Source organism: Anomaloglossus baeobatrachus, chromosome 10 (genome assembly GCF_048569485.1).
Source record: "Anomaloglossus baeobatrachus isolate aAnoBae1 chromosome 10, aAnoBae1.hap1, whole genome shotgun sequence".
Lineage (NCBI taxonomy): Eukaryota > Metazoa > Chordata > Amphibia > Anura > Aromobatidae > Anomaloglossus > Anomaloglossus baeobatrachus.
In genome coordinates, this window is record NC_134362.1 from 19,279,409 (window position 1) to 19,351,497 (window position 72,089).

General features: G+C 46.5%; 1 protein-coding gene across 1 annotated transcript; it reads left to right on the top strand.

Annotated features, from left to right (window-relative positions):
• The first annotated feature begins 15,359 nt into the window (after nucleotides 1-15,359).
• Nucleotides 15,360-53,573, top strand: PRR5L (proline rich 5 like). The gene is made up of 9 exons (XM_075326959.1): nucleotides 15,360-15,663; nucleotides 28,003-28,253; nucleotides 30,213-30,293; nucleotides 38,553-38,601; nucleotides 40,336-40,393; nucleotides 41,873-41,964; nucleotides 43,521-43,661; nucleotides 47,793-47,925; nucleotides 52,795-53,573. The coding sequence occupies exons 2-9, from the start codon at nucleotides 28,084-28,086 to the stop codon at nucleotides 53,166-53,168; spliced, it is 1,098 nt and encodes a 365-aa protein (XP_075183074.1). The 5' UTR covers nucleotides 15,360-15,663; nucleotides 28,003-28,083; the 3' UTR covers nucleotides 53,169-53,573.
• Nucleotides 53,574-72,089: the final 18,516 nt, after the last annotated feature.

Consider the following 72,089-nt stretch of genomic DNA (forward strand, 5'->3'; position numbering starts at 1 on the left):
GGTATCTCAGCAGTGCGCATGCGCGATCTGTGCAGCAATAACTAAGGGGACACAGGGAACCCCATGGTTGTGATCACTGGAAGTCTCAGAGGTGATGATTCTGATTGTGGGGGGTACCAGTGATTACGGCAGGGTTTTGTGCTCAGGTATCTCAGCAGTGCGCATGCGCGATCTGTGCAGCAATAACAAAGGGGACACAGGAAACCCCATTCTTGTGATCGCTGGGAGTCTCAGAGGTGATAATTCTGATTGTGGGGGGTACCAGTGATCGTGTGATCAGGGTGCTGGGAATAGCTTTCTTAATTAATCCGTTAGAGAGTGGTCAGCATATCAGTGCGCATGTACGACCTACACTGCATACACACAGGAGACTCATGGAACCCCATTTTCCTGATACTTGAGGGTCCTAGAGATGATTTATAAATGCAAACAGTCCCAGTGTGTATGAAAATTGGGTGTTGCACCTGACTGTCTTAGTCAGCCCCATAGACAGTGATCAGCATGGCAGTGCGCATGCGCGGACTTCATTGCATTCACACAGGAGACTCATGGAACCCCATTTTTCTGAACCTTGCGGGTCCCAGAGATGTTTTTCTGAACGCAAACAGTCACATTGTATATGAAAATATGGTGCTGCAGCTGACTGTCTCAGTCAGTCCTATAGAGAGTGATCAGCATAGCAGTGCGCATGCACGACGTACACTACATTCACACAGGAGACTCATGTAACCTAATTTTCCTGATCCTTGAGGGTCCTAGAGATGATTGCTAAATGCAAATAGTCCCAGTGTGTATGAAAATTGGGTGTTGCACATGACTGTCTCAGTCAGTCTCATAGGTAGTAAACAGCGCAGTAGTGCGCATGCACATCATACACTGCATTCACACAGGAGACTCATGGAACCCCATTTTAGTGATCCTTGAGGGTCCCAGAGATGTTTTTCTGAATTCAAACAGTCCCAATGTGTATGCAAATAGGGTGTTGCACCTGTCTGTCTGAGTCGGTTCCATAGAGAGTGAATGGTGCAGCAGCGCGCATGCATAACCTGTACTGAATTTACACAAGAGGACTCGGGGAACCCCATTCTCTTGATTTTGGGGATCCCTATTGTCATGTTGTCAATAGCAAAAAGTCCCAGTGATCACAAGACCAGAGTGCTGCGCTTGTAGTCCCATTCAGTCTCATAGTATCACGACTGTGACATAAAGGGGGTGACTGGAAGGGATTCCCTACGCTGGCCCTCAGACTAAGCATACCCTAGGTTTTCCCTCAATCCAGAGGTACGTTTAAGAGTAGTGACTCTGAGCCACCAACGTCTCCCTATCTCCTGTCCCTGGTCCTGATGCTAAGACCCTTCAGAACCCACCACCCAAGGAGACGGACCAGGACAGAAATCCAAAATAAAGCCCACCGACAAATACAGATAGACAGGGGTAACAACAGGAGTGCTGTCTGCCCACAATACTCTTTATACTTGAGGGTTTCCTGTGTAAGCAATCCAATGACAAAAAATATGAGCATGCCCAATAAAGGCTATGGTCTATCGGCTCCCGATCACTCCATAACCCTAGAGTGCCCTGCAAGGGTCATTGCATATCCTGGCACTATAGATGGCCTCTTAATGCACAAAACAATGAAGACCAGCTGTATTGCAGCACTACTTTGTAGGCACCATGTGGCGTCATACATTTACTGTCATCAGAACTTCCTTTATGTCATTATCTTAGGACCTTAATTCTCAAGGTTAGAATGAAGGATAGTTTTTTTTTGGGGGGGGGTGATCAATATTACAATGGCTGGGGCTTATATCTTAATGAATTTGCAGACCCAGTGCCCCCACCTAACCTGGGTTGTGTAATATCACAACAATGGGCAGCGCATCATTTATGTATAGACCTGTGGTTGTGTTATTTCACTCCGCTGATGCCAATTATGGCACGTCATTAGCTGACAATGTGTTTTGCCAACAGTCGTATATTTATATAGTAGAAAGTCGCCGTTTAGGAAACATGGCAACAATGTCATTAATAATTAATTACGCCGTCCAATTGTCTCAGCGATGAAGATGACAACTCCCGAAAGGCAATTGCTCATATGCCCCAATGGGAAAATCCACTGAAAATCAGGTCAGAAGATCACAGAATTGCAGAAACACATTGGTCTGCATGAGAGCTGCGTACTCAAATCAATGAAACAATTTTTTATCAAGATTATTTTGCAAAGTTGTTCCATGCTCTGTTTAACATGTATAGGAGATATAATAAAAGGGTTACGAAGGCGGATGTACTCTGTATTGTATCCCTGAATCTGCAGCCTCGTGTCCAGTACAGAAGCTACATGAGATGCAGATGTCCTCCGGCTCTACAGGATAAAGCTGTTTTGGGGGATAGACCAGTCTAATATGTTCCAAAACTGCCCCATTTCTCATGCCCTGTAACTTGCCATCAACTCCTTCACCTTAGGCAGCTCATTTTCATAATTATTCTTCCAGCACTATAGGAGCAGGGACATCCTTCACCATGCCTCCCAGCAATGCATTGCTCCTGCCTTTGTCTGATTTCTTACCTACCCATTAGAATAAGATCTGGAGGAGACAAAATAGCGCAAATGGTGTATTATCCTAGTGGAGCGGAATATAGGGGGTTTCGAAAAATGCATCTTTCCTGCCCTGAACAGACACCTCGCTCTACATAATTTGCTAGACAGGAGAACTAGAGTATACAGTCATATGAAAAAGTTTGGGCACCCCTATTAATGTTAACCTTTTTTCTTTATAACAATTTGGGGTTTTGCTATTTCAGTTTCATGTATCTAATAACTGATGGACTGAGTAATATTTCTGGATTGAAATGAGGTTTATTGTACTAACAGAAAATGTGCAATCCGCATTTAAACAAAATTTGACTGGTGCAAAAGTATGGGCACCCTTGTCAATTTCTTGATTTGAACGCTCCTAACTACTTTTTACTGACTTACTAAAGCACTAAATTGGTTTTGTAACCTCATTGAGCTTTGAGCTTCATAGGCAGGTGTATCCAATCATGAGAAAAGGTATTTAAGGTGGCCACTTGCAAGTTGTTCTCCTGTTTGAATCTCCTATGAAGAGTGGCATCATGGGCTCCTCAAAACATCTCTCAAATGATCTGAAAACAAAGATTATTCAGCATAGCTGTTCAGGGGAAGGATACAACAAGTTGTCTCAGAGATTTAACCTGTCAGTTTCCACTGTGAGGAACATAGTAAGGAAATGGAAGAACACAGGTACAGTTCTTGTTAAGCCCAGAAGTGGCAGGCCAAGAAAAATATCAGAAAGGCAGAGAAGAAGAATGGTGAGAACAGTCAAGGACAATCCACAGACCAGCTCCAAAGACCTGCAGCTTCATCTTGCTGCAGATGGTGTCAATGTGCATCGGTCAACAATACAGCGCACGTTGCACAAGGAGAAGCTGTATGGGAGAGTGATGCGAAAGAAGCCGTTTCTGCAAGCACGCCACAAACAGAGTCGCCTGAGGAGTGCAAAAGCACATTTGGACAAGCCAGTTACATTTTGGATGAAGGTCCTGTGGACTGATGAAACAAAGATTGAGTTGTTTGGTCATACAAAAAGGCGTTATGCATGGAGGCAAAAAACACGGCATTCCAAGAAAAGCACTTGCTACCCACAGTAAAATTTGGTGGAGGTTCCATCATGCTTTGGGGCTGTGTGGCCAATGCCGGCACCAGGAATCTTGTTAAAGTTGAGGGTCGCATGGATTCAACTCAGTATCCGCAGATTCTTGACAATAATGTGCAAGAATCAGTGACGAAGTTGAAGTTACGCAGGGGATGGATATTTCAGCAAGACAATGATCCAAAACACCGCTCCAAATCTACTCAGGCATTCATGCAGAGGAACAATTACAATGTTCTGGAATGGCCATCCCAGTCTCCAGACCTGAATATCATTGAAAATCTGTGGATGATGTGAAGCGGCGGTCCATGCTCGGCGACCATCAAACTTAACTGCACTGGAATTGTTTTGTAAACAGGAATGGTCAAATATACCTTCATCCAGGATCCAGGAACTCATTAAAAGCTACAGAAAGCGACTAGAGGCTGGGATTTCTGCAAAAGGAGGATCTACAAAATATTAATGTCACTTTTATGTTGAGGTGCCCATACTTTTGCACCTGTCAAATTTTGTTTAAATGCGGATTGCACATTTTCTGTTAGTACAATAAACCTCATTTCAATCCAGAAATATTACTCAGTCCATCAGTTATTAGATATATGAAACTGAAATAGCAAAAACCCAAATTGTTATAAAGAAAAAAGGTTAACATTAATAGGGGTGCCCAAACTTTTTCATATGACTGTACATTTGGCAATGAACTGTCCCGATTCTCAAGCTCATTAAATTGCCATCCACTCTTTTTCAGTGGGTTGTTCCTCTTTATCAGTATTCTTCCAGCACTATAAGTGCTTGAACCTACACTCTGTCATTTCTCATAATACAGTGTACCTGTCATTATCCAATGGCTTCTCTGCCCTGAAATGACAGACAGTATTTCTGTTATTCTTGTACGTAGCTGTGATTCTAGTCACTATTCATGGAAAAGCCATGAGGATGGATAGTCAAATGTTCCAGGGTCAGATACCAAGAGAGCACATCGAGAACTAAGGGCAAAGAGAAAGGTGTAGTCAAGTTACAGTCTGCAGACTACCAGGAGGATAGCAGATTAAAGCAAAGGGACAAGACCAATGGATGTACAGTACAGATCAAAAGTTTGGACACACCTTCTCATCTCTAGAACAACTGTTAAGAGGAGACTTTGTGCAGCAGCCTTCATGGTAAAATAGCTGCTAGGAAACCACTGCTAAGGACAGGCAACAAGCAGAAGAGACTTGTTTGGGCTAAAGAACACAAGGAATGGACATTAGACCAGTGGAAATCTGTGCTTTGGTCTGATGAGTCCAAATTTGAGATCTTTGGATCCAACCACCGTGTCTTTGTAGAAAAGGTGAACGGATGGACTCTACATGGCTGGTTTCCACCGTGAAGCATGGAGGAGGAGGTGTTATGGTGTGGGGGGGCTTTGCTGGTGACACTATTGGGGATTTATTCAAAATTGAAGGCATACTGAACCAGCATGGCTACCACAGCATCTTGCAGCGGCGTGCTATTCCATCCGGTTTGTGTTTAGTTGGACCATCATTTATTTTTCAACAGGACAATGACCCCAAACACACCTCCAGGCTGTGTAGGGGCTATCTGACTAAGAAGGAGGGTGATGGGGTGCTACGCCAGATGACCTGGCCTCCACAGTCACCAGACCTGGACCCAATCCAGATGGTTTGGGGTGAGCTGGACCGCAGAGTGAAGGCAAAAGGGCCAACAAGTGTTAAGCATCTCTGGGAACTCCTTCAAGACTGTTGGAAGACCATTTCCGGTGACTACCTCTTGAAGCTCATCAAGAGAATGCCAAGAGTGTGCAAAGCAGTAATCAAAGCAAAAGGTGGCTACTTTGAAGAACCTAGAATATAAGACATATTTTCAGTTGTTTCACACTGTTTTGTTAAGTATTTCATTCCACATGTGGTAATTCATAGTTTTGATGCCTTCAATGTGAATCTACAATTTTCATAGTCATGAAAATAAAGAAAAGTCATTGAATGAGAAGGTGTGTCCAAACTTTTGGTCTGTACTGTAGATCAAAACACACACCGCAGAGAACTAGGCCAACAAACACCACTGAGCAGAAGACTAATACTGGCAGTGATCTGGGACTTACAGCTCAGCTAAGTAATGGACAATCACTCAGGACAGGCAACACCTGAAGAAACCCAGCACCTCTCAGTGTCAGATTGGACCGCTGATCTGTCAATCAAGATACTAAGAGCCCAGCATGCCCACTAGATTGGATGATTGAGCTGTCACTCACCAAACTGACTGCTCAGCACGGCCCTGATTCCATATGCAGGGGTCTATCCAAGGGGGGGCATTTCCCCAGGCACAGCTATCAGGGGAGCGCCTTCGGGACCCCCCCATTACTAATCTGTAAGTGAAAAGAAAAAACACAAACACCAAAAAAATCCTTTATTTGAATAAAATACAAAAAAAACCCTTTTTTTCCAATTTATTAACACCCAGTTCCAACGTAATCCACACAAAACCGTCACTCACTGCCGCCGTGACACATTGAGCGGAGGAATCGTGACAATAGTTTGCCCGACAGAAGAGATAAAGCATAAATATGGCCAAGAATGGTCCAGATTCTCTTGCTGTGTAACTTGTCCTTTTTGATGGGCGGTTCCTCTACTAACGTTCTGCCAGCACTATATGCACTGGAACCTTCTATACCTCACTTCCCAGCATGCATTGCTCTTGACCATTGATTTTCCTTCTCTGCTTTATTGTATGCCAATGTGTTTTTAATAAGTGAGTCTAGTATTGGATCCCCAAGTCAATTCCAACGGATTGTGTCATCTCCTGGCACAGAGGCATTGCTTGTTGACAACAAAGATCATCCATGATCACCACCAAGCTATGAAAAAAAACATAAAAATATCCTTTTAAACTCTGTGGTTCTTTAGGAGGAGCAGCCACAAAGGCAAATTCCATCCCCGCGGGGGTCTTTGGATCAATAGGGGGATTCTGAGCTTGTGACCCCCCTATGACCAGAGGACACGAGTTATTTTCAGATTGGCGCCAGGTGTGAGCCGAAATGGCAGCGTAGGGTCACTTGTGTCATTCCAGGGTCCAGAATAGAGGAGATGGATCGTTTGCCCCCAGGACCCGAAGACAAAAATGTAAGAGATACCTTGTGACGAGTCTGAATGTGAAATCTGGGAGGAATCCGGGGGGCGATGAGCGTAAAGTTCCTATAGCTGCAATTACAAGCCACTCTGCAGAAAATGTTACAAAGTTACCAGTCTGCAGTCACATCTAGGTGCACCACATGGATAGAAGTATCAGGACACCTGCACGAAGACCCACAGGAGCCTCTCTGCCCTCCTTTCCGAAATCCGTAAACATTAATATGGACTCGACCCCTCTCTAGAGATAATGGCTCTTCTTGGAAGATTTTCTACTAGACCATGGAGGCGTCTGCGGGAATTTTTGCCCCTTCATCCAGAATAGATTAGTGAGGTCAGATCCAGATGTTTTGTAGAGGCCGGGATCACAATCACCAGTCTAGTGCATCCCAAAGGTGTACAGCGGGCACATTGTGGTCAAGTCAGGGGGTAACGTTCTCCATTCACCAAACTCAGACTTGTCCACTAGACGCAGGTAGAAAAGTACAATCCACCCCTGTACTGAATTTGTCTCCTTCAGAGTATGGTGGAAGCTTTACACCGCTCCATCCGACTCTCAGCATTGTGCTTGGTGATGTACGGCTCGGTATTGTGTTTGGTGATGTATGGCTCGGCATTGTGCTTGGTGATGTACGGCTCGGTATTGTGTTTGGTGATGTACGGCTCGGCATTGTGCTTGGTGATGTATGGCTCGGCATTGTGCTTGGTGATGTACAGCTCGGCATTGTGCTTGGTAATGTACGGCTCGGCATTGTGCTTGGTAATGTACGGTTTGGCATTGTGCTTGGTGATGTACGGCTCGGCATTGTGCTTGGTGATGTACAGCTCGGCATTGTGCTTGGTGATGTACGGCTCGGCATTGTGCTTGGTGATGTACGGCTTGGCATTGTGCTTGGTGATGTACGGCTCAGCATTGTGCTTGGTGATGTATGGCTTGGCATTGTGCTTGGTGATGTACGGCTCAGCATTGTGCTTGGTGATGTATGACTCGGCATTGTGCTTGGTGATGTGCGGCTCAGCATTGTGCTTGGTGATGTACGGCTCGGCATTGTGCTTGGTGATGTATGACTCGGCATTGTGCTTGGTGATGTGCGGCTCGGCATTGTGCTTGGTGATGTACGGCTCGGCATTGTGCTTGGTGATGTACAGCTCGGCATTGTGCTTGGTGATGTACGGCTCGGCATTGTGCTTGGTGATGTAGGGCTCGGCATTGTGCTTGGTGATGTATGGCTCGGCATTGTGCTTGGTGATGTACGGCTCGGCATTGTGCTTGGTGATGTACGGCTCGGCATTGTGCTTGGTGATGTATGGCTCGGCATTGTGCTTGGTGATGTATGGCTCGGCATTGTGCTTGGTGATGTATGGCTCGGCATTGTGCTTGGTGATCTATGGCTCGGCATTGTGCTTGGTGATGTACGGCTCAGCATTGTGCTTGGTGATGTACGGCTCAGCATTGTGCTTGGTGATGTACGGCTCGGCATTGTGCTTGGTGATGTATGGCTCGGCATTGTGCTTGGTGATGTACGGCTCGGCATTGTGCTTGGTGATGTGACTCGCCCACCCCAGGGCTATGGGACACCCAGTGCTGGGCCGGACTAGTCCGGTGGTGGTCAGTGGTGGCTGGGCCCGGCTCCGTGGCCCTGGTGGGTGTCAGTAGAATATGTGGCTTACTTGTTAATGGTTGTGTTCGTGACGCCACCTGTGGTATGCGGCTAATAGGCCGCCGCTGCTGTGTGAGGCCTCCGGGATGATGTTATGGCAGCAATGGTATTACTGCTCCCCACAGGTGGAGCAATGCCCGGGGCACAGTTGGTGCTTGTGAGTGTCTATGCAGATGAAATAACAGAGGCAACTCCAAGGGTGCAGTTCAAGTTCTTTACTCACAGTTCTTGTCACAGCTGTAGGGACCCTCAGACTGCTGGGACCACTGTCAGGGACCTCCGCCGTTTCTGGGTGATTCTGAGAGTGAAAGCCGGTACCCTTCTCTTAGTGTCTCTTTCTTCTGCTGTCTCCCTTACCCTTGCCTTTGTTAGGATGGACCTGGCTTGGCCTCCACTACAGCCTCCAGGCTGGGGGGTCACCTGTCGGCTGATTACCCCTTTTCTGGAAGTCTGCTATGGGTTCTGGCCCTGGGAGCTTACAACGTCCCTGGGCCTCGGTTTTTACTGTTTGGAGATGATTTTGCACTCCTCCAGTCTCTAGGGACCGTCCCCTGTCGCAGCTTGATCCCTCCACCGATGTTACTGTGGAACAGGCCACCGCAGCCTACAACTACCCGTGGCGCCTCTAGGCCCTCTCCGCGGTACCTATCAAGGACTGCTCGTGGTACCTCCAGGACTACCCGTGGCCCTGCGACCCTTTCTTTCTCTGCGTGGTGTCACCTGGACCTCTGGATCCCAGGGTCTTCACCAGGAAGCGTCTCCTTCAGTTCCTCTGCTCCTGACTGACTTGGAGCCTTTCTTTCCTTCTTTCTTTCTTTCTTTTCTCCTCCTTGCCTGCCTCCAGCAGGCCTCCTCCTCCCTCCTTGCTCTGGTTCTTCTTCTCCAACTACATGCTGGCTCCTCACTCTTTCACTCCCTGAGGTAAACTGAAACTAACTTGACCTTCCTTTCTCTATCTGCTCTCTGGTGGCTCCTCCCACCTCCCCAGTTGCTAAGCTACCACCCTATGGGAGCAGGGATGGGTCTTACAGCCCCTCTCAGCATGCAGCATGGGGGGGTAACTGCCACTTTCCCTGGTCCCAGTATGTACCTAACAATGGGTGTAGTGTGGATTTACCAGGGAACCGGAGTTCACTCTCTTCCTCCTCCAGAATGGGGCATCACACCGCTGATGGGGTGCAATGACCTGTGGCGACGGAAGCCTCAGGGGCGCCACACTCCCCCACAGCAAATCCCAGCACGTCCTCGGGCTGAAAAACAACAAAAACATGTGGAGAAACTGCAAAACATTTTTGTATGCAAAGTATTAAACAATAAAACATTTCTTTCCTTTATGGGAGACACAATTACTTTAACGTTGCAAACTTCTTATAAAGAAACTATGTGTGCACTTTCAGTTCATTGCACAGTTTGGGCACTTCCCCCATAATTCTGGTAGGGGGCACAACGGGTGCAACTATATACATTTTCGGCTACAACAAGTCCAGTAGCCCGGCAGTTCGTTTCTTTCCATCAGACAATAATGGGACAATCAACCAGCCATTAAGTCCAATGGCCTGGTTACATAGGACACATAAACAACATACCAGCCACTAAGTCCAGTGGCCTGGTAGGACATAACACATACACTTCCACCGGGGCCCACATTCCAGTTCAGTGGCCCGGTACACATAAACATGGGGGGTGACATCTTCAAAAAGAACATTAGGGCAGCACAAAAGGGACATCTTCACAAAGAATGAGGGGCAGACAGGGGATATTTACAGTTCAGCATCTTCTTACTTCTTTACATGTAGGGATTCTTCTCCGGCTCCCCACCTGGCAGCAGGTAGACAGCGGTCAGCACAGTCTGCTTCTGCTGGTCTTGGCGGGCCGCGCCTGGCATGGCGGCGGCCTTTATTGGAGTCGCTGCTGTGACCGATTCTTGACGGGCCGCACCTGGCGTGGCTGCGGCCTGGGCTTGGCGGGCCGCATCTGCGGCGTGGATTAACGTCGCCGCTGCGGCGGGATCTTGCTTGTCCGAACGGGGTATCGCTGCTGGGGCCTGAGCTGGACGGGCCGGGCTTGGCGTCGCTGCTGCGGTGTGGATGGGCGTCGCTCCGGCGGTGAGATCTTGGCGAGCCGCACCTGGCGTAGCTGCGGCCCGGATCGGCGTCGCCGTGTCGGGCGTCCCTCCAGGGACCGCGGGCATGGCAGCGGGGGTTGGGGCTCTCGCGCAGGCAGGGGCATTAAATGACTCACCCCTCAGTTGCATCTCCGGTGTTCTGGTGGTCGCTGTCTTGCTGCAGGGTGCTGGTATCGGAGCTGCGGTCGTGGCACGCGCGCCTGCAGGAGGACCGGGCAGGAACCCCACCTGGCAATCCGGGCTCCGCCGGCTGGGGGTGTCACTCTCTTTACCCGGCTCTGCAGCGGCTGCTGGATCTTCTCCGCTCTCCAGGACGCAGGACACAACCCGGTTCTGAGGTGCGTGTCCCGGCTCGGCCACTCCTCCTCTGGCCGCTCGTTGCTCGGCGTCCATCCTTTTAGCTTCTTCACGCGCCATCTTTTTTTTCCTCCGCCTTCTATGGCGGGCACCGCTTCGCGCGCTTTTCTTGGACAAGGGGGCGGGGCTTCTCTTCGCGCCCTTTCTTCTTACACGCCCCCCTTCTTCCCGCTCTCAGCAACGCTAATGGTGGCAGTTTCTCAGTAAAGTACACAGTCTGTCACACGGTTCTCCCGGCGCACAGTACCCGGTCAGACCGGGCACGAAATCCTGTTCGTGACGCCAAAATTGACTCGCCCACCCCAGGGCTATGGGACACCCGGTGCCGGGCCGGACTAGTCCAGTGGTGGTCAGTGGTGGCTGGGCCCGGCTCCGTGGCCCTGGTGGGTGTCAGTAGAATATGTGGCTTACTTGTTAATGGTTGTGTTCGTGACGCCACCTGTGGTATGCGGCTAATAGGCCGCCGCTGCTGTGTGAGGCCTCCGGGATGATGTTATGGCAGCAATGGTATTACTGCTCCCCACAGGTGGAGCAATGCCCGGGGCACAGTTGGTGCTTGTGAGTGTCTATGCAGCAGAAATAACAGAGGCAACTCCAAGGGTGCAGTTCAAGTTCTTGTCACAGCTGTAGGGACCCTCAGACTGCTGGGACCACTGTCAGGGACCTCCGCCTTTTCTGGGTGATTCTGAGAGTGAAAGCCGGTGCCCTTCTCTTAGTGTCTCTTTCTTCTGCTGTCTTCCTTAGCCTTGCCTTTGTTAGGATGGCCCTGGCTTGGCCTCCACTACAGCCTCCAGGCTGGGGGGTCACCTGTCGGCTGATTACCCCTTTTCTGGAAGTTCTGCTAGGGGTTCTGGCCCTGGGAGCTTACAACGTCCCTGGGCCTCGGTTTTTACTGTTTGGAGATGATTTTGCACTCCTCCAGTCTCTAGGGACCGTCCCCTGTCGCAGCTTGATCCCTCCACCGATGTTACTGTGGAACAGGCCACCGCAGCCTACAACTACCCGTGGCGCCTCTAGGCCCTCTCCGCGGTACCTATCAAGGACTGCTCGTGGTACCTCCAGGACTACCCGTGGCCCTGCGACCCTTTCTTTCTCTGCGTGGTGTCACCTGGACCTCTGGGTCCCAGGGTCTTCACCAGGAAGCGTCTCCTTCAGTTCCTCTGCTCCTGACTGACTTGGAGCCTTTCTTTCCTTCTTTCTTTCTTTCTTTTCTCCTCCTTGCCTGCCTCCAGCAGGCCTCCTCCTCCCTCCTTGCTCTGGTTCTTCTTCTCCAACTACATGCTGGCTCCTCACTCTCTCACTCCCTGAGGTAAACTGAAACTAACTTGACCTTCCTTTCTCTATCTGCTCTCTGGTGGCTCCTCCCACCTCCCCAGTTGCTAAGCTACCACCCTATGGGAGCAGGGATGGGTCTTACAGCCCCTCTCAGCATGCAGCATGGGGGGGTAACTGCCACTTTCCCTGGTCCCAGTATGTACCTAACAATGGGTGTAGTGTGGATTTACCAGGGAACCGGAGTTCACTCTCTTCCTCCTCCAGAATGGGGCATCACACCGCTGATGGGGTGCAATGACCTATGGCGACGGAAGCCTCAGGGGCGCCACAGATGTACGGCTTAGCATTGTGCTTGGTGATGCATGGCTCGGCATTCTGCTTGGTGATGTATGGCTCAGCATTGTGCTTGGTGATGTACGGCTCGGCATTGTGCTCGGTGATGTATGGCTCGGCATTGTGCTTGGTGATGTACGGCTGCAGCTGCTCGGCATTGTGCTTGGTGATGTACGGCTCGGCATTGTGCTTGGTGATGTACAGCTCGGCATTGTGCTTGGTGATGTACGGCTCAGCATTGTGCTTGGTGATGTACGGCTCAGCATTGTGCTTGGTGATGTACGGCTCAGCATTGTGCTTGGTGATGTACGGCTCAGCATTGTGCTTGGTGATGTACGGCTCAGCATTGTGCTTGGTGATGTACGGCTCAGCATTGTGCTCGGTGATGTACGGCTCGGCATTGTGCTTGGTGATGTACGGCTCAGCATTGTGCTTGGTGATGTATGGCTCGGCATTGTGCTTGGTGATGTATGGCTCGGCATTGTGCTTGGTGATGTACGGCTCAGCATTGTGCTTGGTGATGTACGGCTCGGCATTGTGCTTGGTGATGTACGGCTCAGCATTGTGCTTGGTGATGTACGGCTCAGCATTGTGCTTGGTGATGTACGGCTCAGCATTGTGCTCGGTGATGTACGGCTCGGCATTGTGCTTGGTGATGTACGGCTCGGCATTGTGCTTGGTGATGTACGGCTCGGCATTGTGCTTGGTGATGTATGGCTCGGCATTGTGCTTGGTGATGTACGGCTCGGCATTGTGCTTGGTGATGTATGGCTCAGCATTGTGCTTGGTGATGTACGGCTCGGCATTGTGCTTGGTGATGTACGGCTCGGCATTGTGCTTGGTGATGTACGGCTCAGCATTGTGCTTAGTGATGTACGGCTCAGCATTGTGCTTGGTGATGTACGGCTCAGCATTGTGCTTGGTGATGTACGGCTCAGCATTGTGCTTGGTGATGTACGGCTCAGCATTGTGCTTGGTGATGTACGGCTCAGCATTGTGCTTGGTGATGTACGGCTCAGCATTGTGCTCGGTGATGTACGGCTCGGCATTGTGCTTGGTGATGTACGGCTCAGCATTGTGCTTGGTGATGTATGGCTCGGCATTGTGCTTGGTGATGTATGGCTCGGCATTGTGCTTGGTGATGTACGGCTCAGCATTGTGCTTGGTGATGTACGGCTCGGCATTGTGCTTGGTGATGTACGGCTCAGCATTGTGCTTGGTGATGTACGGCTCAGCATTGTGCTTGGTGATGTACGGCTCAGCATTGTGCTCGGTGATGTACGGCTCGGCATTGTGCTTGGTGATGTACGGCTCAGCATTGTGCTTGGTGATGTATGGCTCGGCATTGTGCTTGGTGATGTATGGCTCAGCATTGTGCTTGGTGATGTACGGCTCAGCATTGTGCTTGGTGATGTATGGCTCGGCACTGTGCTTGGTGATGTACGGTTCGGCATTGTGCTTGGTGATGTATGGCTCAGCATTGTGCTTGGTGATGTACGGCTCAGCATTGTGCTTGGTGATGTATGGCTCGGCACTGTGCTTGGTGATGTACGGTTCGGTATTGTGCTTGGTGATGTATGGCTCAGCATTGTGCTTGGTGATGTATGGCTCGGCATTGTGCTTGGTGATGTACGGCTCAGCATTGTGCTTGGTGATGTATGGCTCAGCATTGTGCTTGGTGATGTACGGCTCAGCATTGTGCTTGGTGATGTACGGCTCGGCATTGTGCTTGGTGATGTACGGCTCGGCATTGTGCTTGGTGATGTACGGCTCAGCATTGTGCTTGGTGATGTATGGCTCGGCATTGTGCTTGGTGATGTATGGCTCGGCATTGTGCTTGGTGATGTACGGCTCAGCATTGTGCTTGGTGATGTACGGCTCGGCATTGTGCTTGGTGATGTACGGCTCAGCATTGTGCTTGGTGATGTACGGCTCAGCATTGTGCTTGGTGATGTACGGCTCGGCATTGTGCTTGGTGATGTACGGCTGCAGCTGCTCGGCCATGAAGCTCCTGGCTGGCGCAGTGTTTGTGCAGATGTGACCAGAGGAGGTCTGGACTCTGCAGTTATGGGGTCAGTAGAGCGGTGGGAACTTTTCTGGCCTCTGCTCCTCCGCATTCGGTGGCTTTCCCTTTACCGAGGGCCGCGATGATGCGAGATGGGGGTAGACCATCTAGGAGACATTTACGGCACATCCTCCAGCACACCGACCATTGTGTAATATACCATGGATACACCGGGTTGACAGTGGCTAGCCTCATTGGAGGGATGACCTAGATTATAAAATAGCTGGAAGTTTAGGTTTCGGGGGCTGCAGAGCGGCCGATGAGAAATCCAACTATTTTTAACATGCTTATTTCCTCTTCTTTACAGGATGGCAAGGGCACGGGGGGGCATAGAGGGGACGGTGGACATAGAAACGGGGGGCATAGAGGGGTCGGGGGTCATAAAGGGCACGGGGGGCATAGAGGGCATGGGGGCATAGAGGGCATGGGGGCATAGAGGGCACGGGGGGTATGGGGGCATAAAGGGCACGGGGGGTATGGGGGCATAAAGGGCATGGGGGGCAGGCAAAGAGGGCACGGGGGGCATAAAGGGCATGGGGGGCATAGAGGGGACGGGGGGTATGGGGGCATAAAGGGCATGGGGGGCATAGAGGGCACGGGGGCATAGAGGGGGCCGGGCATTCTGCAGCGCCACGGTCATGAATAATACATAGGAGCCATGTGAGCTACACGGATAATACAAGGCTCCTCCGTGCATCTTTCATGCCCCTTGTTCGGCCTCTTCTTTAGTATCGGGTCCAGGTTTCCTGGTGCCCCCATGACCGGAGCAGTGTCCTCTGCCCAATACCCAGAGCAGGGCACATCCTCAGAGGGGTCAGCAGAGGGAAACTTCCTGAGAAGTGGGCAGATGAGAGAGTTAATAGCCACAGAGGGGTGGAGAGATGTGAGCAATGGGTGGAGAAGCAGAGATCACACAGCACTAAGAGCTGGGGATTCACTAAAGTGTGAAATTCCTGCAGGAGGCTGATGAGGAGGCAGACCCCCGGCTGTGCAGAGTCAGGGGGCTTCATGAGCATCTGCTCAGGGAGGGGGCAGCAGGCAGCAGATTGGGGTGAGTACTGAAGTATCAAGGGACTTCCCTGCTCCTAAATAATGCAATGTTTTGATACATTTTAATCCTTTTGCAAAACAGTGATGTCAGTGATGTGTAATGGTGTAGCAGAGCTGTGCGTGTCACACCGGCCCCTGTGCAGGAACAGTATATGGGGCCTTTCCAGCCCAAAAGCTCCAAATAATGCACAATATCACTTACTTTGGGGGGTACAAATGTGACCCCTTTACCTCCTGGGCCCCAGGTTGCACCAATGATACCTCCTCCCCTGGTTTATCAGATGCAGAACAGCTTCTTTTTCTTGCTTTTTAGTTATAGTGGATGTAGCAGAGACAAAGTTGCCATTTCTACAATTTATTGTGATTTTGTGTTACCTGCTGGAGTTTAGCACCTTGCTGTAATTTTTCTTTTTTTGCTGTGATTATTGCAACATGTTAACGAAGCCAAGACCGAAGGCTGACAATACCAATCCAGCTCTGCTACACCTGCGCAGTGATTTCTATGGCTTGTGCTACTTAAGAAGAGGTGTTTTATCTCATGTTTAGTGATGATTTTGTTGCTCTTTTTGGGGCTTTGTAGCCATTTTTTACCCCATATTGTAAAATGACGATTTAGGTAATTGCACTATAAGCGATTTTCTATTATCGTCTTATTGTCTGATTCAGATCAGCAAGCAAAACCGCCAGATCTGCACAGCCTTATCCCGTCGCTGTTTATTGTGGAAGTGGTGGCAGTCCGGACGCTGTAGCCATTTTTACTCCATATTAGGTAATTGCACTATAAGCGATTTTTCTATTATTGTTACTATCAGATTTGTTCCATTTATACCCCCGATTGGTTGAGATAAGCAAGCGATACCGACAGATCTGCACGTTCTCATCCAGCCGCTGTTTATTGTGGAAGTGGTGGCAGTCCGGACGCTGTAGCCATTTGCAGAATACAGGCTTCTATACTTGTTGTCATTGTGGATGCAATAACAGAAAATAACTCAGGTTTTCTCCCACTTCTGAAGGGTGGCAGGAAAGTGCCTGTAAGACAATTCCCTAATGGAGCTCTTACCTTGCAGATTTCTTCTCCTTTTTGTCTTAGGTACGTTGGCCGCATTATGTGACATTTTGAGTTTTTATAGTGCGGGATAATCGTTTTGTCTGAGCGCCATTTGTGCCATCATGAGTGTGGTCCATGCACTTACCAGATGGAATTTTAGGTGCTAGGGTCCCAATCAAAACTTTCATCATGGGCCCCCATCAAACTTCCACAGTGAAAACGACTTCCGCATCTACAGAACTGACCATTCTGGTTCTGGCTGTGGTTGATCCCAGTATCCTTCTTCCTCTAGTATCCCGCTGGCAAAGGTCCAAGACGTTTAGATAAAGGGAACTCCGCAAACAGCTCCCCAAACCTCAGCTTCCCCGATTTTGACATGGAAGTGTGACTGATGTCCGTCCTCCTTGACCACTTTTGCCATTTTATTTCTGGGGTCCCATTACTCCAGTCTGAACACACACATACACAATATTGTACCATTCATTGTCTATGGGATGAACAAATGCTGTACTGAACTATCTCCATCAGTCCCATAGACAATGAATGGAGCAGTCTATGGGACCGCATTACAATGTGTGTTATGCTGTCCATATAACAGAGCCAGGCCCAATTAGGCATTTTCAGTGTCCTATATTACCTGGTAAAGTGACCCCCTGTTACCATGCCGCTCATGATTTCAAATATTGTTCCAGCCACAGTATCCCATAAGTGTTGGCCATGATGGCCACGTAACAGTGACTGTCACAATATCCGATAACATTGTCAATGCCAACCATGGTGCCCACATAACAGTACCAGTCATAATACCCCATATTATTGTTGGCCATGGTGCCTACATTACAGTGCCAGCCACAATACTCAATAATAGTGTCGGCCATGGTGCCTATATAACAGTGCCTGCCATTAAACCTCATAATAGTGTCGGCCATAATGCCCACATAACAGTGCCAGCCACAATAGCCCATAATATTGTTGTCCATTGTGCCCACATTACAGTGTCAGCCATAATGCTCAATAATAGTGTCGCCATGGTGCCCACATAACAGTGCCAGCCACAATACTCCATAATAGTTTCAGCTATGCTGTCCACATAACAGTACCTGCAGTTAAACCCTATAATGGTGTCAGCGATGGTGCCCACATAACAGTATCTGCCATTAGACCTCTATAATAGTATCGGCCATGGAGCGCACATTCCAATGCCAGCCACAATGTCCCAAAATGTCCCCACTTTAGAGTACCAGCTATATACAGTTAGGTCCAGAAATCTTTGGACAGTGACACAATTTTGGCGAGTTGGGCTCTGCATGCCACCACATTGGATTTGAAATGAAACCTCTACAACAGAATTCAAGTGCAGATTGTAACGTTTAATTTGAAGGTTTGAACAAAAATATCTGATAGAAATTGTAGGAATTGTCACATTTCTTTACAAACACTCCACATTTTAGGAGGTCAAAAGTAATTGGACAAATAAACCAAACCCAAACAAAATATTTTTATTTTCAATATTTTGTTGCGAATCCTTTGGAGGCAATCACTGCCTTAAGTCTGGAACCCATGGACATCACCAAACGCTGGGTTTCCTCCTTCTTAATGCTTTGCCAGGCCTTTACAGCCGCAGCCTTCAGGTCTTGCTTGTTTGTGGGTCTTTCCGTCTTAAGTCTGGATTTGAGCAAGTGAAATGCATGCTCAATTGGGTTAAGATCTGGTGATTGACTTGGCCATTGCAGAATGTTCCACTTTTTTGCACTCATGAACTTCTGGGTAGCTTTGGCTGTATGCTTGGGGTCATTGTCCATCTGTATTATGAAGCGCCGTCCGATCAACTTTGCGGCATTTGGCTGAATCTGGGCTGAAAGTATATCCCGGTACACTTCAGAATTCATCCGGCTACTCTTGGCTGCTGTTATGTCATCAATAAACACAAGTGACCCAGTGCCATTGAAAGCCATGCATGCCCATGCCATCACGTTGCCTCCACCATGTTTTACAGAGGATGTGGTGTGCCTTGGATCATGTGCCGTTCCCTTTCTTCTCCAAACTTTTTTTTCTTCCCATCATTCTGGTACAGGTTGATCTTTGTCTCATCTGTCCATAGAATACTTTTCCAGAACTGAGCTGGCTTCATGAGGTGTTTTTCAGCAAATGTAACTCTGGCCTGTCTATTTTTGGAATTGATGAATGGTTTGCATCTAGATGTGAACCCTTTGTATTTACTTTCATGGAGTCTTCTCTTTACTGGTGACTTAGAGACAGATACACCTACTTCACTGAGAGTGTTCTGGACTTCAGTTGATGTTGTGAACGGGTTCTTCTTCACCAAAGAAAGTATGCGGCGATCATCCACCACTGTTGTCATCCGTGGACGCCCAGGCCTTTTTGAGTTCCCAAGCTCACCAGTCAATTCCTTTTTTCTCAGAATGTACCAGACTGTTGATTTTGCTACTCCAAGCATGTCTGCTATCTCTCTGATGGATTTTTTTTTTTTTTCAGCCTCAGGATGTTCTGCTTCACCTCAATTGAGAGTTCCTTAGACCGCATGTTGTCTGGTCACAGCAACAGCTTCCAAATGCAAAACCACACACCTGTAATCAACCCCAGACCTTTTAACTACTTCATTGATTACAGGTTAACGAGGGAGACGCCTTCAGAGTTAATTGCAGCCCTTAGAGTCCCTTGTCCAATTACTTTTGGTCCCTTGAAAAAGAGGAGGCTATGCATTACAGAGCTATGATTCCTAAACCCTTTCTCCGATTTGGATGTGAAAACTCTCATATTGCAGCTGGGAGTGTGCACTTTCAGCCCATATTATATATAGAATTGTATTTCTGAACATGTTTTTGTAAACAGCTAAAATAACAAAACTTGTGTCACTGTCCAAATATTTCTGGACCTAACTGTAACAGTGCACAGTTGCCCAATAACCGTGTCGAATTGTTCTATAACAGTCTCCGCTATATTGATCTTGTTATAATACCTCTCATGGTCTCACGTAACAGTGCCTCATAAAGCGGTTGTCCACTACTCTGTTATTGGGCACGAAACTGTGTACGGAGCCTCTTCATACACTGTTTATCTATGAATGCCAGTGCTGATGAGTGGGGGTGCGGGTGTCGGGCCCCCTCCGATCTGATATTGATGACCCATCCTAAGCATAGGGCATCATTTCATCATTAACAAAGTAGCGGACAACCCCTTTAACAGTGCCACCCACATTATCCTGCCAGTCATGGCACCACATCAGTGCCTCTATAATAACGACCACCCCAGTGATCATGTACCAACCATAGTCTCCCACTCCTAGTATCTATCAGTAATGGCGTCTGCGGCCTACGAGAGAGCGCCCTCTTCGGCTATGGGAAACTTTACCATTACAGGAAGCTTCCAGGATATTACGGGAGAGATAATGTGCATGGTGGGTCTATTGTAAAGACGCAAAATGGGTGGAAACCAGTGCCCCATCGTTGTACGCTGCCGCCAGTCACGTGTCCCGGGCTCTGGTATGTATATTATAGGTGTTACAAGTGTTCACTGTCTGCAAAAAATATTTTATGGCTGAGTAATTTCACACGGGAACTTCAAAAAGAGGAAGAGTCGGACTATAAAAACAAGTCCTAATGAGCGCTACCGGCTGCCGGAGTCATCAGAGGCGATAATGTGGCTCCATATCTGCAAAGGTGAAAGGATGAGCCGTATAATGATATTATTAATGGGACTTTATCCCTGATAATGCACAGTATTGTTCTGGGGATCTGTCCTCCTCTCCTTGTACTGTTATGGGGAATTTAGTCCGGCAGGGTTGTGAATGTGCCATGGCGGACCGGGCACCATGACGCCACAAGTCTACCCATCTCCAAAATGTGTTTCTCCTTATATAGGAGGACCACCTTTTTCTGTCTTTTGGGGTCTCTCCAGCTTTGCACTTCTAGAGGTGACTTTTTCCTCTTCTTCGTTTCTCGCTCGGTGAGATTGGATGGAGACGTCTGTGATCAGCAATTTTCCTGTCTTGTCAAAGATTCTCGGTGGATTTGGGTCTGGATTGTGACTGGGTTGTTCACATGATCTGATCTAAACTCTCCATTGTAGCTCTGTAGGATATTTAGAGTCGTCCTCCTACTGGAAGGTGAACCTACATCCTGGTCTCAAGTCTATTGCCTCTAAAATGTTTTCCTCCAGGATTGCCCTGTATTTATCTCCATCAATCTTACCATCAGCTCTGACCAGCTTCCCTGCCCCTGCTGAAGAAAAGCCTCCCTACAGCAGGATGCTGCCTCCACCATGTTAGACGGTGGGGAGTGTGTTTTTCAGGGTGATCTGCAGTGTTAGTTTTCATACAGAATTGTCCTGTATTTAACTCCATCCATCTTTCCATTACCTCTGACCAACTTCCCTGCCCCTGCTGAAGAAAAGCCTCCCCACAGCAAGATGCTGCCACCACCATGTCTGATGGTAGGGATGGTGTTTTCATGGTGATGTGCAGTGACAGTCTTCCAAAACACATAGCGTTTTACATTTAGCCCAAAAATTTCTCATCTGACCAGAGCTCGTTCTTCCACTGCTCGCTGTATCCCTCCATGGCTTTTTGCAAATTGCAACTTCTTATGGCTTCTTGCTTTTAAAAATATTCTTCTTCTTGCCACTCTTCCTTTTTAAAAGACTGATTTGTGGAGTATACGACTAATAGTCGTGCTGTGGACAGATTCTCCCCCTGAGCTGGGATCTCTGCGGCTCCTCCAATGACCATGGACCTCTCGGCTGCTTCCCTTATTAGTGCTCTCCTTCATGGAATGTCAGTTTCGGTGGATGGCCATGTCTTGGTAGGCTTGCAGTTGTGCCGTACTCCTTCCGATTTGGATGACGGATTGAACAGTGCTCCATGAAATGGTCACATCTTGGGCTATTTATTATACCCTAACCCTGCTTTCCTTCTCTTTTTATCCCTGAACTGTCCGATGTGTTGCTTGGTCTTCATGATGCTGTTTGAGCCCCGATCTTCTCTCACAAACCTATGAGGCCTTCACAGAACAGCTGTAGTTATACGGAGAAGAAATCACAGGTAGCTGGACTCAATTTACTACTTATGTCACTTCTGGAGGCAATTGGTCACTCAGGAATTTATTTAGGGGATCAGACTACAGGGGGCTGAATACAAATGCACGTCACAATTTTCAGATTTATAGTTTAAATTCTTTAGAAAATCAAGAATAATTTCCTTTACACTTCACAAATCCTTGCTAATTAGATATCACATAAAATATTTGTGGGTGTCACTTGGAAAAAATGTGGAAACGTTCACGGGGTATGAATACTTTTGTAAGACCCTGTACAATGGATTGAGCATCTGCAACTCTGCTCTACGTTTTCTAGACCGTTTTCCTATGTGGGTGATGTAATATGGAAGCTGTGGATGTATTACGGTCTAAATGGGCAAAAGTAGACATTTGGGATTGCAGGAAAGCTGGGTGACAGTCGTAACGAGAGTAGTAAAGGCGGACACATTGGTTATATGCACATAAAGGGGAATTCTAAGTTGCACATTTTGGCAATTAGCCCGGTAGATGAGTCCACGGTGGCATGCCGGTCCTGTGACGGTTGGCACGCTCTGGGTCGCTGTGCAATACTGCCTCCCGGTGCATTTCCCATAATGGGAGGGAAATTTGAGGGTCGCCCAGTGCCGACTCTTATTCGCCCCTCCACCGCCCGTGCCAGGATCCTGTTGTAATCCGGAGGACACTTATCAGATTATTAGACTAAAGTTCTTGCGCCTGATGTGCTGACACAAGAGCAGTAATTGCCTGCATGCGGAAAACGCTTCCCTCACCGACCACATGAGATGGGAGAACACATGCACCATTATATAAAGAAGAGAAATTCACTTAACGAGGGTTTTACCGGCCATAACCCCATATTGGCGTCAGTATCATCACTAATGATGACGGCCCTTAAAGATCCAGTCATCCCTTCTGACATCTAAGTAAATGCATGGAAATAACAATTCTGTAGCATTTTTCTTCTTAGAACTGTTAGGCCGGGCCTGAGTCGCTAGGCCGGGCCTGAGTCGCTAGGCCGGGCCTGAGTCGCTAGGCCGGGCCTGAGTCGCTAGGCCGGGCCTGAGTCGCTAGGCCGGGCCTGAGTCGCTAGGCCGGGCCTGAGTCGCCAGGCCGGGCCTGAGTCGCCAGGCCGGGCCTGAGTCGCCAGGCCGGGCCTGAGTCGCCATGCCGGGCCTGAGTCGCCATGCCGGGCCTGAGTCGCCAGGCCGGGCCTGAGTCGCCAGGCCGGGCCTGAGTCGCCAGGCCGGGCCTGAGTCGCCAGGCCGGGCCTGAGTCGCCAGGCCGGGCCTGAGTCGCCAGGCCGGGCCTGAGTCGCCAGGCCGGGCCTGAGTCGCCAGGCCGGGCCTGAGTCGCCAGGCCGGGCCTGAGTCGCCAGGCCGGGCCTGAGTCGCTAGGCCGGGCCTCTGTTTTTTACCTCGTGGCATCATTATCATTTCCATTGTCGGCACTGATTGGACAAAGTAAATAGGGACGAGCGCCATTAACAAGGAGTTGTCATTTTACCTTTTTGCAGGAAGGATAATAGAAGGATGGAACAGGATGGCTTTATTATAATACAGTGGGATTCGGTGTAATACGGTATTACCGGACATGTACGGGGGGTGTACAAACTATAAAGGGGCTCCTTTTGCCCCCTGCTATTGCATCTACCCTACCTGGGACAGTACAAGATTTGGTGGTGACATGACCTGTTCCTCGTGGACTCTCTTGCTCCGTCTTGGGGTCCAGGAATCAGAATAATGCGAGTGAACACTTTGCAGATCTATAAATGCTGTTGAATCTGTGCAGAGTTGTGTATGGAGTTGGACTATGACCCCCATTGTCTCCGGACACAATATTGTTGTGGCAAGAAGAGGAAGGAGACAGGAATCTGCTGTGACCGGGCAAACACAAAGTCACCCCATATTGTCAAATTGAGTACATTGGCGATGAGTATCTGGAAGTCAGATGAACTGACCGCAGGGTGTGGCAATGTATCATCACAACATGATCTATAGTGTTCATTTGATTTTTGTGTTATGTAGTTTAAAAAAAATGTTTTGTTTTTTTTTTAATATAAATCATTATTAGGGGCTATTATAGATTCTTATTCCCTATTTCAGGAAGAGTTTTCAGCAGGCTCCTTATCATAAGAGCCAGGAATACAATGACTGATAACATGTCTATACACAGCTGATTACACAGGATCCAGAAATCACAATAGATGATGCCACAGCTCACCTCCTCCTCCTGTAAAATGACTGATAACATCTCCTATATACAGCTGATAACACATGATCCACCATTCGCAATAGATGTCACAGCTCACGTCCTGTACAATGACTAATAACACGTCTATGTACAGTAGATAACAAAGGATTCACCATTTTCAATGGATGCTGTTACAGCTCACCTCCTCCTCCTGTACAGTGACTGATAATACCGCTATATGTAGTAGATAACACCACCTTTTACAATGGGTGATGTCACAGATCACCACCGCTTCCTCCTCCTCCTGTACAATGATTGATAATATATATATATATATATATATATATATATATATATATATATATATATATATATATATATATATATATATATATATATATTAAAAAATTAGGATCCACCATTCACAATAGGTGTTATAGCGCACCTCCTCCTGTACAATGACTACTAACACATCTATGTATAGTATATAACATAGGATTCACCATTTTCAATGGATGATGTCACAGCTCCCCTTCTCCTCCTCCTCCTATACAATAACTGATAACACCTCAAAATACAGTAGATCACACAGGATCCTCCCAATAGGGAATATCACAGCTCACCTCCTCCTCCTGTACAATGACTAATAACCTCTCTATGTACAGTAGATAGCACAACGTCCACCATTTACAATAGGTAATATCACAGCTCACCTCCTCCTCCTCCCTTCAAAACGACCTTTGCAGTGTGTCATCAGATACTTTTTAATACATAAAATAGGTTTGAGGTGTGACCATTGCTTTTTATGTGCATGTGTTTCCTGAAACAGTTTGAATCTAAAAAAAAAAATGCCCAATGTTCATTGTGAAAATGGTAAGATTTCTATTTTTTGCATTTTTAGTAAAGATTGTGATATTTGAAAGAAAGGTGAAAAAAAAATACATTTTACACAAAATAAGATGTAAACATTTCCTTCTTGTCATTTTCTGATCGCTTCCCTTTAAGGCAGTTTTGTAACTATTTCGACCATACACCTTCAATAGCCCCTGACACCTCATACTCGTGGACGCTCAGCTCGGATGATTGTGCATGTGTTCCTAATGGGGAGAGAGGAGTCAGCCGCTGTCAGAAACGGTTTATGTCCCTTTAAGCAAAACGGAGCGTGCATGAAATTGACCATGCCTGTTTCTTCTTTCCCCATCTATCAGGATCACATACAATAGTTGCGAGGATTAATAAATGTACGGACTCCCAAAAATCCATATTCTATTGTCATAACCCAGCGGCCGGTCTATTGCAGCTCGTCACCGCGGTTAATCGTTAACCGATATAAAGGCTAATTAATAACTCTAAACTCTTCATAAATGCACAATGATTGCAATCTGCGAGCGTTTATGTGCTCTTGTGACTGCGTTAAAAAAAAAAAAAAAAAAAAGTGCTCGTGCCGTTTGGGGAGGGGGGCGGGGGGGGGGGGGTCACTTTTGTCATCTTGATAAGCGTTGTGGAAACTTTACCCCAGAAATTTCAGACAAATTCGTTATCTCCTTCCATACGGCTGTTGCAAAACTACAACTGGAGCCCAGGGAGATTTTGCAACTGCTGTAAAAGGGCCACACATTTTTTCGTCTGGGGTTATGTAATGGGTTAAAGTTTATTTCTTTATTCACCTATTTTATTCACTTATATATCGTTATCACTGTACGGACATCATCATCATCACTGTCCCCATCAGGGCCCTCCACATAAAAACTTGGGGGAGATTTGAACCTAGGACACGGGCACTACAAAGTATTGCTGCTAAGATCAGTCAACAGCAGTTTGATGGTTTCCATATATAGATAGATAGATATCAGTAAACTGCCATTGACCGATCGTGGCACTGGAAACCATCAGTAAACTGCCATTGACTGATCGTGGCACTGGAAACCATCAGTAAACTGCCACTGACTGATCGTGGCACTGGAAACCATCAGTAAACTGCCACTGACTGATCGTGGCACTGGAAACCATCGGTAAACTGCCATTGACTGATCGTGGCACTGGAAACCATCAGTAAACTGCCACTGACTGATCGTGGCACTGGAAACCATCGGTAAACTGTCATTGACTGATCGTGGCACTGGAAACCATCAGTAAACTGCCACTGACTGATCGTGGCACTGGAAACCATCAGTAAACTGCTATTGACTGATCTTTGCACTGGAAACCATCGGTAAACTGCCATTGACTGATTGTGGCACTGGAAACCATCGGTAAACTGCCATTGACTGATCTTTGCACTGGAAACCGTCAGTAAACTGCCTTTGACTGATCTTGGCATTGGAAACCGTCGGTAAACTGCCTTTGACTGATTGTGGCACTGATACTTTGCAAGGCTGGTGTCCTGGGTTCAAATCCCACCAAATTTTTATGTTGCGGGCCCCGATGGGGACAGTGATGATGATAGATATTCTGAATTGGACAAACTTGCAAATAATTGCACAAAGTGGAACGATACATGACAAAGGGGCAGAAATTTTTGACTCTTTCATCACGAAGCTTCACTTTTTTCTTCTTCGTAAAATGACTCATGCGTGGGCCGTTTATAGAATTGCATTGTGTTTTCGAGAAACAACATCTCACCGAGGGGTTAATGTAGTCAACCTGTGACTAAGGGAAGTAATGAACAAAGACTGAAGTGACATTTTGAAGTTCTGCAAAGAAAAAAAAAATTGTCAGATGCGACATACACGGATCAGCCGCCCCTGGAAATGCACGCAGACCGCGAGAGGAGCCATCGCTCGGGTGGTGCAGGCGGTTATTCGAAAACCTGCGTTCTAGAAGGATGATGTTCGTGTGTGATACCTAAGATTAGTGCATCAGCCTCCGATATCTTCTGCAAAGGTCAAAACCGTCTCACAAAAAAGGGGAAGAAATCGGCTGATAAACGTTGTGGGTTTTTTTTTTTTTTTCTGTTAAGGTTAATTTGCCACAAATAATCGCCCAATCAGATTGCGGCCCCCATTTTTTTTTTCAGTAGGGTAATCCCTATGTATTCGGTACATGGGCACTATAGAGTTTGTCCCGCTACTGGAGACCCCCTTGTATTACATAGTACGCCGAAGGACTTATCTTGACCATAAAGCATCGATTTTTTTTTTTTTTTTTTTTTTTTTTTTTTTTTTTTTTTCTGGGGACGACTGCGCCTACTGACTACACAAGGATTGATTGTGGTCTGCTTCCATGGATGCCTAGAAGGTGCAGCTACAACACACTAGGAAGATATTTAGTGAAGATTTTATTTCACAAAGTTCCTTAACTTTTTTTCTATTCTAGGAGTATTGGAGAAATAGATTAGCAAATTGCCGTGACAGTATTCTATCTTTTTATGGGGTTGGTTTTTTTTTGGGGGGGGGGGGGATTGTTTACATGTTCTTAAAGAGGACCAACCACCAGGATTTTCATATATAAACTAAAGCCAGTGCTATACTGGCACTATCGTGCTGAGTCTATACATACCTTTAGTTGTGAGATCGGATGTATAGTTTCTGAAATACAGGCAAGTAAAGTTTGTGAAATGCACTGTTATTTGATTGATAGGTGCAACGTAATATCTAATATGTGGGTCGGGTTTTGCTAATTATCCCCACCCCTGTGTGCTGCCTGTCCTTCCTCCCCTGTTATAAGAGACAAGGGGAGGAAGGACAAGCAGCAGACAGGGGTGGGAATAACTTTCAAAACCCGACCCTCCTATTACATATTCTGTAGCTGCTATCAATCAAATAACAGTGCATTTCACAAACTTTACTTGCCTGTATTTCAGAAACTATACATCCGATCTCAAAATTAAAGGTATGTATAGCATCAGCGTGATGGCACCAGTACAGCACTGACTTTAGTTTATATAGGAACATCCTGGTGGTTTGTCCTCTCTAAGGCTGCTTGAACTGTCGTCTGGCTTTTGGGAACTTTTGCACACACCTCAGCCGCTGCAGAAGGCCATTCGCCTTCATTGATAAGATTATCATTATCTTCATGACATTTATATGATATTTTCTTCTTTTCGCAGTTTCTTTTTGTCTATCCTCCACTCCCGTGCCTCCCTTCCACCACAGAAGCGGCCACGTCTGGCATCCATCCTCCTGCCCGCATGACTGGGAGTCAGACCCTGCTGCCGTACTTCACGGTGCAGTTGAACAAGATGGGGTCATTCCGGCGCCCTCGGCCTCGCTTCATGAGCTCCCCGGCGCTCAGCGACTTGCCGCGCTTTTATGCCGGCCGACCGACCGTGCAGCTGAACTCCAGCGCGATGTGGAACAGGTACAGCGACACATAATAGTAATGAGATATCTACGTGGATCGGGTGACGACCAATATGGCTGCTATTCCAGCTTTCTCAAACTCCTGAATAACAAGCTAGTTACTCAGAAGTACATCCATTATTTCTATATTACTCCATATGATTCTGAGGCACCTCAATGGGAGCAGTAATGGTGCCAATAATGGCTGTCATCCAAGATCAGATATCATTAACAAATGCTAGAATGAACCTAAATGTTTAAATGTGCATTTAGCCAGTAAAGTGATTGAATCTTATATACTAGTGTATTCTCATTCCGATACCTGGTCCCGTGTTTTTATATTTAGGACGCTAAATCTGAGATTTAATCCTACAGTTAATCCTATACCTGACCTCAAAAGAGCTTCCTTTCCTCTTTTTATTTAAGATTAGTCTATAAAACAGCGAAGGTTTTCTGTCACGTAGCCTCAAAGGGAGAGAGGAAGAACAGAACAGCGAGACTCAGACCCCGGGTAATAAGGGGCTCAAAGACCTCTCTGCCCCATAAGAAGACACCAATATGATAAATAGCACAATATAGGCTGCAGGAATCATGGTGATGAGATGACTCTGTGTTTCAGGGCGGACGCCCCCCCCCTTCCCCTCTGTGTTGCAGGGAGCGGACGGGCCCCCCCCCCCTCTGTGTTGCAGGGAGCGGACGGGCCCCCCCCCTCTGTGTTGCAGGGAGCGGACGGGCCCCCCCCCCTCTGTGTTGCAGGGAGCGGACGGGCCCCCCCCCCTCTGTGTTGCAGGGAGCGGACGGGCCCCCCCCCTCTGTGTTGCAGGGAGCGGACGGGCCCCCCCCTCTGTGTTGCAGGGAGCGGATCGGGGCCCCCCCTCTGTGTTGCAGGGAGCGGATGGGCCCCCCCCCCTCTGTGTTGCAGGGAGCGGATGGCCCCCCCCCCCTCCTGTGTTTGCAGGGCAGACGGGCCCCCCCCTCCTGTGTTTGCAGGGCGGACGGGCCCCCCCCCTCCTGTGTTTGCAGGGCGGACGGGCCCCCCCCTCCTGTGTTTGCAGGGCGGACGGGCCCCCCCTCCTGTGTTTGCAGGGCAGACGGGCCCCCCCCTCCTGTGTTTGCAGGGCAGACGGGCCCCCCCCCTCCTGTGTTTGCAGGGCAGACGGGCCCCCCCCCTCCTGTGTTTGCAGGGCGGACGGGCCCCCCCTCCTGTGTTTTCAGGGCGGACGGCCCCGACTGCCCCCTCTGTGCAGGGTGGAGGCTAATCTTTGCTGGTGACCCCCTTTTACTTTCTGCTTCTATAGTATGTACACCATTGCTTCCTAAATTAATGAGGAAATCAAGGGATCTAATTCCAAAAATGTTGCAATGCAGGTTTAGCCTCCAAATCCTACACATGATTGGGTTCATTGCCCTATTGGCCATTTTCCCTGAATTTTCTTTGTAGCATTTATTTTTGGAAACTCAACCCGACCTCATATAACTTCTTTAAAGGGGTTGTTAGGTTAAAAAACTTAATTTCAACTACTTACTTTGGGTAGTTAAAGGAAGGTCCTATATTCAGTACCCTTATCAGCTAAAGAGGGCAAAAAAAGGGATATTCTCTCGCTCTGGAGATTTTGACAAGTCCATGAATTGGTTAGGCAACCTCAGTGGAAACTGCAATCCTTAATTTCACCTGTGTAGGGAAATGTAACACCTATAGTAATGGATTGCAGCTGATCGAAGCTCATTGGTTTGCAATTACTAGACCCGCCCATGAGGAGCTATTTATAAAAAAAAAAGCTTCTTTTTCAGAATCATAAACACCCCATTTTGTGTTTTTTGTTTTAATTGGATGGGGGGGGTGATAATCCGATAGGTCAGGGATAGTACGTTTTCTGCATGTTGTTAGTTGTTTCTTATGCATGTCACAACATTCGTGCCACTCAGCTGTTCTGGGACAGATGTCACATACTGAATATTTAGTGGTTTCCTTCCTCAGTGTGCAGAACGCCGTCATCAATGTGTTCAAAGGAGGAGGCCTGCAAGCGAACGAGCTCTACTCCCTGAACGAGAACATCAGGTACGGAGCAGAGGGCACAGCTGCAAGATACAAGGTCACCGCACACCCCCGACCACAATATCACACGTCCGACATTTCTCACACCCATCTGCTGCATTATCGCTATCCTCACACTGAACAGTTAGGCTCACGCACACACACTAGGTTTTAATATCTTTATCACACACCTTACACAGCACTGAACATTTACCATAAATATGTAATTTTTTTTACCCGTTGTAAACGCCGCTGTTCTCCTGAATCCGGCGATGTTTTTCCTATGTTCCTGCTCCTCCATTCCTGATATATGGCCTCTGCTTCCCTGTATGTAAAGCTAGTCTTTTTACAAGTACCGTACTTTTCATTTTATAAGACGCACCTCAAATTTAGAGAGATAAAAGGGGGGAAAAATGGCGTCCGTGTTATAATCCGGTGCTGTCTTACCATATGGGGGCGATGGTAGCAATGATGGCGCGCAGTCAGGGGCGGTGGTGGAGCAGGGCGATGCTGCGGGCGGTGCAGCAGGTGTTCCAGATGCTCGCTGCGAGCACTGTGAGGCAGTAGGAGCATCCAGAAGCTTCCGGCGGTGCGGGCTTCAATGAAACGGCGCCCAGAGTTGGCGTATGCACAGCTGGAGCTTTCGACTCAATGACAAGGCAAGATCTCATCTGCACATGCGCCACCTCCGGGTGCTGTTTTCCTTAGGTCCGCTGCAGGGAGTCAATGGGCCATAGGTGGCGTGTGTGCAGATGAGCTACATCTGCACACGCCCTGACTCCAGGCACCGTTACTTGAAGCCCGCACCGCTGACCTTTTCAGATTAGCGGCCCCTGCCTCACCACCCAGCACAGCCCGCCGCCTGCAGCCCAGCGTCCACGGCCCGCAGCATCTCCATTGCCTCCTGTGACCCCTCTCCACCATCCCTGGTAAGCTACATTCGGATTATAATACGCACCCCTCATTTTCCTCCCAAATGTTTGGGAGGAAAAGTGTGTCTTAGGCTATGTGCGCACGTTGCGTACAGTTCACTGCAGAAATTTCTGCAGCGATCTGAAGAGCACATGTGCGCTTTAAATCGCTGCAGAAATGTCTGTAGTGAGCGCCGATTCCATGCGCTCTGCCTGCAGCTCCTGCCATAGACAGAGCAGGAGCTGCCGGCAAAGCGCACGGAAGAAGTGACATGTCACTTCTTTTTACGCAGCGCTTCGGCAGTAGCCGAAGCGCTGCGCTCTTAAACGCCACGTGCGCACGGCCCCTGCACAATCTCCATAGACTGTGCAGGGGACGCAGGACGCATGCAGTTACGCTGCGCTACAAAGCGCAGCGTAACTGCATGTATTTACGCAACGTGCGCACATAGCCTTATAATCCGAAAAATACGGTACTTGTGGTCAACAACTCTTGTTTGTGATTGTTTTTCTTTTGAACCACACCTACTTGGCTAAAAATATTAAATGTACACACACAGGGATTAGAACATTATATCTCCAGAACAGAGAGGCGAAGGAAAAAAAGAAAAATAACGCCAGATTCAGCAGAACAGCAGCATTTACTCCAAATCTTAAAAAATCATATTTTGCTAAGTGACAATTCCTCTTTAAATGACACCTGCTAAAAAAAACAAAAACTTTTTTTTATTTCAGGTTGATTTTTTTTTTTTTTTTTTATTTTACTTTTTTTTTACCTCCTATAAATGGATCCTATAAAATAATTATCCATCATTAGCAACTTGTTGATGGTTTCCAGTTTTCCTGGTCCAAAACGGAGTTAAAATAAATAAAGTAAAAGCAGATCTGTCAGTTCTTACATGTGCAGATTATATGGCCAGTGAGAGTAAATGGGGGGCCCTAAGGCCTTGCCAATACAAACACTTGTGGGCTACCCCTAATGTCATTGTAGAGCAAAAAAATCTAATTTTTTTTTTTTTTTTTTAATTTATTTTTTTTTTTAGCTATGTGCATTGTGGCTATCCTGCCTATCCCTTTTCCCAACTCTGATCTTCAGTGTAAATTAAAATAGCATCACAGATTATATTTGCACATGAATAATGATTTTTTTTTTCCAGGTAGATATACTAATTATTTTTAGAAGGCGCCTAACATTTTGTTGCACAAGAAGGTCTCGCTTTACAGCACGGCATCGCGGACACCATTTTTTTTCCAGCATTTTTGCTGAATATTTTTTTCTAATATTAACATTTACAGTTTCAGCATCATTCCGGTATACAAAGTTGCTGTTTGCAAAGTATCTTAAGTTTTGCTATGACTGTCCGGTCGTATTGATGAGTGAATCTGAAAGTAGTGGGGAAAGTGTTAATGAACCAAAAGATGGAAAGTGTAAAAGTAAAGCAAAGTTAAAAAAAAAAAAAAAAAAAAAGTAGTATACCTCCCAAAAACTGAACAAAAACCCATTCGCTCTGAGGCCAGCAGAAATTAAGACTAATCGAAAGAGATCAGGCTTCAAATTTCTATAAGGGTTGCAAATTCTTTTGCTCTCATCGTAATAGTATTTGGGGGCCTTTATTGGGCTTAAGTAATCCCCCCCCCCCCCCCAATCTCTAGATTCTCAATTAGACCCTTCACGCTCCATGCCGTTTACATCCGTCATGGTTGCGTGTGCGTGTGGAATAAATTTAGGAGTTGAGCCTGCTCCATACAGGGCAGGTGCTGGCTGCATAATACAGCCAGCATCTGCACCCTGTGGGGTAACTTGAAACTCCAATATAAAAGCTCCAATGGGGCCCCCAATTTTAGAAGTCTTTAATAGTAATGGGCTTTTCAGATTGACCAAAGTTTTTTTTGGGCCTCCAGGGCCCAGGTGTGATTGCAGCCCCTGCACCTATTATAGATACCTGCGGTCCGAATCTAACATCAGTGATCAGAGCTAGCCCCGGTCCTTGCTGTCTAACTTCTTTGAAGCCACCATCAATCATTTACAGTGATGGCAGGTCCCTTTAGGGTCTATGTGCCCACAGTGCTTTTTTTTTCAGCACCAAAAAAGATGCTGTTTTATGTGCTTCCTTGCATGCTTCTTTTCATGCTTCTTTTCGTGCTTTCATGCTTCTTTTCGTGCTTCTTTTCGGGATTTGCTTCATTTCATGCTTATTTTCGGGCTTTCATGCTTCTTTTCATGCTTTCAAGCTTCTCTTCATGCTTATTTTCGGGCTTTCATGCTTTTCAGGTTTTCATGCTTCTTTTCATGCTTCTTTTCGTGCTTTCAAGCTTCTTTTCATGCTTCTTTTCGGGATTTGCTTCATTTCATGCTTTTTTTTCGGGCTTTCATGTTTCTTTTCATGCTTCTTTTCGGGATTTGCTTCATTTCATGCTTTTTTTCCGGGCTTTCATGCTTCTTTTCGAGCTTTCATGCTTCTTTTCGTGCTTCTTTTCATCCTTCTTTTCGTGTTTTTTTTTTTTTTTTGTTTTTTTTTTTTTTTTTTTGAGCTTTCATGCATTTTTTTTTTTTTTTTTCTTCATGCTTTTCATTCTTCTTATGTATTGAGATAGGGGAAAAAAGCAGAAACAATTGACATGTTGCTTGTTTTTTCAGCAACAAAAAAAGCAAGGAAAAAAGAAGCAGCGTGGGCACAGCACGTTACGATTCTCATAGACTTTGCTGGGATGCATTTTCTTTGCTTTTTTTTTCGGATAAAGAAAGCATGAAAAAAATCCTGCGGGCACAAGTCTTTGCCCTGCAGTGTCATTGCAAGATGCTGATGGCTTGTCATGGCAGTTCGGGTCTTGCCAAAGTCTTCCACCCTGTTGCTGCCATCTTGGTACTCCTTCTCCTGTTCTTCATTGGATACAATAATCAGTAATATATACTGCAATAATGAAATATATACAAGTAATCAAATGATTACAAGTTCCAGTCCCCTAGAGGAGACTGAAAAATAAAAAAGCAATATAAGAAAAATAGCTTTTATAAATGTGAAAAAATAAACATTCTGTAAAATTCTGATCTATCAATGTAAGAAATTATTTAACACCGTAAATGGTGTTAAAAAAAAAAAAAAACCCCAAAAACAAACAAAAAAACAAACAATAAGAGTTGCTCAACCGCACCTAAAAATGCAATTAAAAGCGAACAGTGATCAAAACATCATGTGAACCCCAACATTTATGGTTAATTACTACAGCTCAGGACAAAAAAAAAAAGTTCCATCAACAGAAAATAAAAACATTAAAAAACTCAATGTAACCAATTTTTTTTTTATATTAGTTCAGAATGGGACCATTCACTTTTATCACAAAAAGACCAGTCCTCGTACGGCTATGTAGACGGAAAAATAAATGATAGTTTTGTCTCTTGGGGGAGACACATTAAAAGCGCAAAAACGAAAAATGGTGGCATCCTTAAAAAGTTATGGTGGCATCCTTAAAAAGTTAGCGTGTCTGGCCCTTTAATTCTTTAGGATGTCTCCGCAGATTGCACTAGTATTTCACATTCTCCGCTCAGCCCAGCATTTGGGGGGAAAAATCTGGACTTGTCTAAACGGGTTCAATCATCCTCAGACTCTGGGCCGAGGAAGATTATTTACGGCCGACAGAATGTGAATGTAAAGCCCCGAGCCCAATGCACCTGTCACCACCACTTAAAGTGCTATGCTCCGATCCCCCTTATATTAGAATTAATCGGTTCTAATTGGACAGCCTTATATACACGGGAGTCTCAGGTAAAAGAAAAGCTGCATCAAGAAGGAAAAAAAAAACCCCAAAACTTGTTGCCAATAGCAACCAATTTGTAACTACTTGGTAAAACGAAATGGAATCTTGTTGCCCATAGCAACCGATCAATACCCTCTTAGAAAATACGAAGACTGTTTGCTAAATTGCTAAGGATTTCTTTCTTTTAATTAGAAATCTGGTTGTCGATAGCAACCAAACATGACATCTGATTTAGTAGTTACCAAATCGGTTGCTATGGGTAACAAGATTTCATCTTGATATAAGTAGTTACTGATTGGTTTCTATGGACATTCCAAAAAGGTAGGTAGATAGGTTCCACAAAGAAAAGGGCAGAAATCTGATTGCTATGCAGAATCTTTTGCCTATAGTAACCAATCAATAACTACTTAGCAACCAAATTTGATTTAATATTTAAGTAATTACTGATTAGTTGCTATGGACATTAAGGTTCCCCAAAAGTACGAGTAGATATCTAGATGGTATGGGAAATCTTGTTGGCCATAGCAACCGATCAGTAACTACTTAAAAAAATATGAGATGACATCTGGTTGCTAAGTAGTTACTGATTGGTTGCTATGGCCAACAAGATTTCCCATACCATCTAGATATCTACTCGTACTTTTAGGGAACCTTAATGTCCATAGCAACTAATCAGTAATTACTTAAATATTCAAATTTGGTTGCTAAGTAGTTACTGATTGGTTACTATGGGCAACAAGATTCTGCGTAGCATTTAGATTTTTGCTATTTTTCTTTGGTTGCTATGGGCATTAAGCTTCCCAAAAATACAAGTAAAAATCTAGATGCTGTGGCAAAATCTTGTTGGCCATACCCACCAATCCCTTATTACTTAGCAACCAGATGTCCTCTCACACTTTTTAAGTTGTTCTTTATTGATTGCTATCGAAAATAATAATCTCCATAGCAACCAGATTGAATCTCTAACTGATCGATTGCTATGGGCATTAAGGTTCCCCAAAAGTACGAGCAGAAATCTAGATGCTATGGGGAACCTTGTTGGCCGTAGCAACCGATCAGTAACTACTTAGCAACCAGACATCATCTCATATTTAAGTTGTTCTTAATTGGTTGCTATGGACAATATTCCCCTTAGCAACCAGATTGAATCTCTTATTTTGGATGGGAGATTTTGTTGCCCATATAGCAACCGATCAGTAACTACTAGACAAGAAGATCACTAGATTTTCAGAGATCCATTAGATAATGGACTATCCACATGTAATAAACCGTGTACATCACTTATATAGAGTATATGTTGCCGTACAGTCTCATATACAAACTAAGGCAGAATTTTGCAATTAACGTTTTCCTGGCCCAAATTACATATTTTTTGTTAAAAGGGACACTGCTGCAATTTTTTTTCCTGTGGTCGGATCTGGTGCTGGGTTTCTCTGCAAAAGGAAGAGATAACAAGCGAGGACGGAGCGAAGCACAATGGAGTCTTTGTTTCCTTTCTCTGAAAAAAAGCAGAAAAGCAAAGATGGCATCAGACGGCACCAGCTCTGACCCAGACGGGGCAAATCATCGGTTTTATTAAAGGGACATAGGACCCGTAGGCCACTCCTGTCTTTCTAGGGTGTGTCCTGGTCTGGAGGACCCGACCTGTCCATACATTATATAGTCAGCTGGTGTAATGCTTCGTTTCTCCAGTGGGGGTGCTGCAGAGGAATGGAATACCTGCAGCAACAGATTGCAGATCCTGTGATCAGCTAAAAATCGGGAGACCCCTTTAACAAAATGTGGTAAACACATAGCTCCCAATCGTCGCGGTTTTGAGGTCTCAGTCCCGCTGTCCCGGCAGTCAGGGCTTTTGTCCCGCCTTCCTCGGCTCCGTAGCTCCTCCTCCTCTGGGGCGGGGCCACATATCTCTGCCCGCATTAATTAAATGAACAATTCTCCCCTCGACTCACGGAAACCCCTTGTCCGTAGTGAGCAGCTCTATTGCCCAGACTGAGAGTGGTAGGAGGATTTGGTAATCTTGACCTGTAGTGCTGTAACCCAGAACAAGAATATACTGGTACATAGAGGTACACTGCCATATACAGATGTACCTCTATGTCCCTGTATTCTAGATGTAACGAAAAAGTCAGATTTTTTTTTCCATTCCTATAAAATGAGAAACAATTACAAAAAGTTATTTATTTATTTTTATTTAAATTTCCCTCCCACGGGACTCAAACCAACCACCTTCAAATATTTCAGCAGGAGCTAAATCTGCTGATGTCACAGGGAGAATTTTGTAATCTTGAAGCTGCATTGCAGCCTCCGGCTCCACAGGCTGATTATACTGGTGCATAGAGATACATTGTACAGAGCGGTGTATTTCTAGGTCTCTGTATTCTAGCTGGAGAGTAAAAGAGAATTTTTTTTTTTTTTTTTTATTCCTATAAAATTACTAAAAAATAAAATAAAAAAAAATAAAAACATTTTAATGCACTTTTTAATAAACAGGCATCACAAATTGTAACGAGCCACATAACATATTATTTATGAGGATCGGTAAATGGCGTAAAAACATGGTGTGATTTGATTATTTTGCTCTCTTAAATCCATAAAAAGTCATAAAAACATAACACTAAGGCCGTGTTCACATGCAGCCTAAATGCTGCAGGTTTTTTTTTTCTGCACGTTTTTTCCAGGTGTGTGCAAAAGTAAAGCAATAACAAACTTCTGATTATTGCGTGTTTGCAGCATTTTTTTTTTTGTTATACGTGTTCCTCCTTATTTGATGTGTTTTTGGGGCAGATGAAAATCTAGGTTTTTAATGATTTTTTTTAAATACTACAGAATTATTATTTATTTTTTTTTTTTTCCTTCAGGCTCCACATAGAAGCCTCTGGAGGGGGAAAAAAAAAGACCAAAACTGCACAGCTCAGCTGGGAATTCATGAAATTGATCCACTTTGCTTGGACATTTAAACCATGTTCACATGTAGTGTAAATGTTGCGGGGTTTTTTTTTCTGCCTTTTTTTTTTGCACAAATTCTGCTGCGTTTTATCACCAAGTGGATGTGATAAAAACTTCATCTACTGTGCGTCTGAAGATGCCGCTGGACTCTACTGTTTTTTGGTGCTTTTTTTTTTTTTTTTTTTTTTTTTTCACCTTTTGAAGGCTTCAATGTGGAATCTTAAAAAAAGAAAAAACACATGAAAAAATCTGCAGTTACTTTTTGAAGTGCAGACTCAAAGTTTTTTTTTTCTTCTGCTTCATAAACACATAAAATAAAGGGGGGTGGGAATCCATAAAAAATGCAAGGAGGATTTTATTGTGTAGTTTGGTGCCGATCCTGCAAAAAAACCCCACAGTATTTCTGCCATGTGTGAACACGGCCTTACAGACGCAAAAAAGCAACATGGCGTATAGTGAAGCTTCATAAATATGAGAGTTCTGGCTGCTATGACAATGAATGAACAGTCCGGGGCATCTGCTGATTGTCCCTCATTGCCAAATGGGTGTGGCTAGGGGCGTGGTCAAAATTAGCACACTGCATCGTTTGTCCTTCCAAAGTTGCAATGTTTGGGTAAACTGCATTAAATGACCCCCATTTCTTTATTTTTTTTTTTTTTTTTTCTAGAAATTTACTAAAGAGTGAACTTGGCTCGTTCATCACGGATTACTTCCAGGTAAGTCATGTGGAGACCTGCCGGGGTTAACCCCGTAATCGCCCGTCTCACCGCAGCAGATGAATCACACCGAAACGTTGTTGTGTGTCTCGCTTTTCATTGCTACTCTCTTAAAGGGGCAGTAAACCTAAAGTCCTCACTTTGTAGGAAGGCGGCCTGTATAGAGGCGATGTCTGACAACTTTCATCTATAAGAGATAATATAGCGATTACGGAGGAAGGGATTTTCAATTTCGGATAACACTGCCAACTAAAAATGGCTGATAACAGGGAGCAGTAGATAGACGACTACAGTACATAAAAAAAAAAAAGATTTCTTCTTTAGTTGCTTCTTTATCTGAAACAGCGCCACTCATACCCAAGGGCTATTGAGGTATTGCAGCTCCTCCTTATTTACATCAATGGGACGGGGTGATACAATATGCGGCCCATGAAGCCGTTTCTGGGGTAAAAAAGTAGAATATTTTCTTTAGAATTCTATAAATCCCCAATAAGAAGGACTTGTAGTTCTCCTTCCTGCTGCATCATCTTATAGGTTTGGTTCAAAATCTGCCTCAAACTGAAGGTGAAGGGATATGTCCAGTCTTAAAGAGGATCTGTAAAAAAAAAATAAGTGCAATCATTATTAAATAGATCTCACACCTGATGAGGCTGGTGTACTTACTCTGAAAATCCATATCAGTATAACTGTGCAATCCGAATATTAAAATGAGCATTTTATGAGTCCAGCTAAAGCGTGAGCGAGGTCATGAGTCCAATGTATTCAGGCTCCGCCCATTCAGCATGACTGACAGCTGCAGCTTGTAGTGAGCAATGTGAGAGCAGCAGATCAGGGGGCATGTCAGGAGCTGCAAATCAGGCCAGGTGGGCCGAGGTACGTTTTTCATAAACTATGAAATTATTAGTTTGGACAGTTTTGGTTGAAGTAAAACCAAATATGATTGTTAGAGGTGTTATCAGTCATTGCACAGGAGGAGGAGGAGGTGAGCTGTGATATCGCCTATTGTGGATACTGTTATCTACTGTATATTAAGGTGTTATCAGTCATTGTACAGGAGAAGGTGAGCTGTGATATCACCTATTGTGGATACTGTTATCTACTGTATATAGGTGTTATCAGTCATTGTACAGGAGGAGGAGGTGAGCTGTGACATCACCTATTGTGAATGGTGGATCGTGCTATCTACTGTATATAGAGGTATTATCAGTCATTGTACAGGAGGTGAGTTGTGATATCACCTATTGTGGATACTGTTATCTACTGTATATAGGTGTTATCAGTCATTGTACAGGAGGAGGAGGTGAGCTGTGACATCACCTATTGTGAATGGTGGATCATGCTATCTACTGTATATAGAGGTATTATCAGTCATTGTACAGGAGGTGAGTTGTGATATCACCTATTGTGAATGGTGGATCCTGTTATCTACTGTGTATAGAGGTGTTATGAGTCATTGTAATCCTGCCTCTAATGATAATGAGTCTACTGAAAACTCTTCCTAAAAGGACGTCTGTGGCCACTTTGAAAATGGCAAGATTATTCATTTTGAATATAGGAAATAATAATAATAAAAAAAAAAAACATTTAACACAAAAACCTGACTTAAGCGATGGGTGATTATCTGCGGAGCCCTTCCCTTTCAGCCCAGCAGGTCACTGCGCTTGTCCTACTTTAGTCGTGACTACTCGGGTCATTTCTCTGTGGAAGATGAAACTACTCTTTTTGTGTTTGTAGAATCGGCTGCTCTCGAAGGGTTTGGCCTTCATGGAGGAGAAAGTCAAGATGTACGAAGGTGAGAGACGCCGGCACCTGTGGAGAGCGGGCGCTGGGTGACGGGTGCACGGACATTCGCAGCGCTTTACCACATTGGTCCTGCGGGGCAGAGTAGGTGTCAATGTGCAATAACTGCCCATGTCACACATCACTGGGCAGAGATAAGGAAATGCAACCAAAATGTAACACACTGATTTTATATATAGTGCAGCGCCAGTATATAGTGCAGTGCCAGTATATAGTGCAGTGCGGCACCAATATATAGGGCAGCGCCAGTATATAGTGCAGTGCGGCACCAATATATAGTGCAGCGCCAGTATATAGTGCAGCGCCAGTATATAGTGCAGTGCGGCACCAATATATAGTGCAGTGCGGCACCAACATATAGTGCAGTGCGGCACCAATATATAGGGCAGCGCCAGTATATAGTGCAGTGCCAGTATATAGTGCAGTGCGGCACCAATATATAGTGCAGCGCCAGTATATAGTGCAGTGCGGCACCAATATATAGGGCAGCGCCAGTATATAGTGCAGCGCCAGTATATAGTGCAGCGCCAGTATATAGTGCAGTGCGGCACCAACATATAGTGCAGCGCCAGTATATAGTGCAGTGCCAGTATATAGTGCAGTGCGGCACCAATATATAGTGCGGCGCCAGTATATAGTGCAGTGCCAGTATATAGTGCAGTGCGGCACCAATATATAGTGCGGCGCCAGTATATAGTGCAGTGCGGCGCCAGTATATAGTGCAGCGCCTGTATATAGTGTGGCGCCAATATATAGTGCAGTGCAGCGCCAGTATATAGTGCAGTGCGGCACCAATATATAGTGCAGCGCCAGTATATAGTGCAGTGCGGCACCAATATATAGTGCAGTGCCAGTATATAGTGCAGTGCGGCACCAATATATAGTGCGGCGCCAGTATATAGTGCAGTGCGGCACCAATATATAGTGATGCGCCAGTATATAGTGCAGTGCGGCACCAATATATAGTGATGCGCCAGTATATAGTGCAGTGCGGTGCCAGTATATAGTGCAGTGCCAGTATATAGTGCAGTGCCAGTATATAGTGCAGTGCCAGTATATAGTGCAGCGCCAGTATATAGTGCAGCGCGGCGCCAGTATATAGTGTAGCGCCAGTATATAGTGCAGTGCGGCACCAATATATATAGTGCAGCGCCAGTATATAGTGCAGTGCGGCGCCAGTATATAGTGCAGCGCCAGTATATAGTGCAGCGCCAGTATATAGTGCGGCGCCAGTATATAGTGCAGTGCGGCACCAATATATAGTGTAGCGCCAGTATATAGTGCAGTGCGGCGCCAGTATATAGTGCAGCGCCAGTATATAGTGCAGTGCGGCACCAATATATATAGTGCAGCGCCAGTATATAGTGCAGCGCCAGTATTTAGTGCAGTGCGGCACCAATATATAGTGCAGCGCTAGTATATAGTGAATGCAAAGGTTGGATCCGTCATCCATTCATATATTCCTCTGCAGGTGAAAACCGCGTCTTGATTCTTTCGGAATTGTGGGATCATTTCTTCACGGAAATCCTGCCAACACTCCAGGCGATCTTTTATCCTGTCCAGGTATTTCTCCCCCATGTCTGTACAGTGTCTGCCCTTATCATATAACCTATGTTACTGATAGAATTAAAGGAACTAAACACCTTCAAGGACTTTAAATAGATTAATTTTGGCTTCAATATTTTTTGCAGTTGGGCATCATTAAACATTTTGTACTGTTTTTTGGCTTTTCCATTCTCTTTGCCCCCCTCTGCAATGCTGGCTGCAGAATGCGTTATTTGAGAATCCGTCAGTGAGCGCACTCTGATAGGGAGTTTAACCTTTTTTTTATCATCTTCATTGTGCTCTTTTATGGCCACAGACCGGTCACACTCGGATAAGTGGATGCCCGGCTTACTACACAACACAGAGGTTACAACAGGGATGAAAAGGGAGAGGAAGGCCCTGACATTAGGGAGCGAGGGCCAGGGTACCTTCTGACACCTGTGTCTGAACCCTGAGCTCCATTAACATCCCTATACGGATCCTTCCTCTCGTCACCGTCACATGCCTAGTCCCTACTGTCCTTCCACACACCCTGTATAGTGCCAAGACCGGTGAGTGCACTAGACATCACCATTACTGTAATAAAACACAGGGCAAGGAAAACAGACAGGGGGACATAGACAAAAGGATATGCACCAACTGCTGCAGCCAAACACCAGGGCTGCAGGACACTGGCTGCAGCAGTGAAATTGCTGATCTCTAGTCTCCTGCAGCCCTGGTGTTTGGCTAGAAATCAGCAATTTCACTGCTGCAGCCAGTGTCCTGCAGCCCTGGTGTTTGGCTGCAGCAATGAAGTTGCTGATCTTTAGTCTCCTGCAGCCCTGGTGTTTTGCTGTAGTAGTGAAAGTGCTGATATCTTGTCTCCTGCAGCCCTGGTGTTTAGAGATCAGCAATTTCACTGCTGTAAACACCAGGGCTGCAGGAGACAAGATATCAGCACCTTCACTACTACAGCAAAACACCAGGGCTGCAGGATACTAGAGATCAGCAACTTCACTGCTGCAGCCTAACACCAGGACTATAAGTGACAAGCTTTCAAGAGATTCCACAGATTTCCCCCTTCAATGGTGGTCAATTCAGAATAGGATGCAAATCTATAACCGGCATCAGGTAATGGGACATGTGAGTATTTAAAGGGAATGACTTACTTTTTAAAGATCAGTTCACACCTTACCTCCAGCCATTTCCACCTTGCCTTCATTGCTTTTCCCCATGTATGAATGTGTGGGTTATTAATTAATATTTAATCTTATTCTTCCTCTAATGAATTAATGATTAGCAGCAGCAACTTAAAAATATTCGCAATGCCCCAATGTAAGTGCATGATAAAAAATTCCTTTAGGGTATATTCTCGCGGTGCGGGGAGAAAATCACTGCTGGTTTCCAGCTTTGGATTTTAGTTCTGCACACGTGGTTTTTTATGTGCCTGACTGCGGATTTCACTCTTTGAAGTGCAGATCATCTTTGATTTTGTCTTCAATATCTGAAATGTGCGTCACCTCTACTCCCCCACTAGTAAATGTGATGCCCCCAGAGGGAGCGGATCGGTGCTCAGGTTTTTCTCTGTGTTGCAGGGCCAGGAGCTGACCATCCGGCAGATCGCTCTTCTCGGCTTCAGGGACTCTGTTCTATTAAAGGTGAACCTGGACTCAGCGCTGCCAATAATGAAGCCGCCATTCCCACCCCCCATCCTGCAGATGCTGCTGGTCCTTCAGGTGGGAAGAGCCGCATATTGTATGTGATTTATCTGCTGATTTCTGTATACAGCACTTTGTGTCAATGGAGGGAATGGAAGATTTAACCTACCCCAGCATCTGCAGGTTACACCAGTAGGTGACTTCACCACCAACATCTCACGAAAAGTAACCATGAAAAAAAGAGTCTACATGGCTAGTTATCACCCAGTCCTGGCGTGCAATGTAAATTGTGTAATCCAGTACTATACTCCAGAGCTGCACTCACTATTCTGCTGGTGCAGTCACTGTGTACATACATTACTAATCCTGAGTTACCTCCTGTATTATACTCCAGAGCTGCACTCACTATTCTGCTGGTGCAGTCACTGTGTACATACATTACTAATCCTGAGTTACCTCCTGTATTATACTCCAGAGCTGCACTCACTATTCTGCTGGTGCAGTCACTGTGTACATACATTACTAATCCTGAGTTACCTCCTGTATTATACTGCAGAGCTGCACTCACTATTCTGCTGGTGGAGTGACTGCATACATACATTACATTACTGATCCTGTACTGATCCCGAGTTACCTCCTGCATTATACTCCAGAGCTGCACTCACTATTCTGCTGGTGCAATCACTGTGCACATACATTATATTACTGATCCTGAGTTACCTCCTGTATTATACTCCAGAGCTGCACTCACTATTCTGCTGGTGCAGTCATTGTGTACATACATTACATTACTGATCCTGAGTTACATGTTGTATTATACTCCAGAGCTGCATTCACTATTCTGCTTTTTTTTTTTTTCATTTTTAAGGAGATTTTCATGGTGACAAAAGAATATGTAAATTTCTTTGTTATAGTTATTTTATTTTGACCATTTTTAATTTTTTTTTTTTTTACGTATCTCATGGTCTCCTGCTCGAGGGGCGATCAGTGTGTGAAGGACGTGTTGTATTGTCCTCTAGCGCCAGCACAGGAATAATGAAATAGTGCAGGTGCCTATGGAGGTCTTCCGGCCGCCGGTGTCCTCCATGGACCTGCCGGGTCCTCCAGGGTAGAGGTGCTCTTGATTACCTTGTTCTGGCAGTTTCCGGAGAGGTCGCTCACTAATAGGGTTAAACATTGTGCGGAGGATCCCGGGATAAGCTCAGCTTTAGCTGGAGGATTGCAGCCGTGACCCAGTGACCTGATCAGCCATTCTCTATTTTTAGGGACGTGCTTGGTTACCCATTAACGCTGTGTAAAGCCGCCACCGCAGGATTGTTTGATTATCTGGGTCATGTAATTACGTTGCTCTATTTTTTTTTTTTTTTTTTTTTTTTTAATTTTTTTTTTCTTTCTTAATATTTTATTTTATTTATAGAATTTGACACAAAGGCTGTAAGACGCCCGAACGAATGAACGTGACAATAGAAAATAAGGGCAAAGCGGAAAGAAAAGACAGAATAGCGGTATAGATCCCGATGGCGGAGCCTCATAAATAAGGCATGAGCGCGGTCTGTCCTGCACGGCCCGGAGGCTGAGAGAGGAATTATTGTCTTTTAGTATTATATTATTTAAAGGGGACCTGTCCGGATCGCTAGAGCAGCTCTATACACCGAGTAGTGGCCATTTTTGGTAGTGCAGTTAATTAAGGCTGAGCTGCAGTACTGAGAACGGCCACTACACGGTGTATGGAGCGCTTTAATTCTGGCACTATGTGCATCCGATGGCCACAAGACCTGATAACAGCTGATCAGAGGGAGCCGAGAAGGCAGCTCCTTCCTTGCGACCACCACTCCTATAGACGGTGAATGGAGTGGTACTGAGCGTGTGCAACTACCCCTCCTATAGACGGTGAATGGAGCGGTACTGAGTGTGTGTGACCACCACTCCTATAGACGGTGAATGGAGCGGTACTGAGTGTGTGTGACCACCACTCCTATAGACGGTGAATGGAGCGGTAGTGAGCGTGTGTGACCACCACTCCTATAGACGGTGAATGGAGTGGTACTGAGCGTGTGCAACTACCCCTCCTATAGACGTTGAATGGAGCGGTACTGAGTGTGTGACCACCACTCCTATAGACGGTGAATGGAGCGGTAGTGAGCGTGTGTGACCACCACTCTTGATGTTGACTGGAGCAATACTGAACATGTGTGACCCTCATTCCTATAGATTGAGACTGGAGCAGTACTGAGCATGTGCAACCACTACTCCTGTAGGCAGTGACTGGTGCGGTACTGAGCATGTGTGATCATCACTCCTATAGACAGTGAATGGAGCGGTATTTAGCGTGCGAGACCACCACTCCTATAGATAGTGACTTTAGCGGTACTGAATGACGCGGGCGGAGGAGGGGACGCCGCTGCGCTCGCTAACGCTTGGGTCCGGCGCTGCTGCTGCTCGGTGGCTCGAGCGGTGGGCCGGATCCGGGGACTCGAGCGGCGCTCCTCGCCCGTGAGTGAAAGGGGTGGTTGGTTTGGGGGATTTAGTCCGTGACGCCACTCACGGGTTGTGGTGAAGATGGGCACCACCGCTGCTGGCGACGGGGATCCCGGGAGCGATGGTAGGGAGCAGCTGGGATGTTATTTTCCCCCTCCGTGGGTAGGGGTTGGTGGTCCCGGGGCCCGGTGATGTGATGGGGCTGCAGGGCCGGTGAGGTGCAGGGTTGCAGGGACAGCGCGGCGCAGTGCCGGATGGCACGGGTGTACTCACTCAGCAAATGAGGCACAAAGTCTCCGGTAAACCAAACGGCTGGATGGACGGGTCCCGCAGCCGGCTGCAGTCTCTCCCCGGACAGGTGATGGCGGCTGTCTCTCCCTGCACCTTAGTGTTCTTGTTTGACTACTGTGGCTTCCCAGTGGTAGTCCGCTCCCTGGTTTATGAGTGCCGGAGGAGCCCGTTTGCCCGCAGGCGCTGGTCCTTGGGCCTCTAGCCTTAGGCGGTAGCTGTATACCCTCACGGTGCGGACTGTTGCCTTCACTCGGGACTTTTGCTGTTGAGAAACCCCTGGGGTTCCAGTCACATTCGGATTTGACTGTTATCGGCGGCTCCAAGCCTGGTCGGGGTCCGATGGCCCTACCTGTGTGTGCTGGCTTCACTTCGCTCCCTGGTCGGTACCGGCGGGCCAACGCCTGACCCCGGTCCTACGGTTTCGCGTTGCTCCACCACTCCTGCAGACGGCCACCATAGTCTGCCAACCTTGCTGTCAGTGCCTGGGCTCCAACCCAGACACCCAAGTGTTTACTCCTCTCACTTCCACCTCCAAACTAAACTGACTCTTTTCCCGCCTCCAGGCCTGTGAACTCCTCGGTGGGTGGGGCCAACCGCCTTGGCCCCGCCCCCACCTGGTGCGGACATCAAACACTGGAGGGAGGCAACAAGGGTTTTGTGTTTGACTAATGTTGCTGTTCTAGGGGTGGGAGTGTGTGTGTGTGTGTTATCTGTGACGACCTGGCTAGTCCAGGGCGCCACACTGAACATGTACAACCACCACTCCTATAGACTGTGAATGGAGCGGTAGTGAGCGTGTGCGACCACCACTCCTATAGACAGTGAATGGGGCAATACTGAGCGTGTGCGACCACCACTCCTATAGACTGTGAATGGAACGGTACTGAGCGTGTGCGACCACCACTCCTATAGACAGTAAATGTGGCAATACTGAGCGTGTGTGACCATCACTCCTATAGACTGTGAATGGAACGGTACTGAGCGTGTGCGACCACCACTCCTATAGACAGTGAATGGAGCAGTCTCCGCACATGCTCGCTACATCTCTATTCACATTGGACTTTGGGATGCCCCGTTCTTGTGATCAGTAGAGGTCCTAGTTGTAGGCCCCCAGGGATCGTGCATTTATACCTATCCTTGGAATAGGTGATGATGTTTATGGGACAAATCCATACATTTTTCCACCCTCTGTAAGTGCGGATGGAACCATTCTTACCCTGGCAGAGCTGTAACTGTTCTTGGGACCCCAGAGCCAAATCTGTATCAGTTGCCCATTCCTGACTACTCTGGGCCTACTACTGTAAGTTGGTATCTTCTTAGGAGGAATTAGGCTTCCTCGGAGACCATCTATGGAGATCCCTGGACGGGATGAGACCGTGTTCTCATTAGCGGCCATATTGTAGGGTTCAGGATGGTAATGTGTTATGTTGTTCTTTTCAGGGTATCCACGAGCCGTCGGGACCCAGTGATTCATACCTGAAGCTGGAAGAGTTGGTTAAAATGGTGGTATCTCCATATCTGGCGGCGTACGGGGACCGGAGCTACTGCCATACGAGTGCTCCCTGTCTACTGGGTAAGATCCCCTCTTCTATCAGTTGGACATGACCCACTAACAATCATATAGAATGACGATCTGTTGTGGTGGCATCACGGTGGACCTCAGATGCCTTAAATCTATGGTCTCCAACCTTCAGCTGCTGAAAAACTACAAGTCCCAACATGCACTGACGGCTATGGGCTGAAATCCCCTGCAAACCATGGCAGCTCTCAGCCTCTTAACAGAGGTTCAAGGGGTCTGAGGAAATTAAAGGGGATTTCTCATGAATGGATGTCCATGACTTGGTCGGGTGGACCTCCTCCATAAGCTACGGTGTAGAGGGCTCCCGATATGGCAGATCCAAGCCATTCCTTCGTGAATTGTCCACTATTCAGGGGAACAGCCGCCACATTTCTGGCCAGACCATTGTAACCGCCATGATGGAGAGCTGACCACATAAAGGCAGAAAACTCCGTCCTGGAGCCGTAGAAAGCGCTGCCTGTGTGATCAGAATAACCTCCGGCCATGTGCAGTGTTCTCAGCCTCCAGAGTGTGGGAAGAAAGCCGGCGCAGTCTGCGTAATTAACCCCGTTTGCAGCCTGACGTGTTTATGTTGCAGTGTAATCGCTAATCCAAAGCAATTAAAAGGCAAACATTAGTCAAATATTAATTCCAGACTCCAAATCGCCCTCACGTCAGCGGGATTCCATAGAAGTGTATGGGATAATGAGAAGGTAAGGACAATTCCACCTTTACATGGAAATCCTTTACATCAGCTCCTCAATTCGGCTGTCACCTGTATTGTCCAGAAATAGAATATATCTCCCATAGAGAGGTACGGGCACTCTACTGTGTGATTTCTTGTTTTTGGTCACAGCCTTTAATCTATTCATGGACTGATTCTTAGTTCCATCCTGTATTATACTCCAGAGCTGCACTCACTATTCTGCAGCTGCAGTCACTTTGTACATACAGGAGGTAACTCAGGATCAGTAATGTATTATACTCCAGAGCTGCACTCACTATTCTGCTGGTGCAGTCACTGTGTACATACATTACACAACTGATCCTGAGTTGCCTCCTGTATTATACTCCAGAGCTGCACTCACTGTGTACATACATTACATTACTGATCCTGAGTTACCCCCTGTATTATACTCCAGAGCTGCACTCACTGTGTACATACATTACATTACTGATCCTGAGTTACCCCCTGTATTATACTCCAGAGCTGCACTCTCTATTCTGCTGGTACAGTCACTGTGCACATACATTATATTACTGATCCTGAGTTACCTCCTGTATTATACTCCAGAGCTGCACTCACTATTCTGCTGATGCAGTCACTGTGTACATACATTACATTACTGATCCTGTATTATACTCCAGAGCTGCACTCTCTATTCTGCTGGTGCAGTCACTGTGCACATACTGCTCTGCACATAGTAATGTGACGGCTCCACTGTTGATGCTTCTGAATACCCCCTAGTGACACTGTTGTTGGCCTGGGTTCAGCTGCACAGAGCCGTGTCCTCAGCGCTTACTGTTCTCCTTGGCTTCCGGCCTGGTGTGATACATGAATTGCACAGAATCGCGGCCGCACTGAATAGACACATGAAATCCAAAGCAGCTGCGTGACTAATCAGTGCCAAAAAAATGACTCTGATCTATGTTCAGGTTTTCAGAGCAGGGGCGAGGGGGGGCAGCAGCGGGATCTCATTTATTTGGTGGGTTTTCCCAGAATCCTTTGGATTATTGTTGAGCGTGCCCACTCTCATGGGCAGCTGTGGAAACGCATCACGCGGGGTGCATGCCGATTAGTCACCATCATCAACACTTCTCAGTGGAAATTCCTTGTTGCAGAATAAGCGCAGATCTCACTGGGGGGGATTTATTAATCACTGGTTTCTTGGAGAAAATATTTGTGCAATAATTTGTGACTTTTTCTTGTGCTCTTTCTTTTACAAACAAAAAATGGGTGGGGCTTAATTAAAGGGGGTGTCTTAGCTTTTACTTTCTGGGGACACAGATGACCCAAAAATGTTGCAAACTTAATATAACTTCATATTAAAAAAATTAAGAAATTATTTTTTTTTTTTTAACAAACCCACCCTCTAAAGGGGATGGCTTAGTAAAACGCCCCTCACCTAGGTGTTACATAAAGGCATTAGAGGGGGGGTTCCTTACCTAGGACCCCTTTTTGTCATGGCTGAATAGATTGGCGTTAAGGATGAACACCCTACTCCCAACCGGCGATCAGATCGTCTCGGTTGTAAGGCTGCTGGCCACAACAGAAGACCTCCCCCATGGCTGTTTTTTGGACACTAGAGTTGTGGTGACTACCCCTTTATCAAAGCCCCACCCCTTAAAGGGATTGATCATCATAGGCAGATCTTTGGCGCAGGAGGCTTGGGCCACGTTTAAGGTTCTCATGCATTGGCTGCTGAATGGTCGTCCATGACCTACAGAGACAGCTCATGTCCATCAGAACAAGGCGTGTTTTCTGAACAGCTCTTGTTCTAGTTTATAGAGGTGTCTTGGGTTGGGGGATAATGTGCCTCAACAAAATTGTTATTCTTTCCCATTATCAGCTCTTTTGGGCTGAAGGAGGCTGATGGCAGGTTTAATGAACGGCTCAAATTTAGACTATTGAAGGCCAAACCTGAAGGTATTGGTGGGTTTGGCTCGAATTTAGACTAATGTAGGCCAAAGCTGAATGTATAATGTAGGCCAAAGCTGAAGGGCTTGGCTCAAATTAGACTAATGTAGGCCAAATCTGAAGGTATTGGTGGGCTTGACTCAAATTTAGACTAATGTAGGCCAAAGCTGAAGGGCTTGGCTCAAATTAGACTAATGTAGGCCAAATCTGAAGGTATTGATGGGCTTGACTCAAATTTAGACTAATGTAGGCCAAACCTGAAGGTATCGGTGAGCTTGGCCGACAGTTTTACATGTATGGGGCCCCCCCAACAGATGATATTTGGGGAGGTGAGGATCCAGCATGTCCCATTTCGAACTGACGATCCTTAGTTTTCGGTGAGAAAAGGAGAGTGGCAGCATCTCTCTTGTAGTGAACACTGGAGCACTCGGCCGGATGGACGGAGGAGTTGAGCGCAATGGCTGCCAGCCAAATGATTGGCCAAACCATTGACATCTACTGTGTCTGGGATCCTTGACACTGGAGTCCTAGATGTCCTTATGACCCCATGATTGCTTGATTTTCATATTTCTCTGGTTCTGAGAACCTCTATAAACACCAACGCATATCCGTGTCTGGAGTCTCGTGGTGAGACAGATGTTGGCGTATAGACGATCTGTTAATAAGATAAATAAAAATGCACATTGTGTGAAAGATTTAGGAGTTCACCACAACTGAAGTTTTCAGATAACCTGGGGGGAAGGGGGGACATGTTTTTGTGCACAACAGACTTCGTGCTTATGTTTTTGGGGGTTTTTTTTATACTAATTGCTTACGAAGAAGAATTACATTGTTTAACAAGTAGTTTTCTACTTTTTGGATTAGAGGGGAACCTGCCTCTTTGTAGGATCAGTATGGTCTACAGGCCATTGGTGGGGGGCAATAGGAGAAGTTGCCTCGAGTGCAAAATTTTAATGGTGGTTGTGTCACAAGATCTTCGGCGGTGAACATGCTCGAGACTTCTGGCATCTCTACTTTGAATTGTCTCTCTGTCAATACGGTGGAACGGGGAACCTCCTGCTGACTGCCTCCGGTCTACAAGACCTCAACGTTCCTCCACAGGTGCCACAATAATGTCATATCATTGTGCCGGGAGAAGAGGTCTCAGATTAGGCAAGTATAGGGAGTGGCAGATGGGTAGCAGTATTACTTTTGGAAGGGGCACTCAGTGGATGGAGGGAGGGCATAATTATTTTTAAGGGGGTATTAATACTTTATGGGGGGAAAATTATGACATCTTCTCTGGGTCGGAATACCCCTTTGTAGAAATACAAATTTACCCCTGGTCAATGAAGGAAGGATTTGGTCATTTTTAGGCTATAAGTCAGCTGTATGACATGGCGGTATATTCTCCGCCTGTCTAATTCCTGGATGTGTGCATTGTCCTGGAATTGGATGCGAAGACCTTGAGCCTCAAGAGACCATCTCCCCGAACGAACGTCTCTTTTAGTCTTCCAGTATCTGGACATCACTTCCCACAGACGAAATGTCTTGAGTTGAAAAGTTCAGCAAGTTTATAGGTTTCAGTTCTCCGGTGTCACGACAAGTCTGAGCTCATCTCCTAAGTGTCATGTCTTACAGATCATCCAGAAAGTCCCAAAGCCTCCTAAAAAGCACAGCGTTAGCTCCTACTTTACTGGGGTTGTGGTCCTATGATATTGATGGCCTGTCCTTAGGATGGGTCATCAATAGCAGATTGGTTCCAATACCTGGAACACCATTGAAGAGGAGTTTTGTAGCTTCGAAAATGACGTGATGTGAAGATGGGTGAGGAGCTGGAAACGCCAACTCTTTAGTGCCCGCTCCCGGTTTCTGCAATAAAATGAACATAGGGCTGATCTTCAGTACCACGCATTTGCCCCTAAGCCGTTTCGATCTACACCTGTTTAGGAGGCTTCATTGGCACCCATGAGATTTGAGAACTCCTCTAGAATTTTAGGTGAACTCTTTTTTTTCTTGGACATTTTGGGAGAATAGGAAATAAGTGAATGATACGGCTTGGTTCCATGTTGTGCTACAGCTGAAGACTGACAGGTTGGAGACTATCACGAGGGGTACTACACTCTGTGTTAAAATGTTCAGGTTAGCTTATAGCTCTTGAGTGATATTTTTAGACTTCCTACTGGATTATTTTTGGATTTATTACTATGATGATGGCCAGATGTCCCATGATAACTCTTCTACGTTTTTTTTTTCTCTCTTTGCAGAACATCGATTCACTAAATGTCATCTCAGATCGGATACTGTACCCTACACGCCACATGGAGGTCTTTCTCTTCCGATTGAGCGCTCCCTTTCCCCACTCACCGAGCAGGAGGGCGAGGCATATTTGGAAAAATGTGGAAGCATCAGGAGACATACAGTAGCCAACGCTCACACGGACATCCAACTTTTGGCAATGGCCTCCATCATGCATCCCAGATCCGAGGAGACAGAGCTTTCCGACCCGTGTCTTCTACTGCAGCCCAATTTCACCCAGCGACAGTTTAGTAGTGAACCAAATATTGTGGACAGTCCATCCGAGCTGCTGAGTACAGACCTCCACGATGGCTCCGAGCACAGCTGCCCATCCCCCAGCTGACAGGTACCCCAAAAACTGAATGAAGACCAGAAATATTTTTGGGGACCCACACAAGGATCACCAATTTCTATTCCACCGCATGACCACTGACCGACCACACCATATCTCACCAGGAGCCTAACGCAATAAGTCAGCATAGAAATCACTTTTTATGGTACGCCAATGGTATTTTTTTTATAAGGTACGGCCTTCGTATGTGAACCCTTCCCAGTGGATGGATGAAAACTCAAAATCAGCCAGCGACAAGGGACTCTAATGGTTTTGAGTAGGACTAGCTCCCCGAATTCTGCCCAAACGGTGCTTCCTGTTTTTGCAAAACTTGAAACAGTTGTTTTTAACTTTTTTATTTTGCTCTAACTAAAAGTGCATTTAGGATTGGGAGATGGAGAGAACGGAACAAACTGGAAAGCAAAATAAAGTTTTATTTTTTCAAAATCTGCTTTGTTGGTGTTTTTGTACCTTTTTTGCACTAAAAAAGTGAAGGTCTATCTCAAAGTTTGGGGTTGGCACCAGTTCTTTGTGGACCCAGAGTTACGGTAGGCCCCCTGCCTGCCCGGCGTAGGGATTAACAAGGAAGAAACTTAACTTAGATCATCATACAGAAGGTCCCCAAAACCCAAATGGTCTCGAACAGTTTTTCGCCACCTGACGAGGCTGCCGCTATTACTATCAGCATCATCAATTTTTATATAACCTATACTATCAGCGGCCTCCTATCATAATGGACATGGAGTTTGGTGAAAGATGGTGGTTGCACTAGATATGGATAAAATGCATTATTTTGCAGGCAAATATCCCCAAATAAAGGGGGGTATTTATCAATAGTTTTGTGCAAACTTTTTGTTCAAAAATGTACTTTTTTTTTTTTGTGCAAAAAATTTGTGGCTTTATGCTATTTTAGCCCTCTCCACTTTTGAAAACCGTGGTTGAACATGAAAATAGGTCAAAGTATGAAATATGACTTTTTTAAAAAAAGTTGCAAACTCACTGTGGGTGGAGAGGAAAGAAGAGCGCGAGGGGACACAAAAAAAATAGAGCAACAGTTGTAGACCAGTTTTGTACCAAATGTATCAAACATTGTGCAATGTTTTGATACATTTGGAACAGAGAAAAGAAAACTGGAAGGATTTTGTCTCCTCTTTTCTGGTGTCAGGAAGTCACAAAATTTGTTTTAAAGTGTTTGATCCAAACTTTGTATTTTTTGCTAAAGTAGATTTTATTTAGCGAAAGAGAACATGTCCTATCTCATACAGCAAATTTACTACAATGCCTGTACCAGAAATCCATTGTAACAAAGTTTGGGTTTCATTCTTTGGCAAACTGCTAAAGCCTTGTGCCCACTTTGCTTTTTTCATGCTTTTTTCCATGCAGATATTAATCAGTAAAAGCAAGGAAAAATCATCCCAGCAAAGTCTAAGAATCCTGACTTGTTGTGCACACGCTGCTTCTTTTATCCTTGCAGTTTTTGTAGCTGAAAAACCAGCGTGTCAATTGTTTCTGCATTTTTTTTTTTGTTTTTGTTTTTTTTTTTTTCACCAATTGACTACAATGGAGTCAGTGACAAACGCACGAAAAACCGCCTGTGTAATAAGTTACAAAAAAAAGGTTTGTTTTTTTTTTATGTCACTGGCATTCCCTGCAGCAATTTCCTTATCTTTTGATGTTTACGGTGGGACCTTGGTGCAGGGAACTCCGGTGATGTCACAAGGTGAATCGAGTTCACTCCGGCGGTTTCCTGCAGATCTGCCGGCATGAACTCTGTTGACCTTGTGACGTCACCAGGGTTCCCTACACCTAGGCCACATAGCCAGTGTTAGCAGACATTTTCTCATCTCACATTCTTTACCGCGGGACCTTGCTACAGGGAACTTAATAGGTGCCCTGGTCTGTGAGGCGATCCGAAGCTCAGTAACCCGGGGTCGTTATAGTAACTACCCAGGGTTACCATTGCATTGATCGCATTACAGGGACCCGATCACCTGTGGGAAGTAAGCGATTCTTCTGACTCCTGAATGCTGCAATTGCATGGATTGCAGCATTTAGGGGGCTAAATGGCCGGGACCGGCGCGGGCGCTGCTCCTCGCAGCATGAGCTGTGAGATCAGCCAGTGATCCGGCAGCAATTGTGGGGACACAGCGCAGTGACCCCTGGCAGCGCCATGACTAAAAAAAAACGCCCGTAAAAAAAAAAAAGTGAAAACGCAATGTTTTTTTTTTTTTTTTTTTCTTTTCTCCTACCAAGACGTGTTTTTATGTGCACCTCCTAAATTATTAGCGCACCTTACTGGTCTTATGTTAGTATGTATGTATATAGATCAGACCTGTACGGTGACTTGTAAATGAATTTTATGCATTTAGGCGATTGACGCGATGTTTGGGCGATTTACAGCGGATGTGCAAATTGCAGGCGCGGTTTCCATTCATGTCTCGCTGTTTGCAAAGATCTAAAAGGAGAAAGTGACCGAGCAAAGTCGTCTCCTGTTTCCGAAAACTGGAAATTTTCTTTTCATCTTGAAAATAAAAATTAAAAAAAAAAAAAAGCAATTAGGGCCGGGACGTATGAAACAGGGCGAGTGCGGCGTCTGAGGTGTGTAAGAGCGGGTGAGATAAAAGGGGTGACTCGTGTCAGCGCAGGTGGGAACTCTTGGAAGATTCGCTCTGGTTTCTTCACTTGTTATAAAACATTTTTGATCCTGGAACTAAAGACACTTCAAAGGCACAAATTTATACACGAGGGAGCGGCCACGAGGAAACGCCCGCTGTGTGGATGCTGCACCACTTTATAGGCAGACTTGTATGGCCACGATTTAGCGGAGAAGAGCGGCGGCCGGGTATGGTGATCAGCATCCGGGAAGACAGCAGCAGAGGGGGGATGATCGACCCTCCGAACCTCATCATACGAGGGGCGATCCAAAAGTAATGATAATCGGTTATTTCTATTGCACACAGAAATTAAAAAAGTTTTCTTCTCTCTTAGGTACCCACTAGTCCAGGAAAAAAAAAATCACTTAAATAGGCCACGATTCCTGAGAGCTCCATTTATTTGAATATGAACGGCCGAGGAGTGAACATCAAAATGGAAAAAAACGAGCTCCGAGCTGTCATCAAATACCTCTGCTTGAAAAAATGACTACCAAAGACATACACAGCGACTTGGTGGAAACATTGGGGGACTTTTCTCCTCCATATTCCACAGTTGCACGCTAGGCCAAGGAATTTAAGCTGGGAAGAACATCGACAGAAGATGAACATCGTGAAGGACACCCATCCACGTCCCTCAATGAAGAAAACGTGAAAAAAGTTGAAGTTGTATTGGCAGATGGAAGAGTGACTATCAGGCATGTAGCTGAGGTCACAGGGATCGCGTATGGCAGTATTCAAAGAATCCTTGCAAAAGAATTGCATATGAGAAAGGTCTCCGCGTGTTGGGTGCCAAAAAATATTAACAGACGAGCAAAAGAAGAAACTAGTTGACATTTTAATAGCAAATCTCAAAAAGTTCCAAGCAGACAAGGAGAATTGTTTGTCACGTTTCTTGACCATGGACGAGACCTGGATCCACCACTTTTATCCCGAAACTAAACAACAATCGATGACATATAATTTCTTCGGCGTCGGTTTGCCGGCTCATTTCCAAGTGTCAAGCTCAGCAGGGAAGGTTATGGCGTCCGTTTTTTGGGACGCTGAAGGAATTATTATGGTGGACTATTTGGAGAAGGGAGCCGCTATTACGGGCTCCTACTACGCAGAACAAATAAGAAGATTGCGGGAGGCTATCAAGGAGAAAAGGCGCGGCAAACTGCGGGCTGGAGTGCTGTTTCACCAAGATAACGCGCCGGCTCACAAAGCTGCAGTTGCCATGGCAACCATTCAAGAAGCGGGCTTTGAACTGGTGGAACACCCCCTCCCCTATTCGGCCCCAGAGACTTCTTTCTCTTTCCTCGCCTCAAGCAACACCTCCGGGGCAAGAAATGTGACGACAATAGCAACGTGATAACCGCTGTTGGGGATTTTTTTGAGGGTCAAGATCAAGAATTTTTTTCAAAGGGAATTCTAAGTTTAGAAAAGAGATGGACTAAATGTATAGACTTGTTAGGAGACTATGTAGAAAAATATATATATATTTTTTTAATACCATGTTTCCCCGAAAGTAAGGCCCTGTCTTACATTAATTTTACCCCCAAAAGTCCCACCCTGCCTTACTTTCGGGGGAGGCCTTACATTGGAAAAAAAAATATTTTTTTTTAACAATAAAATTAACATTTATTAACAGGCCTGCAGCCTCCCCATTGTTTCACAGTCTGGCATCCACCCCATCCTCCCCCCTGCAGCCTCCCCATTGTTTGAGAGTCCGGCATCCACCCCATCCTCCCCCCTGCAGCCTCCCCATTGTTTGAGAGTCCGGCATCCACCCCATCCTCCCCCCTGCAGCCTCCCCATACAGTGGTTCTGCCCCCCACTCTGCCAGCACACACACTGACACATACGGTACCGGTACAGCCCCACACGGCACCCACACACATATCGTACCGGTACCGTACACACACACACACACTGACACATACAGCCCCATACGGCACCCATACACATACCGTACACACACACACACAGAGAGAGAGAGTTTCGGAACTTACCGTTACTTTCCTTCTGTTTCGATCTCCTCTGCGGTGCCGGGCTGACGATTCGGATGCCGGGGACGCTGGACCAATCGGAGCGAGCCTGCAGGCGGTGACGTCGCGGCTGATTCGGCCAATCAGCTGCGAGCCGGCTGACTGGCCAATCACAGCTCGAGCTGATGGCCAGCAGGGAGCCTGTGACGAACAGGCTGATCGGCCAATCAGCATCGAGCAGGAAGGTATCGAGCAGCATCGAGCGGTAAGTTCCTGTACTTTCCCCAGGGACCCCACCCATATGCGGCCATACTGTCCCCAGTGACCCCACCCATAGGCGGCCTTACATTCCCCGGGCCCCCCCGCTACCCTGCCTTACAATCGGGGGGTGCCCTACATTGGCGGACCCCCCCGAAACCCCCACCCTGCCTTACTTTCGGGGGGGGTCCTACTTTCGGGGAAACACGGTATATTCAGTGTTTATTATTGATTATCATTACTTTTGGATCACCCCTCGTATATACGTGCGTGTGTGTGTCTGTGAAATTTTGCCCGTCATGTCTAACACCAGACTCTCCCCTTCATGAGATTTGGTCCCCCGAATTTAGGCTGTATAGAAGCAAAGGAGAAAATGGGTGTCTGAGCGTTGAATGCAAAACTAGTTTTTGCCCAAAAGGTCCTAAAGAATTAAATCGACTGCGCCCAAAGAGCTGCTCACAAAGGGGCAGCACCATATAGTTGCTCAGGTGAGGCAACATAAGTCGCTCTAAAGTCTTTAACTATAGCAACAACTGTCAAGAACCAGTGCAGAAGTAACTGGGGCCTTGTTTATGAAAATTGCCTCACAGTAAGATTGTTCCAGTTCCCTATAACCACTGTAGAAGTAACCGGGACCTCTTATGAAGATTGCCCTCCCAGTAAGATCATTCTCATTGCCTATAACCGGCTCAAAAGTAACTGGGGTCTCATGAGATTTGCCTCACAGTAAGATCGTTCTGGTTGTCTATAGCCATGGTAGAAGTAACTGGGGCCTAATTTATGAGAATTACCTCACAGTAAGATTGTTCTAATTTTCTATAGCCAGTGGAGAAATAATTGGGGCCTCATTTATGAAAATTACCTCAAAGTAAAATTGTTCCAGTTCCCTATAGCCACTGCAGAAGTAAGTGGGGACTCATTAATGAAGATTGCTTCCTAGTAAGATCGTTTTGGTTGTCTATAGCTGGCTCAGAAGTAACTGAGGCCTCATGAGAATTGCCTCACAGTAAGATTCTCATTGTCTATAGCTGGCTCAGAAGTAACTGAGGCCTCATGAGAATTGCCTCACAATAAGATCGTTCTGGTCGCTTACAGCCAGCACAGAAGTCATTGGAGTCCTATTTATGAGAATTGCTTCACAGTAAAATCGTTCCAGTTCCCTATAGCCACTGAAGAAGTAACTGAGGCCTCATTTATGAAAATTGGCTCACAGTAAAGGGTGCTTTACACGCTGCGACATCGATACCGATATATCGTCGGGGTCATGTCGTTAGTGACGCACATACGGCGCCGGTAGCGACATCGCAGCGTGTGACACTGAGGAGCGACGATCAACGATCGCAAAATCGTTCAAACGGTGAGCGTTGACACGTCGCTCCTTTCCTTAGTATCGGTGCTGCCACAGGTACGCTGTTGTTCCTCGTTCCTGCGGCAGGACACATCGCTATGTGTGACACCACAGGAGCGACGAACGTCTCCTACCTGAGAAGGCAGGAAGGAGTTGGGCGGGATGTTACGTCCCGCTCATCTCCGCCCCTCCGCTTCTATTGGACGGCCGCTTAGTGACGTCGCAATGACGCCGAACGCACCTCCCCCTTGAAGGAGGGATTGTTCAGCGGTCACAGCGACGTCGCTGACAAGGTATGTGCGTGTGACGCTGCCGTAGCGAGAATGTTCGCTACGGCAATGAACACCACATATCGCACCAACGACGCGGTGGGTGTTATCGCACGCGACATCGCTAGCAATGTCGCAGCGTGTAAAGTACCCTTGTTCTGGGTGTTTATAGTCACTGCAGATGTAACTGGGGCATCATTTATGAGAATTGCCTCACAATAAGCGCATTCTGGTTGCCTATAGTAACCGGAGTGAAGCTTTCAGCATTGAAACTGCTGAGGTAAAGTGAAAGCTAAGCTCTGATTGGCTGCTATGGACACTAGTGCAGTCTGACTGTGAGGCAGTTTTTATAACTGGGATTTGAGATCCTTCAGGACATTTTCTGCTTTATACAAATAGATTCACCCATTAGATCTCTGATCAGTGTGAGGAGATTACTAAGGGTCATAACACTAAGGACTGATTTATAAAATTCTGCCCAAAAAATGGCCATCTATGGGGCAAGTGAATCCAAAAGCTCAGAAAGCAAAGAGTGAATAGCGCGAGTCTCAGTTTGAAAGGAAACTGACAAGACCGGCTGAATCAGAGGCGGCGGAAACGGTTAACGCCAAACTAACAAAAAAGAAGAGTCGACAAAACAAATTTTCAATACTTAAGATCTTAACTTCAGGGTGAAACTGAAAAAGTAAAGTAACCTCAGCAGCGTCACCAACAAATTATCATATTTTCCGGGAGTGAAGTCGGGGGGGGGGGTTTCTAGTATTCTATATTTTCAAGATATAAAAGTATAAATTGCCCTCCCCCCCCCCAAAAAAAAAAAAAAAAAATTCTATTGCTGCATGTATAATTGCCCGAACCAATAAAATATGAACACTGAAAAAATGGAATAAATAAACTCTAATATCGCAAAAAAAAAAAGGAACAAAGGTCAAAACGCGTTAGCACTCAAATGGTGTGAATTCCAAAAATAGGTTGGCACACAAAACAATGGAAAATTTAAGAAATTGAATTATCAGAAAATGGCAACTTTTTTTTTTAAAATCACACACATCAAATATATATATAATATATACACACACATTTAGCGGACATAAACATTCATACATACGTAGCCTTATATATATTAGATTAAAATATATTATATATACACCGTATATATACATTTTTTTTAGAATTAATTTTATATAAAATATATATATATATATTTGTACAAAAAATATAATTAAATATAATTTTTTTTTTTTATATGTACGGTATATATATATTTATTTTAATCTAATATATAAGGCTACGTCTGTATGAATATGTTTATGTCCGCTAAATGAATCCACACTATCACATTTACAATCACGAAATTTTGCACAGCTGCCTCCTTTGACTCAGGGAACGTCAGACTGTTTTGAGGTAAAGATGTAACACCACACTTTAGTTATTTGCCAAAAAGTTGCTTAGATGAAAGTCAATGGAACTGGGAACGGATCGGTTATTATAGACATAGACTCAGATTATGGACTGGGAAAGAGACACAGACACACAGAGAGACAGACAGACACACACACACACACAAAGACACACAAAGTGACACAAAGAGGCACACAGAGACAGAAAAAAGACAGACAGAAAGAGAGACCCACAGACACAGAAAGAAAAGACACAGAAAGAGACACAGACACACATAGAAAGAGAAGAGACACAGACACAAAGGGAGAGACACACAGACACAGAAAAAAGACAAAGACACAAAGAAATTGATACAGAAAGACACTCATACAGAAAGACACACAGAAAAAAGAAACAAAGAGACAGACACAAAGAAAGATACCCATACAGAAAGACACAAAAAGAGACAAATAGAAAAAAAAGAAACGCAGGCAGAAAGACACATAGAAAGCGAGACATACACAGAAAAAGACACAGAAAAACACACAAACTGTTTGGATGTTTGAAGTAATATATTGGCTGTTTTCACAGTTACCCTGGATATTTATTATGTGGCCTATAGCAACCAATCACAGCTCTGCTTCTATTTTGCTACAAGTCATTAATAGGAGCTGTGATTGGTTTCTATAGGCAACAAAGAGAATTTTGTTACTTACCGTAAATTCTTTTTCTTATAGTTCCGTCATGGGAGACCCAGACCATGGGTGTATAGCTACTGCCTCCGGAGGACACACAAAGTTACTACACTCAAAACGTGTAGCTCCTCCCTCCTAGCATATACACCCCCTGCTAGCCAGTTTAGTGCAAAAGCTGAAGGAGGACATCCACCCACAAGAAGAGACGGAGTAAAATCCGGCAGAAACGGAACCTCTGTCTACAACAATAACAGCCGGTGAAGACACACGGAACAAGAAACCTGCCAACAGGCAATAGGGAGGGTGCTGGGTCTCCCATGACGGAACTATAAGAAAAAGAATTTACGGTAAGTAACAAAATTCTCTTTTTCTTTATCGTTCCTATGGGAGACCCAGACCATGGGACGTCCTAAAGCAGTCCATGGGTGGGAATAAACAGACAACTGAGAAGCAGGAAAACCCAACTTCACAAATGGGCGACAGACGCCTGAAAGATGCGTCTGCCGAAGCCCGCGTCTGCCAAAGCAAGAGCATGCCTTGGATAGAGCTTCGAAAAAGTATGCAGACTAATTCGAGCTGCAGTCTGACAGACCTACTGAGCCGTAGCCTGGTGCCTGAAAGCCCAAAAGGCACCGACAGGTCTGATCAAATGTGCTCTGATCCCCGGCGGGGAAGGCACTTGAGTACACTTGTAGGCCTCGGAAATGGCCGACCTAAGCCAATGAACCAGGGTCGGCTTAGATGCCGAGAGACCGCTACGCTGACTAGCAGTCAGTACCAGAGAGAGAGGTGCACCGCCTAATAACGGCGGTGCGAGACACATAGATCCGGGGGGCCCGCACCAGATCCAGGATATGCAACGCTTCCTCAAAGCGATGAACAGGAGCCGGACAAAATGAAGGCAGGAAAATTGCCCCGGATAAGGTGGAAGCTATAACCACCTTAGGGAAAAAAGTCCGGAATCGGACGGAGACCACCTTGTCTTGATGCAAAAGACCAAGAAGGGGGTTACTCAGAGAGTGCAGCCAGAACTCCCTGGCGGGAAATTATAGCCACTAGAAAGACTACTTTCTGTGAGAGATGAAACAAAGAAACCTCCCTAAGAGGCGCAAAGGGGGGTTTCCGGGAACCGGGAGGACCGGATTAAGGTCCCAAGGCTCCATAGGCCGCCGGAAAGGCGGAACGATGTGAGATGCGCCCTTAAAGGGGCGCACCGGAGCCAGCCGGACAATACGCCGCCGGCAGATACTGACAGAGCCGAGACCTGTCCGTTAATGAGGGATAGTCCTAGCTGTAGACCGGACTGTGGAAGGGACAGGAGGGTCGGCAAGGCTAAAAAGGTCCAAGGACACCTTGGAGCTCGAGTCATAGCGGAAGACAACTTCAGGAAGGATACCAGAAGTCGCCAAGATCCAGGACTCAATAGCTACGCCGTCAATCTGAGAATCCAGAATTCTGACGGAAAAACCGGACCTTTGAGAAAAAGTCTGAACGGTCCGGAAGATGCCATGGCAACCCAACGGACAAAAGGAGCAGGTCAGGATACCAAGCCTGCCTGGGTCAGTCTGGAGTAAGAGAATGACCCGACGGCCCCCTTTTTTACTGATCTTGCGCAGGACTCTGGGCAAGAGGGAGAGACGAAGCTGGGATCAAATATGAACCAGTGTGTCTACTGCAAAACCTGAGGATTGTGGACCACGGTTGGACAGCTGAAATAGTTTGCCTCGCAGTCTTGACATAGGATGTGGGCTGCGGCTACGGTGGACTAGGAGTCACTTGTCCACTGAAGGATGTTGAGGCGCTAAGATTGCCAGGCGGCTGAGTGTCCCGCTCTGGAAGTTGATGTAGGAAAACGCTGTCACGTTATCCGACTGAACTCGAATGTGCCTAGCCGCCCAAAGATGGTGAAGGCTTAGAGAGCTAGAATGCAGCTCTGATTTCCAGCCCATTGATCTAGAGGGCTGATTCGGACAGAGTCCAAGCGCCCTGCGCTCCGCGGTGGGGATATACTGCTCCCAAGGCGGAAAGACCAGCACCCTGGTGAGGATCACCCGGGACGGGGGCAGGAAGGAGCGTCCCCGAGACAGAGTGGCCGAAACCACCACTGCAAACGAGCCCCCGGTCAGTGGCAAAACCACCACCCCGTGGAAGGAGGGAGTTCGCGTGTACAGCGGGAAACATCCAGTCTCAGAGGACGCAGGAGAAACTGGGCAAGGAATCGCTTCCATTGACGCCACCGTCTGACCAGCACCTGTATTTGGTGTCTGATAGAATGACGTCGACCGCCAGCGGAGAGACTACTGAAAGACTAAGAGCGGCTTCACAAGAGCCGACAGAGTCTCGAATTGCGTCCCTGAGAACCTCTGGTTCGAATTCAGAGTGGACTTGAACAGAATGACAAGCCACCCGAATAGGTTAGAGTGGCGAGAGTAAGCGAAGTACTCTGCTAAGAGTCTGCACTGGATGAAGCCCCGAAGAAGGCCGTCCAGGACAAACGATCACTGCCAATCCCTAGGGGTGCAGGACCCTAATCACAGCAGCCCCATGAGAATACTCGAGGGGCCGTGGCTAACCCAAAGGGAAGAGCCACAAATTGGACCACTCCGATGGCAAAACGTAGTCAACGCTGGTGTGAAACTGCGATTGACCCCTGCAGAAAGGCATCTCCAATGCCGATGGCTGCTAGGGAATCTCCTTGGGTTCTTGATTGATCCGGTGAAAAAACACACGGAACAAGACCGAGGCTCCATGTGAAAACGCCACACCTGACCATGCTTGAAAAGCTAAGATCCAGGTCGGAAGGCACCGCCCTGTTCGGGGACTAGACATAGATTTAAACAAAAATCTCAGAACCGTTCCTAGTCGGGAACCGGTACAATTACTCCATTGGCCTGCAAGAAATGCCACGGCCTGAGAAGTCTTGGAGCCGGAAGGAGGTGACAGAAAAAATCTGTTTGGCGGGTGGACAGAATTCCATCCCGTAGCCATGGGAGATATAATCCCGCCCCCACTGAACGGAGACGTGTTAGAACCATACGTCGCCAAGTGGAGAGAACGTGCCACCGACCAGGAGGAGGTTGGCGGCTAGATAGCCCGGAGGAAGCTGACTGAGTGGCAGCATCTCCTGCGGTCTTCTGAAGACGCAGCTTCAAGCCAATTGGTTCTATGAACCTAGGCCGAGCTAGAGGACGATCAGATGGAGGAACGGAACCACCGAAACCTCAACTGATTCCTGCCCTGGACAGGTACCCTGTTGGTGGCAAGGAAGAACTCTCCCCTCCGAGAGTTTCCTAAATGTCATCCAGTCGGTTCCGAAGAGACTGGTCCCCCCAAAGGGGAGCCCAGGAAGGAACCTCTATAGAGGCATCTGCCTTCCATTTCCGAACAGGAGCCTGCGGATAGCGAGGAAAGTAGTCAAAACCACCGCCGTGCGGTGTCCCGCATGGCACACTTGGCAGAGGATGAAAAGACTGAAGTCTGGAAGTTCAGGCAACCGTCTTGGGCATAGAGTCCCTATGAGGGAATGCCTCTCCTCTGAGGAGTCATCAGCCACTGACATAACGGTCCGGGCTGAGCCACCTGAGGTGAATGAGCCCACCTCTTGACTACCATTGGACATGGGAAAAACAGTCCTCAGAATCACGCTTCATAGGAAGCGACTGTCAGAGCGGACGCTGGGCTGGTCACAGGGGCCTGAAAACTGGAGTGGTTAAGGAACACACGTTGTGTTCACCTAGATAAGGTAACTCCGGCGGATTGAGGTCCAGTACAAAATTAATGTACCGTGGGATCCTTATAGAGGTGCCGTCAGCCACTGATACAACTATCCGGGCTAAAAGTCTAGACACGGGAGTGGCCACCCTTGGCGAATGAGTACACTCCTTGATCACCTCTGATGGGAGGGGGAGACAGGCAGCAGAACCCCGCTGTGGGATCTGCAGGACAGGCTGTGGGCTTGGACGCAGCGGGCTGAAAACTGGAGTGGTTAAGGAACACACTCTTCGTCTTGTTAAAGGTATACTGATGCATTTCTGCCAGCGGGGAATACTGCCCTGATACAGGCGGATGGAGGCTCAATAGAATAATGGACACAATCCAATCATCCGTATCCGCGTCACCTACGGACGGATCAAGGTACCTAAAGTAGCGTCCGAGCCCCTGGTAGAGACATCCTCCTCGTCCAGTGAGTCAGCTCGTATCGGAGCTGCGGGACGGGGAGGACAGGGGACCCTGCGTCTCCCTGTCAGGAGGACGGGGTCTGTGAGCTTTGCTGAGCAAGCAGAAAACGCCCTGAGAAGGGGGCTGCATGCTCAGCAGATGCCGGGACAGCAGACCCCTGGAAAAAAGATTCCCCCAGGGGTCAGCCACCGAACCCGGAGCAGCTGGGGGGACCATGAATGAGCCCCCAAGCTGAGGGGCCACAGTGGTTAGGAGCTCGGTACAGCCGTACGAGACTACCAGCAGTGGATAATAAAACAGCCTGCAGCCTCGCTCTGTGAGACCTGCTGCAGAGGTGGGGGGCTCTGTCTAGAATACCCAAGACAGGGGTTCAGCCTGGGGAAGACTCCAGGCTGAGGCACCACCACATAAGAACCATTACAGTATGATCTATGCCGGTTCAGGCAATATTACAGCCTTGGAGCTTTGCTCCTAGTGAGACATGCTGCTGAGGAAGAGGTTCTGTAATAAAGAATTAACCCCTTCAGAATGCCCTGATAGTGTATAAAAGTGCACAACCAGAGGTTGTGACTTATCAGGCCGCTATTGTGAGTGCCCCCCCGGGTTCCAAGCCTGGACCCCCAGCCAGATATCCACTCCCTCTGTACTGCAGAGCAGCCAGCGCCGATCAGCGTACTAAGAACGCTGAGAAAATGGCGCCAGAGTGAGGGGGGGGCGGGGGTTAACCAAGGAGCGGGAACGGAGGGCTAAGGAGATGTACAGGGGAGGGAATCATCTCCTCAACAAGGAGTGTCCCCCCCTGTGCAGGGCGGCCGGCGGGCGGCGCTGCAGTGTCCCCCTGCATGACTGACATGCAGGGGAACAAAACGAAACTAGGCCGCGGCTGAAGCCGGGGCCTAGAGTTATGCACGCGGCCGACAATCAGGCATCATCGGCGCGGTTCTCAGTAAAAACTGTGGAACCGGCCGGAAACACATTAAAAAGCAGCGTTATCAAAGAAAATCACTGTCCCACCAATAAAAGTGCCCCACATTGCAGAAGGACCCTTAAATAACGTCTCTATACTTAGCTTTGAGACGCAGGGTCCAGTCCCTGGTGGGGTGGGGGTCCAGTGCTCCGTCCAGCAGGGTCCTGCCAAAGGGCTGCGGATGGAGGCCGGTCTCCTGCAAGGCAGTGAGAACCGTGTTGGCTCTAACTTCAAGCCAGAGCCCCTAAGGGATGTTGAAGGAGCGCGGCATGAAGGGCTCCTGCCCTGAAGTCAACCTTAACAGCACTGCCGCCAGGGGGGTGTGAAGGGACATGCCGGGGGTCCAGTGGACCCGCTTTTCTTCCAAATCTTTAGAAAAAATGAAAAATCAAAAAAGGATGCATGTGTGTGTGTGATCCTCCTGACACAAAGCATGAAACTGGCTAGGTCTGGCTAGCAGGGGGTGTATATGCTAGGAGGGAGGAGCTACACGTTTTGAGTGTAGTAACTTTGTGTGTCCTCCGGAGGCAGTAGCTATACACCCATGGTCTGGGTCTCCCATAGGAACGATAAAGAAAAAGGAAATTCTTAGCATAAGAAGCTTATGTGTGAGGTAATGTGATGTCGGTGGAAAGACGGATGGATAGAGACACACACAGAGAGGAGTACAGAGAGGGAGACAAAGAGGGAGAGCAAAAGAGCAAGAACGGGAGAGTGGAAGACAGACAGTTACTATCCTGGGCAATGCTGGGTCCTACAGCTAGTATATAATAAAAAAATATATATTTTACACATACATATAATATATATACATACATATACACATATATATATATATATATATATATATATATATATATATATATATATATATATATATATATATATATATATATATATATATATATACACACATATATTAATAATAAATAAAATGTGTATATATATGTGTGTATATAACAAGTTCAGTTTCCCTGTAATTGTAGTTACCTGGAGAATCAAGTCTCCAGGTCACTTTTAACACAGAGACTGCCTAAAAAAAAAATCCAAAAAACAATGGCGGAATTGCATTTATTTTTTATTTATTCATTTTTTATTTTTTTTTTTACCAATTACTCACACTTAAAATTGTTCCTCTCGTTTTTCTGTAAATTATATGGTAAATTGAACGGTGTCATACGAAACTGCTCCTTGTCCCATAAAGAAACCAAAATATTTTCCATCTTGATACAATTAGAAGGTTTCTTTTCTGCGGAGCTGGATGTACATTATTGGCCCGATATGATTGATGCTGGGAGAGAGGAGGAGAGAGCAGCTACATTTTCTGTCTGGACACAGAGGGATTTTTTTTTTTTTTTACACGGCTCCTGCAGGACCGGACACTGATGTAATAAAAAGTAAAACTTGACAACTTGTTGACTGTATATCATTTTGCAAATATTATAATTTTTATATACTGCACCCGTGAGTGGAATGAGCGGATCTTTTACTTATGACTTCCACATTGTGGGAGAAATCTGAGGGGTGCGCTGCAAACAAGACTCGGGATTACGATAATCCGTCTAATAAGGGATTAGAGATGCAAAATGGTAAAATGCGTCTTTAAAGCTGGAATGTAACAGCTGGCGCAGCAGCCATCGCGGCTCGTAAGGAACAGACAGCTTGGCGTAATAATTTTTCCTCGAGCGTCTGCACATCTGTGGCCGGCCACGGCCTGACCTGATAGTTTAGGTCGTGAAGAGGGATGAAAACCTAAAAACGACTCAACAGCTCCAATACAGGACTGGTCAGCTGCGCAATATGGGGGTGTTTGGGTAACCCCAGACTTCTGAGTCCCCCCTATCAAGTGGAAACGCTTTATAGAGACGTCCATTTGGATATCTCAGGAGTCACTCTGATGTTAAAAAATGAGCACAGATAGTTTGAAGGATCAATGTGGGCACCTGCCCCGGTTGTGGCTACACAGCCCCATATACAGCAAGTCTATACTCGCCAACTCACCAGTAGACCCTCCTTGGGCCGCTTTTGTTAGGAACTGACTAGATGCTCCAGTGATGCCAGCAACACTCGCCATGTACTAGAGTGCCCCACAAGTGTACCAAGAGTGCCCGGCAAGACGCACCGTAAACCAGGAGTGCCCCACAAGACCCAACATGTACTGAAAGTGCCCAATAAGACTTGTTGTGAACCAGAAGTGCCTGCAAGACTTGTCGTATACCAAGAGTGCTCTTCAACCCTTGCTGTATACCGAGAGTTCTTGCCAGACCCGCTGTATGCTGTATAACGAGTACCCCCACAAGACCCGTCATATACCGGGAGCTCCTGCAACACCTGCCATATACCAAGAGTGCCCCACAACACCAGTCATATACCAAGACTGCCCCACAAGACCCACCGTATACCAAGAGTGCCTCACAAGACTCGCCATATACCAAGAGTGCCCCACAAGACTCGCCATATACCAAGAGTGCCCCACAAGACTCACCATATACCAAGAGTGCCCCACAACACCAGCCATATACCAAGAGTGCCCCACAAGACTCACCATATACCAAGAGTGCCCCACAAGACCCGCCGTATACCAAGAGTGCCCCACAAGACCCGCCATATACCAAGAGTGCCCCACAAGACTCGCCATATACCAAGAGTGCCCCACAAGACCCGCCATATACCAAGAGTGCCCCACAAGACCCGCCATATACCAAGAGTGCCCCACAAGACCCGCCATATACCAAGAGTGCCCCACAAGACCCGCCATATACCAAGAGTGCCCCACAAGACTCACCATATACCAAGAGTGCCCCACAACACCAGCCATATACCAAGAGTGCCCCACAAGACTCACCATATACCAAGAGTGCCCCACAACACCAGCCATATACCAAGAGTGCCCCACAAGACCCACCATATACCAAGAGTGCCCCACAACACCAGCCATATACCAAGAGTGCCCCACAAGACTCACCATATACCAAGAGTGCCCCACAAGACCCACCATATACCAAGAGTGCCCCACAAGACTCACCATATACCAAGAGTGCCCCACAAGACCCACCATATACCAAGAATGCCCCACAAGACCCACCATATACCAAGAGTGCCCCACAAGACCCGCCATATACCAAGAGTGCCCCACAAGACCCGGAGTATACCAAGAGTGCCCCACAACACCCGGAGTATACCAAGAGTGCCCCACAAGACTCACCATATACCAAGAGTGCCCCACAACACCCGGAGTATACCAAGAGTGCCCCACAAGACTCACCATATACCAAGAGTGCCCCACAACACCAGCCATATACCAAGAGTGCCCCACAAGACCCACCATATACCAAGAGTGCCCCACAACACCAGCCATATACCAAGAGTGCCCCACAAGACCCACCGTATACCAAGAGTGCCCCACAAGACCCGCCATATACCAAGAGTCCCCCACAAGACCCACTGTATACCGGGAAAACCCTGCAAGACCCGCCGTATAGCAGGTACACTTCACAATAGCTGACTGGGAACTGACAAGTCCTTTTTTTCTGATGCTGTGACCCAGTCTTCTAGACATTACCATTTGGCCCCTGTCACTGTCGCTCCCATCTTTACACTTTGGCAGTTTTCTATCAACTTCAATCACTGACTTTTTATTTTCTGCTTCAGTTCCCACCATGAGTTTTTGACAAAACGGATGGGATTTCTAGATCTGTCCTGCACCGTGCGCTTTTTTTTTCTGCAGCCTGAATGGACCGGCGTTGCGCGCATGAAACCCGCAGCATGTCAATTTCTCTTGCGGGTGCGTGGAGTTTTCTGCACAGATTTTTCACATAGAGTGGTGCTAAATACCGAAAATCCGCAGGTAAAAAGTGCATGTAATCCAAACACAACTGTATCAATAAAGTTTTGTCAAAGCCATATGCCAGGATGTATAAAAAAAAAAAAAAAAAAACAACCCAAAGCAGCATTTAAACAAAAAAAAAAAAAAAAAAAACTAAAAAAAAATGCAATAACTTAATTTACATAATGGTTGCAGACTGGCTACAAAAAAAAAATCTGCAACATCAAAAACTCTCAATACTCCTTGTGTGAACACAGCCCAATGTATCCGGTCCGCTGTGACCTCTTGGCAGCAAGTGTTCAATTGACCCACAGTGCCCCCGCAGGTGACCTAGAGTATTGCACACATTTTAAAAAGGATTGCACCATTTGTGTAATATTTTGACATGCCGGACCTCAAGCGCATTACATTTTCTTAGTAGCCGGACTCACCAATGGGAAGGGGGGAGGGGAAACATCAAAAATACCCCCTATAATAGTTTTTGGGGTTTTCTAAGACAGACATCACCTATTATTTTCAATATTTGGGGCTTTTAGAACCTCAATGTGTCGGCTGCTTTGGAAATATTGTTTAAAAAATTACTTAGGGTAGTTTTAGGTAAAAAAAGAGGGTTTTTTTTTTTTTTTTTTTTTTAACTGCGGTCATGGTTTGGGGGGCACAGCTAAAATGACGGATGTTGGACCCTCTAAGCCCCTCACCTTGTGCAGAATCAGATCAGGCCTTCCCCCTGCCAAACCTTCACGTCACACATTCTGCTATTCTGCATACAGTAACATTGACGCCCGCGCATTATTTATGGGGTGTCATGTGAAACCCGGTCTCTGGTGACCCCATAAAAACATCCATCGCTCACTCAGCACGACTGTAACAGGAGGCTTCGCTAAGGATTGAGAAAACTGCAATCGCGCATTCGGTATGGGAGGTTTATGGACGATGCGCAGATGCAGCAGGGCTGAACGTGTTGATTAACCCTTTGTGGCTACATCTTATTACCTGACTTGTAAAGTCCCCATTAAAGAGTTAACGATGACCAACCCAACTCTGCTACATCTGTAATTTGACTGTCAGAGTTGCAAATGTCTAAAAAAGACATTGATTGTGTCCGAGGAAGTTTTCACTTGTCATTCTGCAGCTATCCTGCAGAGGGCAGCAAAGAGTCTTGGGTCAATCCTATTAGTTCTGCAGGGCTCAAAAATTTGCACCATCCCTTCCCAGGACGCTGATCGCAGCCTCATCTCTGCAGGTATAACAGAACCATACTAGAGCTGCAAATACTTAGAATGCATGCTGCAGCTGCTGCAGAACATCTTGCTGAAAAATTATCACTTTCCATAGGTTATTTATTACATAACAGGAAGCACTTCTGCAAAAAAGAAGGCTGCAGCAGCTG

Excerpts from the sequence above, each read along its gene's own strand:
- PRR5L (XM_075326959.1), top strand. The coding sequence starts at position 28,084 with ATGACTGGGAGTCAGACCCTGCTGCCGTACTTCACGGTGCAGTTGAAC. Across the intron at positions 40,394-41,872 it reads GAAAGTCAAGATGTACGAAG|GTGAAAACCGCGTCTTGATT; the intron begins GTGAGAGACGCC and ends ATTCCTCTGCAG. Across the intron at positions 41,965-43,520 it reads CGATCTTTTATCCTGTCCAG|GGCCAGGAGCTGACCATCCG; the intron begins GTATTTCTCCCC and ends TCTGTGTTGCAG.